The sequence below is a fragment of the Hemiscyllium ocellatum genome, unplaced genomic scaffold (genome assembly GCF_020745735.1).
Source record: "Hemiscyllium ocellatum isolate sHemOce1 unplaced genomic scaffold, sHemOce1.pat.X.cur. scaffold_323_pat_ctg1, whole genome shotgun sequence".
NCBI lineage: Eukaryota > Metazoa > Chordata > Chondrichthyes > Orectolobiformes > Hemiscylliidae > Hemiscyllium > Hemiscyllium ocellatum.
In genome coordinates, this window is record NW_026868355.1 from 33,081 (window position 1) to 105,169 (window position 72,089).

A 72,089-nucleotide genomic window follows, 5' to 3' on the forward strand; every position below is an offset into this window, starting at 1 on the left:
AACACAGCCACATGTCATATTCTCACTCCCTCTGAGATGATTGGAATTGCCAATGTCATTCTCTGAGATGGAGCAACGTAGCATTGAGATGGTAGTGTAGTGAACAAAGAAGAATAAAGAACACAGAACATTTATGGCCCAGGAACAGGCCTTTTGGACCTCCCAGCTTGGGATGAACAAAATCAACTGTCTAAACCAATCACCCAATTCCTAAGCACCTGTTTCCATCTGCTCCCCACTTACTCACGCATCTATTAAGGCGCACCTTGAATGAAACGACCGTGCCTGCCTGTACTACCTCTGCTAGAAACGTGTTCCAGCACCTACCACCCTCTGTGCTAAATACTTTCTACATCTATCTTCCTTAAACGTTTCACCTCTCAATTTGAATGTGAGACCTCTCATTATTGAATCCCTTACCTGGGGAAAAAGCATCTCTATACACCCGGTCTTTACCCTGCAAGATGTTGTAGACCTCAATCAGGACCCCTCAATCTCTTTTTATTCACTGAAAACAATCATAAACTTCTTAACCTCTCTTCACAGCAAACATCTTCCATACCAGCAACATCCTCGTAAACCTTCTCTACACCCTTTCGTAAACGTCCACATCAACTGCGTAACTTGACGACCAGAACTGTGCAGTGTTCCTAAACGCGGCCGACCCAAAATCTTCTACAATTTTTGCATGACCTGCCAGCTCTTACATTCAAAGCCCGGTCCTCTGACGACAAGCATGCCATTTGCTTTCTTGATCGCTCTGTCGACCTGTGCCACCATCGTCATGGTACAAAGGACCTGAACTCCCAGATCTCTCCGCTCATCAAATTTCTCCAAGGCTGTTCCGTTTACTGTGTCGTTGGTTCAAGAATTAGGCTTCCCAAAATGCATCACTTCACATTTGCCTCGATTGAACTCCGTCTGCCACTTCTCCGCTCTACTCTCCCGTCTATCTATATTATTCTCTATTCTTTGACGACCCCTATGCTTTCTGCTACTCACCAATCTTCGTGTCAAATGCAAATGTAGTGGCGATATATTGGGCTAACAACACTTGGAGACTGGAACATGGCAGCTGCTGGTATTTAAATCGATGAATAAAATTTGGAATAATAACCCCGATCATAGGAACAGAGGCAAAAGGTTTGAATTAGCTGAAAGCCCATTCATTCGTGTCCCTTGGAAAGGGGAATTTGCCATTCTTAATGAGACCTGCCAACATACGACTCCAGACTCACAACAGTGCTTTTCAACGATAGAATCCCTCTGACTCAATTCAAGGTGAATGAAGAATGCACAACAAATAATGTTCAGACCATGATGGCCACACTCCGTGGGAGAATAAAGAAGAAGAAAAAAATACACGGATGACGGGGAAAATTGGGAGTCATCTCTGCGTGGACTCAAATTCAACTGATTATCCAATCTAAATAGACACATGGATACACACACCGCCAAGATGTCAGGTCCATAGGGGGACTTCGGGAAAGGATTCAATTACCCGCTGAAGTGTAAACCTACGTGCCCAGGCACAATGTGGACAGGTCATTCACCACTCCCATGTGTGAGAAGGGATCACTCAGGAGGCCAACTGGCAGAGTCACCAGCATGTTGACAAATGACATCAGGGGTCCGATTGTGCTGTAATTGCAGGTGTTCATCACATCCAGCAATGAACCATGTTTGGACGCTTGTTTCCAGTGGAGTTCCACTGTTTCGTGACAGAGATCAACGATTCAGACTTAGTTGTAGGAGTCATGATTTAGAAATTTGCAGTGGATGCAACAATTGGTCGTGCATTTGACTATGATGAATAATGTCAGGGCCTGCAGAGATGTATCAATCAGGTGGAAAATAAAACCGGCGAATGGAATTGAATCCAGACCAATAAGTGGTAACGAATTTGGGGAGTTGAAACAATAACAGTGAGGATTCTGAGTGGAGAACAGAACAAACAGGAACAAAGGGATCTTGGAGTGGATATTCACAGATCACTGAAGATTTTTGGACAGGGAGTTCAGATGGTCGAGAGTATTTTTGGATATTTTCTGTTGTTGACCCTCGGTTGTGGGTGATATTCGATCTTTAGCAACCGCCAGTTTAGGAAACAACTAATAGAATGAGCACAAGTCTGATCAATGCAATAATTGACATTTTAAAATTTGTAAGACAAAGGATGGAGGGCTGAAGTATACCACTTTGACGATCAAGACAGCTTCATCACTCAATGGATTTACCACTGATACATCTTCAAGTCATGCCGGTATGTGCCTTGGCGGGTAACTTGCAAATGGTCGCGCTTCAGTGCATCTTCAACCTTGTCCTTATAGTCAGCACAGTTTTTGAGCTTTGAATGTTCTGTCAACACAGCCTGGATGACTTACTCCATACATCTTGGAGGTGGTGCACTCTACTGCAATCGTGCCTGAGCAGTGACGGTAATAAACATTCAGGTGTTGAACGTGGTACAGTTAAGTGACTGCATTGTCGTGGACGAGGTCCAGTTCCTTCAGTGGTATTGAAGCTTCACACATCCAGGCAAATGAAGCGAGTTCTGTTACACATCTAATTTGTGCCTAACAAATGATGCAGACTTCACGGAGACATGAGTTGTGTTAATTATCAACCAGAGTCGACTGACGGACATTTTTTTGTAGTCAACTTCTTTATTTGGGTGGTCAGGTAACATTTCTCCTAAATATTAGCTCCGAGGGCGATTACACGGAGGACTTCAGTTACAACGAAGTCATTGAATGTCAATAGAATATGATTAGATTCTCATTTGTCAAAGTTATCATTACTGTATTTGGTCCATGTGTGGACTAATCCGATTCCAATCGCTATCTGATTTCAAGTTCCAGTTCCCGTGCTGTAAGGGACAACAGAGATTTACGAGGATGTTGTCAACTTTGGATAAAATGGAGCTTCTTGGAATGATTGGTCAGGCTTGGATTATTCTCCTTGAAACAAAGCCGTGGGATCTTGACAGGGTAGATATAGGCAGGTGGTTTGGCCTATGCTCTGATGAGAGCACCACAGGACATAATCTCAGAATGAGATATCGCCCATTTAATTCAGAAATGAAGAGTAATTTCCATGCTCAAAGAATCTGTGGGGTTTTTTTGGCAACCGAAGTAGAGGCGAAGTTGTTGGGTATTTTCAAACTGTGTCAGGTATTTAATCAGAAAGATGATGAAGTTTGTCGAGGTAAGTGAGCAGAATGGAGTTGAAGATTATCAGATCAACCATGAGTTCGTTGTATGGTGGGGCAGACTCGGTGGGCTGAATGGCATGCATTCATTTTGTTTAACATTTGATCTAACGCTAAATTTTATTCATAAATTGAGAATTGTGAGTGGATGGGATGAAGTGATAGAAAAGGTTTATCAAACAGATCAGGAACGAAGCTCATAAGCTCATGAAGAAGAAATGTGCTGTGACCTGGGGGTATCAAATGACACTCTGCACAGCACAGGTAGCTGTTTACAGAAGCTGTGATTGCTGAAGAAAATTGGCTGACCTTGTACAGTTAGCAAGTCACTCATCACGCTGCATGTGGAAGAAAGAAAGGTTAGTTTCATTGGAGCAGTTTGCTGCGGTTCCAATTCCGAGTGACTGTTTGAAATACTGATCAAATCATTGTGTGGACTGTTAGGTTAAAATAATCATGAGCAATCCCATTGCATACACTTGTGCTCCAGATCACTTGTTAGTTATTTCTCTTTCTGTCGATGTAAATTCATAGAAAGACAAGATGGAAAGAGGTGCATAAAGAAAAAAATGTGTTCCCTCTAATTACACCAACTTAATTTACAACCGAATAGAACATCTGCTCTCATTTTTTATTTCAACTTTTATGTGGTGTTGATTATTCGTGAGTCTCCCGTACAGTGAAGCACAAGAACAAAATTCTCGATCCAGTGTATGGTGTGAGATGCAATGTAAAAATGCAGCAGTGGTTTGTGGAATTAGCAACCAAAATGTGACTCGAACCCATGAATGCGGAGCACGGTGGTATAATAATCCATCACCGTAATCTCTCGGTCTCCTCAGCACGTTTTGGAAATGGGTAACATGTGACCTCATCAAGGTAACATGTGGTGAAAGTCGTGGTTGAGAAATGTCTTGAGCTAAATTGAATCCAAACCATTGTGTTTCTGCTTTCACCAGAATTACAATAACAGCAAAATCCAAGAAGTAGCCATGCTCAGAATGAAGCAGTGAACAATAATTCCCCGTCATATTCACACCCACATTTTGCCTTCACTCATAATTTCTTCAGTTACGTTCTCTCTCACATGAAGAAGTAGCTATGGCGAGTGATATAAATGTGATGTTGTGGTTCAATAGCCGTTATCATATGGCTTAACTGAATTACGTTAAACCACAAGGAAAGCTTTTTTGTTCGTTTCATTTTATTAAGTGAACTGAAAGTCACACAGTTCATTGTAATAATCGGAAGTGCATTAGATTTATCTCATTGGAACGATTAATGATATATGCAAATTTGTTCCGAATTTATTTCAGCTGAAAGAAAATACTGCCATTTATGCTGATCAACTCCAACAGTTTGTTAAAAGGCAGTTTCGATCCCCGCTATATTGATGTTCAAAACACAACTGCGGTGTGGGAATGTGCTGAATATTTAAAGTGTCTGTCCTGTCATGGTCATGTTCTCCTCACGCGCAGAAAATCGCAAGCAGCTTGAATGTTGCTTTGTTTTCCAGGCAAGTTGAGTTTTTACTGGAACGGAATGGAGACTTTTATTTCATCGCTGTTGTGAAACAAAGTCCTGCGGTGACTCGATTCCTCGTTGTTTGGTTTTATGGCCAATGGGAAAATCTTTCCAATGCATATGTTATTGAATTTCTCCCATTTCCTCATTTCCTCATCCGATTACCATTGCAATTTTCTGAGCGCAATAGCCTCCTCCGCTCCCTCTGGTAGCTCATTCCATGCACCCATAACCTTGTGTGTGGGAAATGTGCCTCGGGGTCCTTTGTCAATTTCAGACCACTCACCTTAAACCTATGCTCTCGAGTTTCCAACTCACCCTAGCTTGTGTAAAACACGTTAATGCTCAGTTCACAACACTTCCATAAAATCATGTCGTATCCGTTATGCTGCCGGGAAGGTTGTCCCAGCCTATTCCACTTCACTCTACAGTCCAAACATTGACGACATCCTTGTCTATATTTTGACACCAATTTCACGTCCCTCTTTTTTTTTTTAACTTTTTTCAAGATGTCAATTACCCTGGATAACAACGAGCTATTGGAAAAAGAAAGGTGAAACGTAGAATGGCTTCAACTTTCAGTGCTGGATGCCACAGAACAGCAGTACACCCAGCTGAGGCTTGTTTCTGTAGTGTAGTGATCATCACGTCCCCAGTTCGAAACTGGCCAGAAACTGCTTCGTTCTTCATTTGTAGCCTTTTACACGGACGTAAACGGAGCTTTCTTGCCTGCTCTCCCATCTGCAAACCTGCCTTCGAAAATGCTCGAACAAATCTGCTCTCTTTGTGAAATGTGATGCAATCCCACGCGGCCACCGGGAATGACCACCACTCCTCCGTCGCCGCAACCATTTCCGCCCCTCCGGTTGCCGTCGACGCAGCCACTTCCGCCCCCACTGACATCACTAACCTGCAGGAGCACAAATCCTCAGGTTTCCCCGCCCCCACGCCGTCTTTCGTCACTACGCATAACCCCGCCCATAACCCCGCCCCCACGCCATCTCCCGTCGCTTCACGTAACCCCGCCCCCACGCTTATTTCCGTCACGACGCATGACCCCGCCCCCACGTCGAGCAACGTCACCACGTCTAACTCCGCCCCTACTTCGATCTCTGTCCCCGCCCCTAACCCCGCCCCCAGCTCCAGCTCCAGCTCCAGTCCCACACCAGGTCCTAGCTCCCAGCCCTGCCGGATTTTCACCATCCCTCCAGATCTCCCCCTCTCTGAGGATGAGAGATCAGTCCTCAGCAGGGGCCTCACCTTCGTTCCCCTACGCCCTCGGATTAATGAGTTCAACACGCGGCGAGATATTGAACAATTCTTCCGCCGCCTTCGCCTCCGTGCCTACTTTCACAACCAAGACTCCCGCCCACCCTCTGACGACCCCTTCTCCCGCCTCCAACATACCCCATCCACCTGGACACCCCGTGCAGGCCTCCTACCCGCCCTCGACCTCTTTATAGCCAACTGCCGCCGTGACATCAACCGACTCAACCTGTCCACCCCTCTCACCCACTCCAACCTCTCACCCTCAGAACGTGCAGCCCTCCACTCCCTCCGCTCCAATCCCAACCTCACCATCAAACCCGCAGACAAGGGAGGCGCGGTGGTAGTTTGGCGCGCTGACCTGTACACCGCTGAAGCCAAACGCCAGCTCGCGGACGCCTCCTCTTATCGCCCCCTTGACCACGACCCCACCTCCCACCACCAAACCATCATCTCCCAGACCATCCAGGACCTCATCACCTCAGGGGATCTCCCATCCACCGCCTCCAACCTCATAGTCCCACAACCCCGCACCGCCCGTTTCTACCTCCTGCCCAAAATCCACAAACCTGCCTGCCCCGGCCGACCCATTGTCTCAGCCTGCTCCTGCCCCACCGAACTCATCTCCCAATACCTCGACACGGTCCTGTCCCCTTTAGTCCAAGAACTCCCCACCTACGTTCGGGACACCACCCACGCCCTCCACCTCCTCCAGGATTTTCGCTTCCCCGGTCCCCAACGCCTTATTTTCACTATGGACATCCAGTCCCTGTACACCTCCATCCCCCATCACGAAGGACTCAAAGCCCTCCGCTTCTTCCTTTCCCGCCGCACTAACCAGTACCCTTCCACTGACACCCTCCTTCGACTGACTGAACTGGTCCTCACCCTGAATAACTTCTCTTTTCAATCCTCCCACTTCCTCCAAACTAAAGGAGTTGCCATGGGCACCCGCATGGGCCCCAGCTATGCCTGCCTCTTCGTAGGATATGTGGAACAGTCCATCTTCCGCAACTACACTGGCACCACCCCCCACCTTTTCCTCCGCTACATCGATGACTGTATCGGCGCTGCCTCGTGCTCCCACGAGGAGGTTGAACAGTTCATCAACTTTACTAACACCTTCCATCCCGACCTGAAATTCACCTGGACTGTCTCAGACTCCTCCCTCCCCTTCCTAGACCTTTCCATTTCTATCTCGGGCGACCGACTCAACACAGACATCTATTATAAACCGACTGACTCCCACAGCTACCTGGACTACACCTCCTCCCACCCTGCCCCCTGTAAAAACGCCATCCCATATTCCCAATTCCTTCGTCTCCGCCGCATCTGCTCCCAGGAGGACCAATTCCAACACCGCACAACCCAGATGGCCTCCTTCTTCAAGGACCGCAGATTCCCCCCAGACGTGATCGACGATGCCCTCCACCGCATCTCCTCCACTTCCCGCTCCTCCGCCCTTGAGCCCCGCTCCTCCAACCGCCACCAAGACAGAACCCCACTGGTTCTCACCTACCACCCCACCAACCTGCGCATACAACGTATTATCCGCCGCCATTTCCGCCACCTCCAAACGGACCCCACCACCAAGGATATATTTCCCTCCCCTCCCCTATCAGCGTTCCGCAAGGACCACTCCCTTCGTGACTCCCTTGTCAGATCCACACCCCCCACCAACCCAACCTCCACCCCCGGCACCTTCCCCTGCAACCGCAGGAAATGTAAAACTTGCGCCCACACCTCCACACTCACTTCCCTCCAAGGCCCCAAGGGATCCTTCCATATCCGCCACAAGTTCACCTGTACCTCCACACACATCATCTATTGCATCCGCTGCACCCGATGTGGCCTCCTCTATATTGGTGAGACAGGCCGCTTACTTGCGGAACGCTTCAGAGAACACCTCTGGGCCGCCCGAACCAACCAACCCAATCACCCCGTGGCTCAACACTTTAACTCCCCCTCCCACTCCACCGAGGACATGCAGCTCCTTGGACTCCTCCACCGGCAGAACACAACTACACGACGGCTGGAGGAGGAGCGCCTCATCTTCCGCCTGGGAACCCTCCAACCACAAGGTATGAATTCAGATTTCTCCAGCTTCCTCATTTCCCCTCCCCCCACCTTGTCTCAGTCGGTTCCCTCAACTCAGCACCGCCCTCCTAACCTGCAATCCTCTTCCTGACCTCTCCGCCCCCACCCCACTCCGGCCTATCACCCTCACCTTGACCTCCTTCCACCTATCCCACCTCCATCGCCCCTCCCCCTAGTCCCTCCTCCCTACCTTTTATCTCAGCCGGCTTGGCTCTCTCTCTCTTATTCCTGATGAAGGGCTTATGCTCGAAACGTCGAATTCTCTATTCCTGAGATGCTGCCTAACCTGCTGTGCTTTGACCAGCAACACATTTGCAGCTGTGATCTCCAGCATCTGCAGACCTCATTTTTTACTCGAAGATTTTAACCTACTGCGAATCCTCTTACAAGGATGCCTTCCTTGAAGAAGCTCTCTTCCTCCCTCTACAAGGATTTCAGTGAGTCCCTCTCTCACTGCACCCCCCAGGTCATCTCCTCTGCACAGAAGCTCTTCAGCCACGTTCTCAAACAGACCCGTTACCACAGCCACATCTCCTTCCTCAGCACCTGCCTAAGGAACCGACTGATCCCACACGGACTCCGAACTACATTCCAACCAACAAAATTTGGACCCAACCAGGACAACCTGTACCTACAACAAATCCGAAGCCTCCAGCAACAGACCTCCCTCCGGATCCTCCGCTCCACCCTTGCAGCCATGCGTCGCTACCTACACTCCCTGCAATCAGCCCTACCCCAGCTCAGGACAACACTCTCACAGACCTGCAAAGGACCCCTGCTGTTCTTCATCTACAGAAGAATCCACAAACTCAACAAACAGTTCTTCCTAGCCCTATCAGAGATTAAAGACAGTAAGTACCAAAAACTTTCATGTACTTACCCCCACACTCGTGGCCCCTCAACTATTCCAGAATCTTCCACAGGCCTGTCGGACGCCATTACACATGTGGCCTCCACAGCGCCCGCGGCACCAAAGGCCGCCGCCGACCGTGACGTCACTTCCGCCCCCACCGACCTCGGAGCCCCCGCGATCGCCGCCCCTACAACTGCCCCGGTGACCACCACACACACAACCGCTTCCACAATCGCCGACGGACCCGCGACCCACGCGGCCACCGGGAATGACCACCACTCCTCCGTCGCCGCAACCATTTCCGCCCCTCCGGTTGCCGTCGACGCAGCCACTTCCGCCCCCACTGACATCACTAACCTGCAGGAGCACAAATCCTCAGGTTTCCCCCCCCCCACGCCGTCTTTCGTCACTACGCATAACCCCGCCCATAACCCCGCCCCCACGCCATCTCCCGTCGCTTCACGTAACCCCGCCCCCACGCTTATTTCCGTCACGACGCATGACCCCGCCCCCACGTCGAGCAACGTCACCACGTCTAACTCCGCCCCTACTTCGATCTCTGTCCCCGCCCCTAACCCCGCCCCCAGCTCCAGCTCCAGCTCCAGTCCCACACCAGGTCCTAGCTCCCAGCCCTGCCGGATTTTCACCATCCCTCCAGATCTCCCCCTCTCTGAGGATGAGAGATCAGTCCTCAGCAGGGGCCTCACCTTCGTTCCCCTACGCCCTCGGATTAATGAGTTCAACACGCGGCGAGATATTGAACAATTCTTCCGCCGCCTTCGCCTCCGTGCCTACTTTCACAACCAAGACTCCCGCCCACCCTCTGACGACCCCTTCTCCCGCCTCCAACACACCCCATCCACCTGGACACCCCGTGCAGGCCTCCTACCCGCCCTCGACCTCTTTATAGCCAACTGCCGCCGTGACATCAACCGACTCAACCTGTCCACCCCTCTCACCCACTCCAACCTCTCACCCTCAGAACGTGCAGCCCTCCACTCCCTCCGCTCCAATCCCAACCTCACCATCAAACCCGCAGACAAGGGAGGCGCGGTGGTAGTTTGGCGCGCTGACCTGTACACCGCTGAAGCCAAACGCCAGCTCGCGGACGCCTCCTCTTATCGCCCCCTTGACCACGACCCCACCTCCCACCACCAAACCATCATCTCCCAGACCATCCAGGACCTCATCACCTCAGGGGATCTCCCATCCACCGCCTCCAACCTCATAGTCCCACAACCCCGCACCGCCCGTTTCTACCTCCTGCCCAAAATCCACAAACCTGCCTGCCCCGGCCGACCCATTGTCTCAGCCTGCTCCTGCCCCACCGAACTCATCTCCCAATACCTCGACACGGTCCTGTCCCCTTTAGTCCAAGAACTCCCCACCTACGTTCGGGACACCACCCACGCCCTCCACCTCCTCCAGGATTTTCGCTTCCCCGGTCCCCAACGCCTTATTTTCACTATGGACATCCAGTCCCTGTACACCTCCATCCCCCATCACGAAGGACTCAAAGCCCTCCGCTTCTTCCTTTCCCGCCGCACTAACCAGTACCCTTCCACTGACACCCTCCTTCGACTGACTGAACTGGTCCTCACCCTGAATAACTTCTCTTTTCAATCCTCCCACTTCCTCCAAACTAAAGGAGTTGCCATGGGCACCCGCATGGGCCCCAGCTATGCCTGCCTCTTCGTAGGATATGTGGAACAGTCCATCTTCCGCAACTACACTGGCACCACACCCCACCTTTTCCTCCGCTACATCGATGACTGTATCGGCGCTGCCTCGTGCTCCCACGAGGAGGTTGAACAGTTCATCAACTTTACTAACACCTTCCATCCCGACCTGAAATTCACCTGGACTGTCTCAGACTCCTCCCTCCCCTTCCTAGACCTTTCCATTTCTATCTCGGGCGACCGACTCAACACAGACATCTATTATAAACCGACTGACTCCCACAGCTACCTGGACTACACCTCCTCCCACCCTGCCCCCTGTAAAAACGCCATCCCATATTCCCAATTCCTTCGTCTCCGCCGCATCTGCTCCCAGGAGGACCAATTCCAACACCGCACAACCCAGATGGCCTCCTTCTTCAAGGACCGCAGATTCCCCCCAGACGTGATCGACGATGCCCTCCACCGCATCTCCTCCACTTCCCGCTCCTCCGCCCTTGAGCCCCGCTCCTCCAACCGCCACCAAGACAGAACCCCACTGGTTCTCACCTACCACCCCACCAACCTGCGCATACAACGTATTATCCGCCGCCATTTCCGCCACCTCCAAACGGACCCCACCACCAAGGATATATTTCCCTCCCTCCCCTATCAGCGTTCCGCAAGGACCACTCCCTTCGTGACTCCCTTGTCAGATCCACACCCCCCACCAACCCAACCTCCACCCCCGCACCTTCCCCTGCAACCGCAGGAAATGTAAAACTTGCGCCCACACCTCCACACTCACTTCCCTCCAAGGCCCCAAGGGATCCTTCCATATCCGCCACAAGTTCACCTGTACCTCCACACACATCATCTATTGCATCCGCTGCACCCGATGTGGCCTCCTCTATATTGGTGAGACAGGCCGCTTACTTGCGGAACGCTTCAGAGAACACCTCTGGGCCGCCCGAACCAACCAACCCAATCACCCCGTGGCTCAACACTATAACTCCCCCTCCCACTCCACCGAGGACATGCAGCTCCTTGGACTCCTCCACCGGCAGAACACAACTACACGACGGCTGGAGGAGGAGCGCCTCATCTTCCGCCTGGGAACCCTCCAACCACAAGGTATGAATTCAGATTTCTCCAGCTTCCTCATTTCCCCTCCCCCCACCTTGTCTCAGTCGGTTCCCTCAACTCAGCACCGCCCTCCTAACCTGCAATCCTCTTCCTGACCTCTCCGCCCCCACCCCACTCCGGCCTATCACCCTCACCTTGACCTCCTTCCACCTATCCCACCTCCATCGCCCCTCCCCCTAGTCCCTCCTCCCTACCTTTTATCTCAGCCGGCTTGGCTCTCTCTCTCTTATTCCTGATGAAGGGCTTATGCTCGAAACGTCGAATTCTCTATTCCTGAGATGCTGCCTAACCTGCTGTGCTTTGACCAGCAACACATTTGCAGCTGTGATCTCCAGCATCTGCAGACCTCATTTTTTACTCTTACAATTAGTGAGTAAAGCATTGTAAAGGTTTTCTCCAACCTGGTTCTGATCATAAGTCATTCTGTTTGAGAGTGTAGTTACCGCGTTCTGATCCCTTCCACGAAAAACTGTCCCGCATTTGCATTCCTTGCGCAGGCGGACCGGTTCAAAGACAGGGAAGAAGCTGATGCGCTGGTGCTACTGATCAGCGCACCACTGATTCCTGAACTAGTCTGTCTGTCAAATGTAAACCAAAGTCGTCTCTGCAAGGCCTCATTTGGAAACTCTATGTCGTTATTCAACGTGCGAGAATTGGCAGCAGAGGTGCTGAATCATGGTTTGGATCAGTTCGCACGTTAGTGACTCATTCAATCAGCAACAGCAATGAAAGAAATTGCACTCCCAGAGGAACCTCTGGACTTGTGATTTCATAGCGTCGCTAGTATTAAGGTGAGCCCCGAGGTCTAAGCCATGTTGGAAATGAAACGGAGGAATTGACAGAGAGGCTGCAGAATAACATCGCAACCTTTTGGTTTTCTTTAAATCACTGACGAGCAGGAAACTGTAAACGGGCAGGGCGAGTGGGAAAGTGAGGCAGTTGCAGCTCTGGTGAAACTCCTTCTTTGTAAGTCACTCAGCACCAAGAGACGTGAAGGTGACTCATGCCTGAGAACTCTTCACATCGAGAACAAAAAGCAATCAAGTGCAGTTAGCACCTCTCCCGGAATTGGGGTGGGGTGAGATAATTACCTTTTGACTTCAGTTACTATGTTCAGAAACTGCCTTTTAAATTGAGGTGAACAGAAACTGCATTTCTAATGAGCACCATGGAATTTAGCAAGATTTATTGAGTCGCTTCTCGTCGCTTTCCACACAGGTTTCCAAGTCAGTCGGTATCGATGTGGCTCATGTCCAGGTGTGAATATCCCTGCAGCCAATTGCACGGTTAAGGTAAAAGGCAAGGAAAGTGGCATCTCGAACCAGCCCCGAGGTCAGAGCATCCTCACAAGGTGATCTGTCGTTCTCGGATTGTAATGCTACCTCCGGTTTTAGGGTGGAGAACATTCTTTGCAAAACAGACACAGTGACTGAAAATATAGTGCACGGTATGATGTGGAACACGGCCTGCTCAGCTTTGTGCATTTTCCCTGTAGTCCGGTGTGTTTCGTGTTCCGTGTAAACGTGAACGTTGTCCTGTTTCGAGCAATCGGTGAAATCATTCAGCAAAGCAAGAATCGAAATTGAAGTAATGTCAAGCAGCTCATGGTGATTTGACCAAATCATTACCGAACATATATTCTCACGCAGTCAAAGATACATTTCTGGCTGAAAAGAGTCTGAGAAGATAGACACAGCTTACCATTGATTTTTGTCTGGATTGATGGGCTTTCATTATCTGCTGCGAAATAGACATTGTAGCCGGGCACATACCAGCTGCTGTGCGAGTCGGACAGGGACCATGGAACCCTTTTCATGTGACTTTGCATGTGTGGTTATGCAGGAGCACAATTCGAAATGCAAGAAAATGGACGCTCAGGCTGTCTGGTAGTGTGGCCGAGCGGTCTAAGGCGCTGGATCCAGGTTCCAGTCCTGAAAGGGGCGTGGGTTCGAATCCCACCACTGCCATTTCAGCTGATCAACTCCACTACTCGAATGCTGCTTCGATCCCCGCTGCGTTGATCTTCTCGGAGAATTAACTGTGGACAGGTGCCGAGTATTGTCAGGTCTCTCAGCTGCCATGATGTTATTCGCCTCGCCTGCAGAAAATCGCAAGCAGCTCAGCGATTGGTTAATGTTCCAGGCAAGTTGAGGTTTTACTGGAACCGAATGGAGACTGTTATTTCATCGCTGTTGTGAAACAAAGTCCGGCGGTGAGTCGATTCATCGTTATTTGGCTTTCTGGCGAATGGGAAAATCTTTCCAATGCATATGTTATTGAATTTCTCCCATTTCCTGCATTTCCGTCCTGGAGACACCGGAAGGGAAAGGTAATCTAATCGAGACTGTGATTGGTGAAATTCACTTTTTTATGGCCCATACTTATTATATTCTTTCTTTCTCTCTTTTCAGCATTGTCTGGGAAGTGGTGGTGCACTAAGGCTGCAGTATGTTTGAAAGAGTAGTTTGGAATTGCCCTGTTGTTAGTTGTGAGATTACTTTATGCCTCATGCCCTCGGACTGTCTCACATTTAGCATTCATGCTTCGCTGTGTCTGAACATGCATTAGGTATGCCAGTTTTGTTTGTGTTCCGTGTTAAATGCTTTCTGTTTGCGATTCGGTCAATACATTACGAGTTAACAGGGGTTCTGAGGTAACTTGCAGCAGCAAAAATCCTCAACTGAGGATCTGGGAAAGTTTCACGAAGCATGGTCAGTCGGAGCAAAAGTAAGGAAGTCGTTCGTTTCTGCAGTGTTTCACAATACTACCTTTCCCGTGAGCAGTCGAACAGACTAAATGATTGTGCTACAGACTGCGACGACAAGCTCCGCTGAAAAGTAATCCTTTAAAACCGGTGTAAGCAACGCAAGGTTATTGGGGTACACCGCGTGGAAACAGAGACTTCGGTGTATCTCATCCATGCTCACCACATCACCAAAATTAAACAAGTCCCGTTCCACAGCATTTCTCCTCAATCCCTCTAAACCCATCCTATCCAGAAACTCATCCGATTACCATTGCAATTTTCTGAGTGCAATAGCCTCCTCCACTCCCTCTGGTAGCTCATTCCATACACCCACAACCTTGTGAGTGGAAAATGTGCGTCGGGGTCCTTTGTCAATTTCAGACCACTCACCTTAAACCTATGCTCTCGAGTTTCCAACTCACCCTAGCTTGTGTAAAACACGTAAATACTCAGTTTACAACCCTTCCATAAAACCATGTCGCAGCCGTTATGCTGCCGGGAAAGTTGTCCCAGCTTATTCCACTTCACACTCCAGTCCAAACATTGACGACATCCTTGTCTATATTTTGTCACTAATTTCAGTCTATATTTTTTGACTTTTTCAAGATGTCAATTTCCCTGGATAACAACGAGCTATTGGAAAAAGAAAGGTGAAACGTAGAATGGCTTCAACTTTCAGTGCTGGATGCCACAGAGCCGCAACGCGCTCGGCTGAAGCTCGTTTCTGTAGTGTAGTGGTCATCACGTTCGCCTCACACGCGAAAAGTCCCCAGTTCGAAACTGGGCAGAAACTGCTTTGTTCTTCAATTGCAGCCTTTTACACGGACAAGAACGGAGCTTTCTTGCTTGCTCTCGCATCTGCGAAAATGCTCGAACAAATCTGCTCTCTTTGTGAAATGTGATGCACTTCCATTTAATTAGTGAGCAAAGCATTGTAAAGGCTTGTTCTGATCAGAACCATTGTAAAACCTGGTTCTGATCATAAGTCATTCTGTTTGAGAGTGTAGTTACCGCGTTCTGATCCCTTCCACGAAAAACTGTCCCGCATTTGCATTCCTTGCGCAGGCGGACCGGTTCAAAGACAGGGAAGAAGCTGATGCGCTGGTGCTACTGATCAGCGCACCACTGATTCCTGAACTAGTCTGTCTGTCAAATGTAAACCAAAGTCGTCTCTGCAAGGCCTCATTTGGAAACTCTCTGTCGTTATTCAACGTGCGAGAATTGGCAGCAGAGGTGCTGAATCATGGTTTGGATCAGTTCGCACGTTAGTGACTCATTCAATCAGCAACAGCAATGAAAGAAATTGCACTCCCAGAGGAACCTCTGGACTTGTGGTTTCATAGCGTCGCTAGTATTAAGGTGAGCCCCGAGATCTAAGCCATGTTGGAACTGAAACGGAGGAATTGACAGAGAGGCTGCAGAATAACATCGCAACCTTTTGGTTTTCTTTAAATCACTGACGAGCAGGAAACTGTAAACGGGCAGGGCGAGTGGGAAAGTGAGGCAGTTGCAGCTCTGGTGAAACTCCTTCTTTGTAAGTCACTCAGCACCAAGAGACGTGAAGGTGACTCATGCCTGAGAACTCTTCACATCGAGAACAAAAAGCAATCAAGTGCAGTTAGCACCTCTCCCGGAATTGGGGTGGGGTGAGATAATTACCTTTTGACTTCAGTTACTATGTTCAGAAACTGCCTTTTAAATTGAGGTGAACAGAAACTGCATTTCTAATGAGCACCATGGAATTTAGCAAGATTTATTGAGTCGCTTCTCGTCGCTTTCCACACAGGTTTCCAAGTCAGTCGGTATCGATGTGGCTCATGTCCAGGTGTGAATATCCCTGCAGCCAATTGCACGGTTAAGGTAAAAGGCAAGGAAAGTGGCATCTCGAACCAGCCCCGAGGTCATAGCATCCTCACAAGGTGATCTGTCGTTCTCGGATTGTAATGCTACCTCCGGTTTTAGGGTGGAGAACATTCTTTGCAAAACAGACACAGTGACTGAAAATATAGTGCACGGTATGATGTGGAACACGGCCTGCTCAGCTTTGTGCATTTTCCCTGTAGTCCGGTGTGTTTCGTGTTCCGTGTAAACGTGAACGTTGTCCTGTTTCGAGCAATCGGTGAAATCATTCAGCAAAGCAAGAATCGAAATTGAAGTAATGTCAAGCAGCTCATGGTGATTTGACCAAATCATTACCGAACATATATTCTCACGCAGTCAAAGATACATTTCTGGCTGAAAAGAGTCTGAGAAGATAGACACAGCTTACCATTGATTTTTGTCTGGATTGATGGGCTTTCATTATCTGCTGCGAAATAGACATTGTAGCCGGGCACATACCAGCTGCTGTGCGAGTCGGACAGGGACCATGGAACCCTTTTCATGTGACTTTGCATGTGTGGTTATGCAGGAGCACAATTCGAAATGCAAGAAAATGGACGCTCAGGCTGTCTGGTAGTGTGGCCGAGCGGTCTAAGGCGCTGGATCCAGGTTCCAGTCCTGAAAGGGGCGTGGGTTCGAATCCCACCACTGCCATTTCAGCTGATCAACTCCACTACTCGAATGCTGCTTCGATCCCCGCTGCATTGATCTTCTCGGAGAATTAACTGTGGACAGGTGCCGAGTATTGTCAGGTCTCTCAGCTGCCATGATGTTATTCGCCTCGCCTGCAGAAAATCGCAAGCAGCTCAGCGATTGGTTAATGTTCCAGGCAAGTTGAGGTTTTACTGGAACCGAATGGAGACTGTTATTTCATCGCTGTTGTGAAACAAAGTCCGGCGGTGAGTCGATTCATCGTTATTTGGCTTTCTGGCGAATGGGAAAATCTTTCCAATGCATATGTTATTGAATTTCTCCCATTTCCTGCATTTCCGTCCTGGAGACACCGGAAGGGAAAGGTAATCTAATCGAGACTGTGATTGGTGAAATTCACTTTTTTATGGCCCATACTTATTATATTCTTTCTTTCTCTCTTTTCAGCATTGTCTGGGAAGTGGTGGTGCACTAAGGCTGCAGTATGTTTGAAAGAGTAGTTTGGAATTGCCCTGTTGTTAGTTGTGAGATTACTTTATGCCTCATGCCCTCGGACTGTCTCACATTTAGCATTCATGCTTCGCTGTGTCTGAACATGCATTAGGTATGCCAGTTTTGTTTGTGTTCCGTGTTAAATGCTTTCTGTTTGCGATTCGGTCAATACATTACGAGTTAACAGGGGTTCTGAGGTAACTTGCAGCAGCAAAAATCCTCAACTGAGGATCTGGGAAAGTTTCACGAAGCATGGTCAGTCGGAGCAAAAGTAAGGAAGTCGTTCGTTTCTGCAGTGTTTCACAATACTACCTTTCCCGTGAGCAGTCGAACAGACTAAATGATTGTGCTACAGACTGCGACGACAAGCTCCGCTGAAAAGTAATCCTTTAAAACCGGTGTAAGCAACGCAAGGTTATTGGGGTACACCGCGTGGAAACAGAGACTTCGGTGTATCTCATCCATGCTCACCACATCACCAAAATTAAACAAGTCCCGTTCCACAGCATTTCTCCTCAATCCCTCTAAACCCATCCTATCCAGAAACTCATCCGATTACCATTGCAATTTTCTGAGTGCAATAGCCTCCTCCACTCCCTCTGGTAGCTCATTCCATACACCCACAACCTTGTGAGTGGAAAATGTGCGTCGGGGTCCTTTGTCAATTTCAGACCACTCACCTTAAACCTATGCTCTCGAGTTTCCAACTCACCCTAGCTTGTGTAAAACACGTAAATACTCAGTTTACAACCCTTCCATAAAACCATGTCGCAGCCGTTATGCTGCCGGGAAAGTTGTCCCAGCTTATTCCACTTCACACTCCAGTCCAAACATTGACGACATCCTTGTCTATATTTTGTCACTAATTTCAGTCTATATTTTTTGACTTTTTCAAGATGTCAATTTCCCTGGATAACAACGAGCTATTGGAAAAAGAAAGGTGAAACGTAGAATGGCTTCAACTTTCAGTGCTGGATGCCACAGAGCCGCAACGCGCTCGGCTGAAGCTCGTTTCTGTAGTGTAGTGGTCATCACGTTCGCCTCACACGCGAAAGGTCCCCAGTTCGAAGCTGGGCAGAAACTGCTTTGTTCTTCAATTGCAGCCTTTTACACGGACAAGAACGGAGCTTTCTTGCTTGCTCTCGCATCTGCGAAAATGCTCGAACAAATCTGCTCTCTTTGTGAAATGTGATGCACTTCCATTTAATTAGTGAGCAAAGCATTGTAAAGGCTTGTTCTGATCAGAACCATTGTAAAACCTGGTTCTGATCATAAGTCATTCTGTTTGAGAGTGTAGTTACCGCGTTCTGATCCCTTCCACGAAAAACTGTCCCGCATTTGCATTCCTTGCGCAGGCGGACCGGTTCAAAGACAGGGAAGAAGCTGATGCGCTGGTGCTACTGATCAGCGCACCACTGATTCCTGAACTAGTCTGTCTGTCAAATGTAAACCAAAGTCGTCTCTGCAAGGCCTCATTTGGAAACTCTCTGTCGTTATTCAACGTGCGAGAATTGGCAGCAGAGGTGCTGAATCATGGTTTGGATCAGTTCGCACGTTAGTGACTCATTCAATCAGCAACAGCAATGAAAGAAATTGCACTCCCAGAGGAACCTCTGGACTTGTGGTTTCATAGCGTCGCTAGTATTAAGGTGAGCCCCGAGATCTAAGCCATGTTGGAACTGAAACGGAGGAATTGACAGAGAGGCTGCAGAATAACATCGCAACCTTTTGGTTTTCTTTAAATCACTGACGAGCAGGAAACTGTAAACGGGCAGGGCGAGTGGGAAAGTGAGGCAGTTGCAGCTCTGGTGAAACTCCTTCTTTGTAAGTCACTCAGCACCAAGAGACGTGAAGGTGACTCATGCCTGAGAACTCTTCACATCGAGAACAAAAAGCAATCAAGTGCAGTTAGCACCTCTCCCGGAATTGGGGTGGGGTGAGATAATTACCTTTTGACTTCAGTTACTATGTTCAGAAACTGCCTTTTAAATTGAGGTGAACAGAAACTGCATTTCTAATGAGCACCATGGAATTTAGCAAGATTTATTGAGTCGCTTCTCGTCGCTTCCCACACAGGTTTCCAAGTCAGTCGGTATCGATGTGGCTCATGTCCAGGTGTGAATATCCCTGCAGCCAATTGCACGGTTAAGGTAAAAGGCAAGGAAAGTGGCATCTCGAACCAGCCCCGAGGTCATAGCATCCTCACAAGGTGATCTGTCGTTCTCGGATTGTAATGCTACCTCCGGTTTTAGGGTGGAGAACATTCTTTGCAAAACAGACACAGTGACTGAAAATATAGTGCACGGTATGATGTGGAACACGGCCTGCTCAGCTTTGTGCATTTTCCCTGTAGTCCGGTGTGTTTCGTGTTCCGTGTAAACGTGAACGTTGTCCTGTTTCGAGCAATCGGTGAAATCATTCAGCAAAGCAAGAATCGAAATTGAAGTAATGTCAAGCAGCTCATGGTGATTTGACCAAATCATTACCGAACATATATTCTCACGCAGTCAAAGATACATTTCTGGCTGAAAAGAGTCTGAGAAGATAGACACAGCTTACCATTGATTTTTGTCTGGATTGATGGGCTTTCATTATCTGCTGCGAAATAGACATTGTAGCCGGGCACATACCAGCTGCTGTGCGAGTCGGACAGGGACCATGGAACCCTTTTCATGTGACTTTGCATGTGTGGTTATGCAGGAGCACAATTCGAAATGCAAGAAAATGGACGCTCAGGCTGTCTGGTAGTGTGGCCGAGCGGTCTAAGGCGCTGGATCCAGGTTCCAGTCCTGAAAGGGGCGTGGGTTCGAATCCCACCACTGCCATTTCAGCTGATCAACTCCACTGCTCGAATGCGGCTTCGATCTTCTCGGAGAATTAACTGTGGACAGGTGCCGAGTATTGTCAGGTCTCTCAGCTGCCATGATGTTATTCGCCTCCCCTGCAGAAAATCGCAAGCAGCTCAGCGATTGGTTAATGTTCCAGGCAAGTTGAGGTTTTACTGGAACCGAATGGAGACTGTTATTTCATCGCTGTTGTGAAACAAAGTCCGGCGGTGAGTCGATTCATCGTTATTTGGCTTTCTGGCGAATGGGAAAATCTTTCCAATGCATATGTTATTGAATTTCTCCCATTTCCTGCATTTCCGTCCTGGAGACACCGGAAGGGAAAGGTAATCTAATCGAGACTGTGATTGGTGAAATTCACTTTTTTATGGCCCATACTTATTATATTCTTTCTTTCTCTCTTTTCAGCATTGTCTGGGAAGTGGTGGTGCACTAAGTCTGCAGTATGTTTGAAAGAGTAGTTTGGAATTGCCCTGTTGTTAGTTGTGAGATTACTTTATGCCTCATGCCCTCGGACTGTCTCACATTTAGCATTCATGCTTCGCTGTGTCTGAACATGCATTAGGTATGCCAGTTTTGTTTGTGTTCCGTGTTAAATGCTTTCTGTTTGCGATTCGGTCAATACATTACGAGTTAACAGGGGTTCTGAGGTAACTTGCAGCAGCAAAAATCCTCAACTGAGGATCTGGGAAAGTTTCACGAAGCATGGTCAGTCGGAGCAAAAGTAAGGAAGTCGTTCGTTTCTGCAGTGTTTCACAATACTACCTTTCCCGTGAGCAGTCGAACAGACTAAATGATTGTGCTACAGACTGCGACGACAAGCTCCGCTGAAAAGTAATCCTTTAAAACCGGTGTAAGCAACGCAAGGTTATTGGGGTACACCGCGTGGAAACAGAGACTTCGGTGTATCTCATCCATGCTCACCACATCACCAAAATTAAACAAGTCCCGTTCCACAGCATTTCTCCTCAATCCCTCTAAACCCATCCTATCCAGAAACTCATCCGATTACCATTGCAATTTTCTGAGTGCAATAGCCTCCTCCACTCCCTCTGGTAGCTCATTCCATACACCCACAACCTTGTGAGTGGAAAATGTGCGTCGGGGTCCTTTGTCAATTTCAGACCACTCACCTTAAACCTATGCTCTCGAGTTTCCAACTCACCCTAGCTTGTGTAAAACACGTAAATACTCAGTTTACAACCCTTCCATAAAACCATGTCGCAGCCGTTATGCTGCCGGGAAAGTTGTCCCAGCTTATTCCACTTCACACTCCAGTCCAAACATTGACGACATCCTTGTCTATATTTTGTCACTAATTTCAGTCTATATTTTTTGACTTTTTCAAGATGTCAATTTCCCTGGATAACAACGAGCTATTGGAAAAAGAAAGGTGAAACGTAGAATGGCTTCAACTTTCAGTGCTGGATGCCACAGAGCCGCAACGCGCTCGGCTGAAGCTCGTTTCTGTAGTGTAGTGGTCATCACGTTCGCCTCACACGCGAAAGGTCCCCAGTTCGAAGCTGGGCAGAAACTGCTTTGTTCTTCAATTGCAGCCTTTTACACGGACAAGAACGGAGCTTTCTTGCTTGCTCTCCCATCTGCGAAAATGCTCGAACAAATCTGCTCTCTTTGTGAAATGTGATGCACTTCCATTTAATTAGTGAGCAAAGCATTGTAAAGGCTTGTTCTGATCAGAACCATTGTAAAACCTGGTTCTGATCATAAGTCATTCTGTTTGAGAGTGTAGTTACCGCGTTCTGATCCCTTCCACGAAAAACTGTCCCGCATTTGCATTCCTTGCGCAGGCGGACCGGTTCAAAGACAGGGAAGAAGCTGATGCGCTGGTGCTACTGATCAGCGCACCACTGATTCCTGAACTAGTCTGTCTGTCAAATGTAAACCAAAGTCGTCTCTGCAAGGCCTCATTTGGAAACTCTCTGTCGTTATTCAACGTGCGAGAATTGGCAGCAGAGGTGCTGAATCATGGTTTGGATCAGTTCGCACGTTAGTGACTCATTCAATCAGCAACAGCAATGAAAGAAATTGCACTCCCAGAGGAACCTCTGGACTTGTGGTTTCATAGCGTCGCTAGTATTAAGGTGAGCCCCGAGATCTAAGCCATGTTGGAACTGAAACGGAGGAATTGACAGAGAGGCTGCAGAATAACATCGCAACCTTTTGGTTTTCTTTAAATCACTGACGAGCAGGAAACTGTAAACGGGCAGGGCGAGTGGGAAAGTGAGGCAGTTGCAGCTCTGGTGAAACTCCTTCTTTGTAAGTCACTCAGCACCAAGAGACGTGAAGGTGACTCATGCCTGAGAACTCTTCACATCGAGAACAAAAAGCAATCAAGTGCAGTTAGCACCTCTCCCGGAATTGGGGTGGGGTGAGATAATTACCTTTTGACTTCAGTTACTATGTTCAGAAACTGCCTTTTAAATTGAGGTGAACAGAAACTGCATTTCTAATGAGCACCATGGAATTTAGCAAGATTTATTGAGTCGCTTCTCGTCGCTTCCCACACAGGTTTCCAAGTCAGTCGGTATCGATGTGGCTCATGTCCAGGTGTGAATATCCCTGCAGCCAATTGCACGGTTAAGGTAAAAGGCAAGGAAAGTGGCATCTCGAACCAGCCCCGAGGTCATAGCATCCTCACAAGGTGATCTGTCGTTCTCGGATTGTAATGCTACCTCCGGTTTTAGGGTGGAGAACATTCTTTGCAAAACAGACACAGTGACTGAAAATATAGTGCACGGTATGATGTGGAACACGGCCTGCTCAGCTTTGTGCATTTTCCCTGTAGTCCGGTGTGTTTCGTGTTCCGTGTAAACGTGAACGTTGTCCTGTTTCGAGCAATCGGTGAAATCATTCAGCAAAGCAAGAATCGAAATTGAAGTAATGTCAAGCAGCTCATGGTGATTTGACCAAATCATTACCGAACATATATTCTCACGCAGTCAAAGATACATTTCTGGCTGAAAAGAGTCTGAGAAGATAGACACAGCTTACCATTGATTTTTGTCTGGATTGATGGGCTTTCATTATCTGCTGCGAAATAGACATTGTAGCCGGGCACATACCAGCTGCTGTGCGAGTCGGACAGGGACCATGGAACCCTTTTCATGTGACTTTGCATGTGTGGTTATGCAGGAGCACAATTCGAAATGCAAGAAAATGGACGCTCAGGCTGTCTGGTAGTGTGGCCGAGCGGTCTAAGGCGCTGGATCCAGGTTCCAGTCCTGAAAGGGGCGTGGGTTCGAATCCCACCACTGCCATTTCAGCTGATCAACTCCACTACTCGAATGCTGCTTCGATCCCCGCTGCATTGATCTTCTCGGAGAATTAACTGTGGACAGGTGCCGAGTATTGTCAGGTCTCTCAGCTGCCATGATGTTATTCGCCTCGCCTGCAGAAAATCGCAAGCAGCTCAGCGATTGGTTAATGTTCCAGGCAAGTTGAGGTTTTACTGGAACCGAATGGAGACTGTTATTTCATCGCTGTTGTGAAACAAAGTCCGGCGGTGAGTCGATTCATCGTTATTTGGCTTTCTGGCGAATGGGAAAATCTTTCCAATGCATATGTTATTGAATTTCTCCCATTTCCTGCATTTCCGTCCTGGAGACACCGGAAGGGAAAGGTAATCTAATCGAGACTGTGATTGGTGAAATTCACTTTTTTATGGCCCATACTTATTATATTCTTTCTTTCTCTCTTTTCAGCATTGTCTGGGAAGTGGTGGTGCACTAAGGCTGCAGTATGTTTGAAAGAGTAGTTTGGAATTGCCCTGTTGTTAGTTGTGAGATTACTTTATGCCTCATGCCCTCGGACTGTCTCACATTTAGCATTCATGCTTCGCTGTGTCTGAACATGCATTAGGTATGCCAGTTTTGTTTGTGTTCCGTGTTAAATGCTTTCTGTTTGCGATTCGGTCAATACATTACGAGTTAACAGGGGTTCTGAGGTAACTTGCAGCAGCAAAAATCCTCAACTGAGGATCTGGGAAAGTTTCACGAAGCATGGTCAGTCGGAGCAAAAGTAAGGAAGTCGTTCGTTTCTGCAGTGTTTCACAATACTACCTTTCCCGTGAGCAGTCGAACAGACTAAATGATTGTGCTACAGACTGCGACGACAAGCTCCGCTGAAAAGTAATCCTTTAAAACCGGTGTAAGCAACGCAAGGTTATTGGGGTACACCGCGTGGAAACAGAGACTTCGGTGTATCTCATCCATGCTCACCACATCACCAAAATTAAACAAGTCCCGTTCCACAGCATTTCTCCTCAATCCCTCTAAACCCATCCTATCCAGAAACTCATCCGATTACCATTGCAATTTTCTGAGTGCAATAGCCTCCTCCACTCCCTCTGGTAGCTCATTCCATACACCCACAACCTTGTGAGTGGAAAATGTGCGTCGGGGTCCTTTGTCAATTTCAGACCACTCACCTTAAACCTATGCTCTCGAGTTTCCAACTCACCCTAGCTTGTGTAAAACACGTAAATACTCAGTTTACAACCCTTCCATAAAACCATGTCGCAGCCGTTATGCTGCCGGGAAAGTTGTCCCAGCTTATTCCACTTCACACTCCAGTCCAAACATTGACGACATCCTTGTCTATATTTTGTCACTAATTTCAGTCTATATTTTTTGACTTTTTCAAGATGTCAATTTCCCTGGATAACAACGAGCTATTGGAAAAAGAAAGGTGAAACGTAGAATGGCTTCAACTTTCAGTGCTGGATGCCACAGAGCCGCAACGCGCTCGGCTGAAGCTCGTTTCTGTAGTGTAGTGGTCATCACGTTCGCCTCACACGCGAAAGGTCCCCAGTTCGAAACTGGGCAGAAACTGCTTTGTTCTTCAATTGCAGCCTTTTACACGGACAAGAACGGAGCTTTCTTGCTTGCTCTCGCATCTGCGAAAATGCTCGAACAAATCTGCTCTCTTTGTGAAATGTGATGCACTTCCATTTAATTAGTGAGCAAAGCATTGTAAAGGCTTGTTCTGATCAGAACCATTGTAAAACCTGGTTCTGATCATAAGTCATTCTGTTTGAGAGTGTAGTTACCGCGTTCTGATCCCTTCCACGAAAAACTGTCCCGCATTTGCATTCCTTGCGCAGGCGGACCGGTTCAAAGACAGGGAAGAAGCTGATGCGCTGGTGCTACTGATCAGCGCACCACTGATTCCTGAACTAGTCTGTCTGTCAAATGTAAACCAAAGTCGTCTCTGCAAGGCCTCATTTGGAAACTCTCTGTCGTTATTCAACGTGCGAGAATTGGCAGCAGAGGTGCTGAATCATGGTTTGGATCAGTTCGCACGTTAGTGACTCATTCAATCAGCAACAGCAATGAAAGAAATTGCACTCCCAGAGGAACCTCTGGACTTGTGGTCTCATAGCGTCGCTAGTATTAAGGTGAGCCCCGAGATCTAAGCCATGTTGGAACTGAAACGGAGGAATTGACAGAGAGGCTGCAGAATAACATCGCAACCTTTTGGTTTTCTTTAAATCACTGACGAGCAGGAAACTGTAAACGGGCAGGGCGAGTGGGAAAGTGAGGCAGTTGCAGCTCTGGTGAAACTCCTTCTTTGTAAGTCACTCAGCACCAAGAGACGTGAAGGTGACTCATGCCTGAGAACTCTTCACATCGAGAACAAAAAGCAATCAAGTGCAGTTAGCACCTCTCCCGGAATTGGGGTGGGGTGAGATAATTACCTTTTGACTTCAGTTACTATGTTCAGAAACTGCCTTTTAAATTGAGGTGAACAGAAACTGCATTTCTAATGAGCACCATGGAATTTAGCAAGATTTATTGAGTCGCTTCTCGTCGCTTCCCACACAGGTTTCCAAGTCAGTCGGTATCGATGTGGCTCATGTCCAGGTGTGAATATCCCTGCAGCCAATTGCACGGTTAAGGTAAAAGGCAAGGAAAGTGGCATCTCGAACCAGCCCCGAGGTCAGAGCATCCTCACAAGGTGATCTGTCGTTCTCGGATTGTAATGCTACCTCCGGTTTTAGGGTGGAGAACATTCTTTGCAAAACAGACACAGTGACTGAAACTATGCTGCACGGTATAATGTGGAACACGGCCTGCTCAGCTTTGTGCATTTTCCCTGTAGTCCGGTGTGTTTCATGTTCCGTGTAAACGTGAAAGTTGTCCTGTTTCGAGCAATCATTGAGCAAAGCAAGAATCGAAATTGAAGTAATGTCAAGCAGCTCATGGTGATTTGACCAAATCGTAAGCGAACGTATACTCTCACGCACTCACAGAAACATTTGTAGCTGAAAAGAGTCTGAGTAGGTAGACTCAGCTTACCATTGATTTTTGTCTGGATTGAGGGGCTCCTTCTTTGTGTTTCACTCAGCAACCAGAGACATGAAGGTGACTCTGGCAGAGAGCTCTTCACATCGAGAACAAAGAGCACTCAAGGGCAGTTAGCACCTCTTTGACATCTTCTGGGGTGGGGTGGGGCAATCACCTTTTGACTTCTGGTAATATCCTCAAAAACTGAAAGTTGTCCTGTTTCGAGCAGAAGACGAAATCATTTACCAAAGCAACAATCCAAATACCAGCAATATCATGCAGCTCATGGTTACTTTGCCCAATCATATCCGAATATACAGTCTCTCATACAGACATTACATTTGTGGCTTTAGCAAATCTCAGAAGCTTGATTCCAGCTATCAAATGATTTTTGGCTGGATTGAATGTTTGTTGCGAGATTGATATTGTAGTTGGTCATATCCCTGCAGCTGTGCCAGCAGGAGAGGGATCACAGAACTGTTTCCCTGTGACTTTGCTTCTAATGTTTCACAGGAGCACCATGGAAGGTGTAAGACAATACACTGCAGCTGTGGCTGGTTTCGTGGCCAAGTGACCGAAGGAACTGCTTTCTCACTACAAACTCTCAGGTGGCTCGAGTTCAGATCCAACCGCTGCCCTTTGTGGGTGTGCTGTTTGTTTTACTGCAGCCTGTTAAATGCTGCTGTGTTTAAATTCCAACACAACCATGTGGTTTTGCTTTTGGAAATGTACCTCTGATTTGGGAGAGTGCACACTCTCTATCCTGTCAGTGTTTATGCTGTTATGATCACGTTTGCGTCCCACATGAAATGTCCCCGTCCTCAAGCGGTTCTACTGCTGCATCATGTTCCGGCCAAGTTGTGTTATTCACTGTTTTCACTGAAACAGAACGGAGATTGGTATTGCATCGCTGTCGTGAAACAAAATCCTGCAGTGACTTTACTTCCCATTATTTGGTGTTCCGGCGAATGGGAAAATAATTCCACTACATTGTGATGTCATATGGTCTTAAATTTCTTTTATTTCCTTCCCTTCTGCCCTGGAGATGGAGGAAGCAGGCACTGCCGCATTGTTGATCGGATGGGCAAATTAATCTAAACGAGACTGTGTTTGGGAATCTCTTAACTTTTCATGGTCCGTTCATGTTCAGTTCTTTCTTTTCCCTCATTTCGGAGCTTTCCGGGAGGTGGCGGTGCACCAAGTTTCCAATACATTTTGGGAGTGCAGTTTGGAATTCCGCTGAAGGATCTGGGAGCTGTTTATGGCTGATTGCCCTCGCACTGTCCCCAGAACAGCATTCATGCTTCAATGTCTCTTAAAATGCATTTTAAACAAACTCCCATTTCCCAGCATCTGGCCCCTATCCCACTAAACCTTTCCTATCCAGAAGCTCAGCCGGTTGCCTTTGAAATCTTCTGAGTGTACGAGCCTCCTCCACTTCCTCTGGTAGCTGATTCCATACCCGCACAACCTTCTGTGTGGGAAAGGTGCCTCATTCCGTTTTATATTTTACCCGTCTCACCTTAAACCTATGCTCTCCAGTTTTTAACTCGCCCCATATTGCAGAGATCAATAACTCAAATTTTTCTGTTGACAAACCTTCCTTAAGGCCATGCCCGACGATGAAGGGTAAGACGTCCCAGCATGTTCAGGCTCGCCCGACATTCCAAACTGTGCACCCCTGACACCATCTTTGTTTATATTTTGTGAGCAATTTCACGTGATTTTCTTATTTTTTTTTAATGATGCCAGTTACGCTGGAGAATAACCAGCTCCTGGAAACAGAAAGATGAAGCGTTGAACGGCTGTAAAGTTTAGTGCTGGCCCACTCTGAACACCAGCTGCTCGCGGGGATGTTGCCTGTAGTGTAGTGGCTGTTAGAGTCACCTCATACACGAAAACTCCTCACTTCAAAATCGGGCAAGAATAGCCTTATTCCCGATGGCAGCCTTTCAGACTGACATGAGCAGAGTTTTATAATTTGCTGTTCACGTCAGCAAACCTGGCTTTGAATTTGCTCGCTCATACATGTTTGCGTGATGAAACGGAATACAATCCCATTTCATTTCTGTGTGAAACATTGTCACAGTGGTCGCCAAACTGGTTTTGAATATGGACAGATGTGTACAGCACTGATGGCCATTCTGTGTCACAGTGGAGTTCCTGGACTCTGATCCTTCCACTAAAAACAGAACCACATTTGCTTTCCTTGGGCAGGTGGCCTGGTTCAAAGCCAAGGAGCAAAGGTTCCCAGCAAAATTCCTCAACTGAGAACCTGGGCATGTTTCATGGGGAATGGTCAGTGGGAGTAACATTGTGGAACGACCCGGTACTGCAGTAAACTTCTAGACACTAAATTCAAGAGCGATTGGATTTTAGTATTCTGAGGCACAATTTAAATTAATTGGTAAAATTGGAATTCTTTCTTAATTAGCAAACAAAACTGACTTGTTTCACAGCCAACCGTTACATCTTTCCAATTTTCTAGTCCACGCTGAGACTGCGAGCTGGTCATCACAGGTATTAGTTAGCGCTCAGTTCCCAACAGCATTCACTCTCATTTAAAGGTGGAGGGCACGTCTTCAACTTCATAACACTGTTCTCATCACAAAATCCTGCAGTTTGTAATCTAGGAGACGGGGTTAGCTTGCAACCGTTACCGTATTAAATGTGAAGATTTTCACACGGGAAGCACCATTCTTGAGGGGGCGGGGTGGGGGGGGTTAGTTTCTGTAAGCTGTGTCCCAGGGCTATGCAGGGAGCTGCAGTGGCCACTTTCAGTTGACAGCAGGGGTCTGGAAAGAACAATGTTTGTCCCTATTTTACTCCATGTGGAGCCAGGGAACACAGAATCATCAATGGTTTGGGCTGCAATTCCATCTTGCCATGGATTTTCCGGTTTAAATGGAGCTAGGGTAGTATTCCCATAGTCTGATCTGGAACAACCAAAGCTCCATACCTGGATGTTGTCAAACTTCCAAACTTTATCTTTCAGCCCGCTGCTGACCATTGGAGTCATACAGCCTGTCACCAACCAGGCGTGCCGATTTCCCTAAAGCAGGAAGGTTAGCGGGGATCTGAAGGGCGGTGGAATAACTGGAGCTTTCACTGTTTTCAGAGTCTGTCACCAATTTTCCTGCTTTCATTACCAAAAGTGTCAGAGAGCTTAAGGGGTCTGCAAACACCCAGAGGGAAAGGAACTGGAAATTAGAAGATACCCAGACCGTTCAAAATGACTGCCTGAGCTACATCACTATGACTCTGGTACTGGGATAATTCAAGCACACGGCTTGACAGAATCTGAAAATTAAATACAGAACTTCAGGCTGTTCAGTCCAAATGCAATCCATTAAGATACAGTGGATATTGAATCCCTTCTATGTAACCGCTTCATCAAATCCTCCCTGTCAATCTATCCACAATCTTAATTTTTGTATCTCGTTGTCCATTTCCCCCAGCTAATGTGAACATCTTGTTTTCATCTTCCTTACCTATAACAATAATAAGCCAATAAGCTTTGTCACATCTTGCTTCAACTCCAGTTGCTCCATTGCATCATAAGTCACTCCTGAAACTTTCTTGTAAATGAATGAGCCTATCCCCTCTCTGGAACCTCCCATCCTTCGCAATGTATGATGATCTCTGTTGTGAGTATACTGATCACCCTCGACTTCGAGGAGCGATAATGTGAGTTTCCGAAATTATAGAGAGGGTGCAGGAGGAACCCAATAGGACTGGCACCTTTTGGGAGAGAGAAATAATGTTCATGTTTAGAGACAATTTCTTACTTTATTTTGATTATTCTTTTCTCTCTGCCCTAATAGTGATGGATCTTGTAAGCTTCTTTCTCTGAGGACTTCAAGGAAGGATATATACACAAAAGTATCAAACTAAGGGAATTATTTGTCTGTCTGATTTCTCACATGGACCAGCATTGCCTTTATTAAACTTCTTTGAATATGTGAAGAAGATTCACAGACAGGAAACGCCAAAGAAACATTTAATCAAAATCTGACAATATCAATTGATTCATCACAAACTGGAAATAATTGACGTTTGAGTGTTGCATCCTCAGTCATTACCAATCACTGCATATAATTTCTCCATCATATCCTCCCTGACGATCTGTACCAAAGTCTTAGGTGATTGTTGGTGTATCCCATACCTGGGGGAGGTGTGTTCCAGTTAGAGGAAGTTGGGAGCTGACAGGATGAACTGGGTTGGGGAGGAGATGGGATTTGGGTGATAGACTTTGGAAGTATTTGAACCTAGCTCAGTCAGCCATTACCCTCACGCCATGCGGGCTGACCGGGGAAGTATTGATCTGTGACTGTCTCTGTCTGTCTGTGACAGCATGTGGACTGGGGGTCACTTGTTCCCTTGTTGCCTTTTCTCTCTCTCTCTCTCTTTCTCTCTCTCTCTCTCTTTCTCTTCTCTCTCCTCTCTCGTTTTCTCTCTCACACTCTCATTCTTCTGCTCTCTCTTCTCCACCCTTTCTTCACCTCTCTTCTCATCCTCCCCGCTTCTCCCTCTCTTCTCTTTCCCCTCTCTCTTCCCTCACTCTTCTCTCCCCTCTCTCCTCTTTCTCCCTCCACTCTCACTTCATCTCTCTCTCTCTCTCCCCCCCCCCCCCCCTCTCTCTCTCTCTCTCTCTCGCTCTCTCTCTCTCTCTCTCCCCTCTCTCTCTCATTAGGGTCGCATGGTGGCTCAGTAGTTACCATTGCTGCCTCACAGTGCCAGGGACCCTGTTCAAATCCTGCCCAAGGCGACTGTCTGTGTGTAGTGTGCACATTTTCCCCAGTGTCTGCATGGGTTTCCTCACCCGGTCCAATGATGTGCAGATCAGGGTGGACTGGTCATGGGAGCCCAATGAGTTAGGTGAACTGTCCAGACTGAGAACGGTCTGGGTAGGTTACTCTCCTACCCATCTTCCCACCCCTCTCTTTCCCCCAGTCTCCTATCCCCTCTCTTCTGCCACCCTGTCCTCACCTATCTTCCCAATTCTCTCCTCACTTTCCTCCCACACTTTCACCGTCCTACCCATCTGCCCTTCTGTCTTTCATCCAATTTCCTCCTCCCCACGTCCAACCACTCTGTCCTCCTGAACTCTCCTCGCCACCTCCTTCTGCTCCTCCTGCTGTCTACTCACTCTCTCCGCACCGCCACCTCCTCCCCCTCACCTCTTCTCTCCCAGCTAACACCCCCCCACTCTCTTCCTCCTCACCCCACATCTCACCCACTCTCCTCCTCCCCCTCTCTGACACCCTCTTTTGCTCCTGCTGTTCTCTGCCTCATCCTCCCATCTCTCCCTGCCCCTCCCTTCTCCACCTCTCTCCTCTCCCTCTCTCTCTTCTACCCCTCTTTTCCACGCCCTCTCTACTCTCCCTCTCTCTCCTCCCCCTCTCCATCCTCCCACTCTCCTCCCACCCCCTCCCCTCCCCCACTCACCCCCCTCTTCCCTCCCCCTCTCCTCCCCCACACTCTCCCCTCCCCTCTCGCTTCTCCCCTCCCCTCTCTCTTATCAACCTCCCCTCTCTCCTAAGACCCCTCCCTTCCTCCTCCTTCTCTCCTCTCCCCTCTTCCCTCTCTCCACCCCCTCTCCTCACTCCTCACTACTCTCTCCTCTCACTCCTCACCACTGTATCCTCTCCCCTCTCTCCCTCCCCTCTCTCCTCATCCCCTTTCCCCTCTCCTCCTCCCTCTCTCCTTTCTCATCTCCCTTCTTCCCTCTTCCCCCTCCTCACTACTCACTCCTCTCACTCCTTACCACTGTCGCCTCTCTCCTCCCCTCTCTCCTCTCTCCTCTCCCCTCTCTCCTCTCTTCTCACCCCTTCCCCTCACCTCTCCCTTCTCCTCTTTCTCCCCTCTCCCTCTCACCTCTCCACTCTACCCTTTCTCCTCATCCCCTCTCTCCACATCCCCTCTCCTCACCCTTTCTCCTCTTTCTCCCTCTCCTTTCTTCACCTCCCCTCCTCTCCTCATCCCGTTCCCAGCCCTCTCCTCCCCCTCTTCTCCACGCTCACCTCTCTCTCCTCCCCCTCTCCATCCCCCTATTTATCACCCCTTCTCCTGAAATCCTTCCCTACCCCTTCGTATCCTCTCCTCCCACCTGTCCTCCCCTCTAATCTCCCATCTCTCCTACCCTCTCCTCCCTGGCTCTCCTCCCTGTCCCTGCTCCCTTTCCCTGCTCAACTTCCCCCTCCTTCCCGCACTTCCGCCTCTCCTCCCGACTCTCTCCTCCCCCTCATCTCCCACTGTCCTCCCCTCCTCCGCATTTTCACCTCTCTCTTCCCCAATCCTCCACACATCCTCCACCCCTCCTGTCCCTCTCCTCCATCTCCCACCCACTTCTCCGCGCCCTCTCTCCTACTCCACCCCAAACTCTCCCTCGCGTCACACCCCAAACTCCCCCTACATCCTCGCTTCCTCCCCTCTCTCCTTCCCCTCGCTCCTAACCCCTCTCTTCCCCTCTCTTCCCCATTACTCGTCCCTTACTTCATTCGCTGTCTCGTTCCCGTCCTCCACCTTCCACTTGCTCCCCACCTCTACTCCTCTCTTTCATTGTTCTCCTTCTCTGCTACAAACCGTTTCCCCTACACCCTCTACCCCTCCACTCCCTCTAACGCCATTCACCCCTCGCTCCTCACTCCCGTCCTCCTGTTCCCTCTCCTACCCAACTCCTCTTACCCTTTCCTCCCATCTCTCTTCCTACTCTCGCCCACCGTTCCCAGCTCTCTCCTTCCCCCTCTCTCCTACAGCCCACTCTCCACCCCTTCTTTCCTCTGCCCTGCCTCTTTTCCCAATCCACTTATCCCCGCACCTCCCCTTCCTCCACCCTCTCTTCTCCCCCTCCCTCCTCACCTCTCCCTCCCGTTCCCTCCTCACTCTCCCTTCCCATCTCTAACATTGAAAGATGAGGCACACAAAGTGGTCAAAAACAGCAGGAAACTGGAAGATTGGGAAAGCGTAAAAGATCAGAAGAAAGCCACAAAAAGAGTGATAAAGAACCGTAGGAAAGAACAGGAGAGAAAATATGTACCACAGAATTTAAAGACAGATTTCAGACGTTTCTATGAAAACTTTAAATGAAAAATAGTGGCTAAGGTAAATGTTGGTCCTTCAGGTGATGAGAAGGGACATTTAGTTATGGGGTATGATGAAATGGCTGAGGCACTGAACAGGTATTTTGTATCGGTCTTCACAGGGGAGGGCGCTAATAACATGCCAGAGCTTGACAAACAGATGGAGTCGGTGAGGACCTGGAAGCAAAGATTATGACGGAACGCTAATGCTGGGCAAGCCCATGGAGCTAAGGATAGACTAGTCTCCTGTCCTGGTGTAATGCATCCCAGCATGCTAAAAGAGACAGTGCGGTATAGAACAGGTGCACTGTCAGTAACTTTCCCAATTTGCTGGACTCTGGGCAGTTCCACCAGATTGGAATACAGTGGCGCTGCTGTTTAAAAAGGAAGGTAAACAAAAGATGGGGAAGGATAGATCAGTTAGCGTAACATCTGTAGTGGGGAAAATGCTTGAGTCTCTTATCAAGGAAGAAAGAGCAAGGCACTGCTGGATCCCCAAATGCATACCTTCCCACACATGGAACAGCTGAACGACTGTTCCCCCATGTGAATAGGGTGATGTTAAATAAAGACCATTGATTTTAAGATCTTTACAGATTTAAAGTTTTTTCCCCACAGTTAGGGAAAAGCTGTCAGTGTAAAGCCACTGGTGTGACATGAATTTGGATGACAAAATAAATCTGTTCACACAGAAAGTCTGTGTCAATGTATCTCCAGGAGGTCTGTTTATTTTCGATCCTTCTGACAATCCAGATATTTCCATGGTGCTGATCTCCTCGCATATCTCCAAGTTGGATGATCTGGTGAATCCTTTCCCAGAAACACAACATATTTATGGCTTCTCTGTCTGTGAATGTTTTTAGATTGTTAACTGGTTAATGTTAAATAATTTCTGCAGTCAGTTCACTGGAACACTCACATTCTTAGATGTGTGTGTGTGTGTGTGTGTATGTGTGTCTGTGTGTGTGTCTGTGTGTGTGTGTGTGTGTGTGTGTGTGTGTGTGTGTGTGTGTGTGTGTGTGTGTGTGTGTCTGTGTGTGTATGTGTGTGTGTGTGTGTGTGTGTGTGTCTGTGTTGGGGCTTGACCACACACAATGTTGTTTGAAACCTTTGCTCACTGACATACAAGATAATCATGTTCCCTTTATGGCCAAATGAATATCGTGACTCTGTTGGATCTTTATATCATGTTTGATTTGTCTCACTTCTTGCGAGAGGTGCAAGTGGAGTTCAATGCAGCTAAATGAGAGATGAGGCACTTTGGGAACAATAACAGGAAGGCAGAATATTGGGTTTTAGTGGTCGAGTGGATGTCCAGAGGGATTTTGGAGTCCATGTACGTAATCCCTGAAAGTTGCCACCCAGATGGATAGTCCTGTTAAGGCGGCATCCAGTGTGTTAGGTTTCATTGGTAGAGAGATGGAGTTCTGGAACCGCAATATCATGCTGCAACTATGCAAAATGCTGGTGTGGTCACAGTTGGAATGTTGTATACAGTTCTCGTCGCCCCATTACAGAAAGAATGTGGAAGCATTGGAAAAGGTGCCGAGGAGATTTATCAGGATGGTGCCTGGTCTGGAGGGAAGGCCTTATGAGGAAAGGCTGAGACACTTGGATCTGTTATCATTGGAAAGAAGGCGGCTAAGGGGGGGAATTTGATAGAGACATATAAGATAAGCAGAGGATTAGATAGGGTTGACAGTGAAAGTCTTTTTCCTAGGGTGATGACGTCAGCATGTACGAGAGGGCACAACTACAAATTGAGGGGTGATAGATTTAAGACAGATGTCAGAGGCAAATGCTTTATACAGAGAGAGTGGTAAGTGTGTGGAATGCCCTCCCTGCTAAGGTAGTCAACTCAGCCACATTAGGGACATTTAAATAATCCTTAGATAAGCTCATGGATGATTTCGGGATAGTGTAGGGGGACGAGTTGAGAAAATTCCACAGGTCAGTGCAACATTGAGGGCCTAAGGGCCTGTTCTGCAATTTATTGTTCTATGTTCTATAATCTGAACCGTTTTCCAAGGTAGAAATGACAAATTCTAGAGGCCACAGATTTCAGGGGAAAGGGGTAATTTAAAGAAAATAGAAACCGAAAGAACAGAAGATGTGGTAAATCAGAAACAAAAACAGGAGTTTCTGGAAATACTCAACAAGTCTGGAAGCATTTGTGAAGAGAATTTAGAGTTCACATTTCTGATGAAGGTCCCGAAACATGAAAGGATTTTTATTTTTTCTGATACTGCAAGACCTGCTGAGCATTTCCAACAACACGTGAAAGTTTAAAGGGAGTTATGTCAGGCAATTTTCTAATGCAAAAGGTGGTAGATGACTAGAATGTACTCTGTTGGGAAGTGGTAAAAGCAGAAACAATCACGATACTTAAGACGCATTTGGGCACACTCATAAGCCGACAGGGGTTAGCAGGGATATGGATCATGTCCAGGCAGATGGAATTAGTTTGGAATGGCATCATGGTCTGCACAGACATGATGGGCCAATTATTCCGTGCTGTACTGTTCTGTTTTCCAGGGGGTACAATGTGTGGAGCGAGAGTTACTACTTTTTGGAACACACAGTAGTTGATACATTTTGAGACAGGAAATATATATTTGGATGGCACAGACACAAAGAGTAGAGACTGAAGTATGGTGGGGGGAGGGGGGTGGGACAATGTGTACAATTCTTTAAAGGAGATAGGACATAATCAAAGTGTTGTGATCAAAACATATGGGATCCTGGGTTTCATTAAACAATTTCATTGACGGGTTCGGTCACAGTCAATCATTGTATCCAATTCAGGTCAACAGATTCCTGCTCAGGAAGGATCTGAGTGATTTTCAGGGTGTGGAGTGCAGACTTACTGGTGTGGTGCACTGATCAAGAAAGTGCAGTCACTGGATTGATTTGGAAAAAATGCTATTTTCTTTGAAGAAATCAAGTTGAATATATCTTGATAGAATAAAATGAATAAGATTATAACACATCCAGATAGAGCAGACAATAAAATAAATCGCACTTAATAGGTGATGGCTCAAAATTTAAGATTAGATATAACGTTTTCAGAAAGTGGGAGATGAGCAAGTGTTCCCGTTGACTGTATTGGCTGGAAATATGCAGAAAATGCTCCTATTATGGTGGTGCAAGTAGAGATGGTCAATGATTAACAAATACGATTATATCAGATCTGAGAGAAATAAACTTTCTGGGTTTTGGGGCCAGTTGGAGAATGAGAATAAGGGATTCAGCTACAGAGAGCCAGCTTGGATTTGATGAGCCCCTTTCTATGACATAACACAGTTTTTTTGTACTTGCTTAACTTGTTCTGGTTATTTGTCTTCAGGGGTTAAATTATAATTAAGGTGAATCTACTCTGTGTTCATGCTCAGACCAACACAGGTTGTCCTTCCACAGCAGGAGATAATGTTCATTGCTTTATACATGGTTGTGGGGGAGTCCCCAGGTAGGATACACAGAACTGAAAATCTGCTCTAGGGTGTTTTCACCAGGATTGTGAATATCTTGGAACATCTAGTGCCACACCAATACCTGAAATGTTTTCCGACTGACTGACTAAATGAAAATTGTTCCTTCCACAGCATGCTGCTGGCTGGAGTTCTGTGGTCAGTGTTGTTTCACAACGATCCGAAATGCAATATCTATTGTCTGTAACATATATCAATGATTAGCATGGAAATGTAAACGATTTAATTAGCAAGTTTCTAGATGGTACAAATTGATGAAGTTGTGAATGTTGTCAAAGGATACAGCAAGAAAGAGATCAGTTGGAAAACCCATACAAAAATAGATTTTAATCTAGACAAGTGTGCGGTGATGTATTTTGGGAGACTCATTGCAAGAGGAATGTATTCACTAAACCGAAGGGCTCTCAGCAGCATTGATATACAGAGGGATCTTCAGGGACAAGTTCACAGCTCCCTGAAAGTGGTGAAGGAGGTGGATAGCAGGCTTGCCTTCTTCTGTCAGAGGAGTGAATATAAAACTGTCATTAGGCCACCTTTGGAGTATTGTGTGTTGTTTTGATCACCACGTAAAAAGTATGATGTGCAGGCCTTGGACCGCGTGAGAAAAGGTTTACCAGGATGTTGCCTGGATTGGGAGAGGTTGGAAAGACTTGGATTTTTGTATTGGGGAAGTCAGTGGCTGTGGGTGATCCGAAAGGCTCCGACAGAGTAAAAAATCTGAATCTTTTTCCAAGTTGAAATGGCAAATTCTACAGGCCATAGATTTAAGGGGAGTGGGGGCAAGTTTAAAGGAAATGAAAACTGAAACAACTGCAGATGCTGTAAAACAGAAGCAGAAACATTTTCGGGAAAAGTTCAGCAGGTCTAGCAGCTTCTATGAAGATAAATTAAAGTTAACGTTTCTGAGGAAGGGTGACCAGACCCAAAACATGAACTGATTTTTCTTCACAGATGCTGCATGATCTGCTGAGCATTTCCAACAACATGTGCAAGTTTAAAGGCAGTTGTGTCAGACAAGTTTCTTATGCAGAAGGCGGTAAGTGACAAGAATGTACTTTCCTGAGAGATAGGAAAAGCAGAAAAAAAATCACAACTTTTAAGAGGCATTTGGGCGGGCACATAATCAGGCATGGGTTGGCAGGGATATGGACCATATACAGGCAGGTGGAATTAGTTTGGAATGGCATCATGATCCTCACACTCATGTTGGGCCAATTATTCCGGGGCTGTACTGTTCTGTTTTCCAGGAAGTAGAATGTGTGGAGCGAGAGATAATATTTTGAGTGGAATATGTCTCTTCTTTAGAATACACAGTAAGTTGATGCATTTTGAGAGAAGCAATGTCAAAAGGGAATAGATATTTGAATGGCACAGATACAGAAAGCAGGACAGCAGCAATGGGGGACAATGTGTACCAATCATTAAAGGAGAGAAAACATAAACTGGTTTGAGTAAAATAAATGGATGCTTGGCTTCATTAATGGGGAATGATAATAAACTCACAGAAAAGATGCTGACCCTTGACAAGACTCTAGCTAGGTCGCAGTCAACCATTACATTCAATTCTGGTCAACAGATTCCTGGTCAGAATGAGGAAGTTAAACTACCACAGAGGGGCCAGTTCCATACCTTTTTCTTCTCTTTCAGGACACTGTGGGGTCTCAAGGGTTAAACATTCCTTGCCAAAGGCCTTATTTCATCAACTGAAGGCCTGTACTCTTAGAATACAGACAGAACACCTCAGAAAGGGGGAGGCTGACTGTATCTCAAAATAGAACCTCTTGCAGCCACACATGTGGATTGCCCCGAAACCCTAGACAGAGGAATTTGCCCTTTCCAGACAAGACTGAGAGCCCTGGGCACAACCCTATTAAACTGCCTCCCGCTCCCATTGTCTTACCTCTCCTCCATATTAGCATAGGTAAGTGAATCCCCCATTTACTGAAGGAAGAACCCTTCTGCCGTAATCTCTTCCCATCAACACATAATCATGAACAATACGATAAACAGTTTCTGTAATCCATCACACGTTATCACAGGACATTGTCATTCATCAAGCTTTGTAAGGTCATAATTACCTACTTTAAGGTGTAATGACAATCGCCCATGTGACTGATATGCCTTTGTCTAATTCCTATTAAATATACTGTCTCTGTGGGTAAGGCAGAGATTCGTGAAGAAGAGTCTCTACAAGTAGACACTCGGCTACTTTAGAGACACTTTGAAACTCTCGCCGGCTGTACAATAATAAAGCTACTGCTGTTGTGCAGAAAACTTGCATCGTCTGGATTTGTGGAACAATATAGTCATCAACAATGAAGAATATGAGTGATCTTCAGAGTGTGGAGTACAGACTTACTGGCGTGGTTCACTGATGAAGACAATGCAGTCACTGGATTGATTTGAATAAATTGCGATTTTCTTTGAAGTGAAGAAGTTGGATATAGTTTTGATGGAGCTGTATAAGATTATAACAGACCTAGATATAGCAGACAAAAATATCTGTATTCGATAGATGATGGCACAAGAATTAAGGTCAGATGTAAGGTTCTGAGACAGCGGGACATGAGCAAGTGTTTCTACTGACTGTATTGGCTGGAAATATGCAGAACATGTTGCTTATTATGGTGGTGCAAGTAGAGAAGATCAATGATTAATAAAAACAAATATATCAGATCTGAGAGAAATAAACTTGCAGAGTTTGGGGTACATATGGGGAATGAGAATATTGGATTCTGCTACAGAGAGCCAGCTTGGATTTGTTGGGCCTCTTTCTGTGCTATTATGCATTTTATTTGGACTTGCTTAAATTGCTCTGCTCAGCGATTAAGTTGTCATTTAGGGAAATCTGCTCAGTATTCCTACTCAGACCAATACAGGCTGCACCTCCACAGCAGGAGATAATGTTTACTGCCTTATACTGGGTCCCTGATGGGTGGGGGTGCTAACGGTGTATGTAACAGTCTGCTAGCATTTATCTGAAATGGCAGAACACCAGTGCAGCCACACTAGGGACCGACTCTGGAAATGTGGGGAATGCCAGAAGGGAATTCATTACCGATCCCACCTGGAAAATGGCCAAACCAGTCAGACTGGGGATCTGTTCACCTGCTCTGTGCGTGTGTCGGGGGGAAGGGATTCACTCAGGCATCCATCCTGCTGAGACACTAGTCAATTTACTGGTAGCCACAGTTGAAGGATTTTTTCTCCCCTCTTTCTCACGCCAAGTGATGTACAATGGTTTTGGCAGCTCATAAAGTTTTGCACACAGAGAACTTAGGTTTGGAAATGTTTATGACATGTTCAAAGATGTTCAGATTCACACTGGGTAGAGACTTTTATTTTCCTTTATTCATTCACAGGAGGAGGGTATCGCTGGACCGGCAGCATTTCTTGTCCATCCCTAATTGCCCAGAGGGCAGGTAAGAGTGTCTGAAGTCACAATGTGGGCGAGACCAAGTAAGGATGGCAGCTTCCTTCCTGAAAGGGTTGATGTGTTTTTTCTGACAATCTATTAATGGTCATCATTAGACTCTAAATTCACAAGTTTTTTTATTGAATTGAAATTCCCCCATCTGCAGGCTTTGAACCCGGGTCTCCAGAACACTATCTGGGATTTTAGATTAACTGTCTCACGACAATACCACTCGACCAATCCTTCCCCACATCGCTATCCATCTGCACAGAGTGAACAGTGTTTTTCTGGTTCATCAGAACTGGTTCATTACATGTAAGTTTGCTCAATGATTGCAGGAGTTGGATGTTGATTGGCAATTGACATCCATCTCCGAACCATGTATTCTGGGTTTTGTTTCTGGTGATGATTGGAAGCACCATCAGTCTTGTTATCTTTTGGCGATAAAAAGAGTTTCAATTAGCTTTCTGTTAAATGCATGACAATCAATTCTATTTCACAAAGCTCAGGCAGATTAATTTCTTTGGAAGGGCTCTCCATCTCCCCAACCTCGTCCATCCTTACCCCCAAGAGTGCAATAATCTCATAGAGTCTCTTTATGACAATGAATGAGGCAGTCTGATCAGCTGCTTCTTTCCCTACTCCTATGTCGGGTTGGATCTTAAACTCCCCTTGCTGCAGTTGTGATCCTGCATCATTGTACAGTGTTGCTCGTATTTCATGTCTTGGCCTATCAGTGTTCATGATACTGCATGTAATATATGGGACCAACAGTGTAAGAGTTTAGCTCTTTCCTTCCAACAACAGCAGTAGAATTGTACTCCAACAAAACTTACAGAATCATGGCCCAGCATATCCCCCAATTTACCTCTTACCATCGAATCAGAGGATCAATCCTCGTTCAACTGAGAGAATTCGGGAGGGCATGCCAGTAACAGCAGCATGAATACCTAAAAATGAGGTGTTAACCTGATGAGGTTACCAAAGAGGACTGCTTGTGTTCCAAACAGCATAAGTGGCAAGTGATAGATAGAGCGAAGCAATCCGGGAAACGACAGAACAGATCTAAGATCTGCAGTCCAACCACACCCAGCTGTGAATGAAATCAGAGCACAGCTGGAGTTCTAAGGACAGTTCTCTTCAAGATATTAACCAACAAGAACATCAGACTGGATTAATTGTCATAAAACTCAAGTCCGTTTAATATTCTAATATTTACAATCAATGTTCAATTCACCAATGTAGCTGAAGGTAAAGACAATCTTCAAGTGATTGTAACAGTGGAGACATCTGAATACTTGATCAGCAAATTTAAGCCTGTTGTGTTTAGATAGTAATAATTTTAAAGACATTTTAAAAAAGTAAGGTGACTTGAGTATAATGGAAGTCGTTGATTGGTGGGTAGCTGATAATCTTGTCTTAATCTGAAATTAATTTAGGATTATTCAACAAATAAACACTTTGTGGGAACCCCATTCCCATGGAGTGCACATCCAGTTCCATGTGGGAAAACCAGGGCACTTCTTGTCTGAGCGACAACCATAAGAACACGGAGGTGACACTGGAAATGTCAGGAACACTCGTTAAAGTACTGAACACACTTCTGATCCCCACATTCCAGGGTTGATGTGATCACACCAGAGAGGGGACAGAGGAGATTGAGCAGAATGTTTCTACAATTGGAAAATTTCTGCTCTGAGTAAAAGTTGGATAGGCTGGGGATGATTTCCGAGGAGGATGAGCTGTGATTTAATTGAAGTGATAAAATGCTGAGGAATCCAGATCGAGTGGATAGGAAGGAGCTATTCATTAACAGAGAGGTCAGAAACTGGAGGATTTATATTGAAACTAATTCTCAGAAAGAAGGGGAGGGGAGAATTCATTTCACTCGGAGATGGTGGGGAACAGGAACTCACTGATGGGGTGGCAGGGGCAGTAACCAGCATCACATTAGAATAAAAGGACATGGATGTCACTGAGATGCTGGAGCACACAGGGCTGCGGACTAAAGTTTGCAGAATGGGATCATTGTGATTTATTTAACATTTCTCCAGAATATTAAACTCAAGTCCAATTTGAGAATTTATGAACATCATCTGACCTGAATTCCAAATGTCAGAATAAATTTAGCAGAAAGTTACAGCACAGATCGAGGCCACTTGGCCTATCCTGCATGTCATGGCTGTAATAGAATGACCCAGGCTTTACAGCGTTCTGTACTCACCAATGAGAGCAACAATTTCAGACTGCGTACTCTGCCCTCTATGTTGTTATAATCTGTTTTTTCAATGTATTTCCTTGACAGCTGCTCACTTTACTTCCTGGTTTCTTTCCCAGCCCTAACTCCATTCCCCATGGCCTTGAGGGACTACCATTTCTGCAATATAATCTCTCCTGCCTGCCCCCGTGAGACACTGTCTTTTTGTCCTTGTCTCACCCCCACCTTGCTCACAACTTGTTAAATTTCTGATGGTTCCCAGACCTCTGTGACTTCACTGCGCCCCCTGGGTCAGTGGCAGGAGTTTTGAATTCTCTTCCTCATGAGATAATCGGAAATCTTTCTGGCTGCAGTTTCCCCCAGATTTTATTTGGAAAACAAAGAGGGTTTGTGTCAGAGTCTGTTATTTGTGAGCCTTCCTCCACAATCCTGAGCACTTAGACATCATCTATGACCCTCCCACAGATGTGCAGGTTTGCTGGATTGGCCGTGCTAACATGGTCTGTAGTGTGTAGGTTAGGTGGGTTGGTTTAGCCATGGTAAATGTGGGGTTATGGAGTTAGGGTGGGACAGCAGGTCATTGCAGATTCAATGGACCGAATAGTCTCTTTGTGCGCCTAAGGGATTCTGTAATTCTAACCATTTGTGATTGTTGTCACATTTTCCTAAGGCAGGGTTCATTCAGCTCAGGTACACATGCTGCCTTGGTGTTTCTGTAGGTGCTCACTCAATCCTTTACTTCTGTTTTACATCAATTTCACACTGTATGTGAGGGTGGGAATGAACGTGTAAATATAAATACTCCAACCGAAACCCCTCACAAGTTAGGAACTGTTTCTGCTACTAGCATCACTCACAAGGAACAGAAAAATAAACTTTCAGTCACAAATCTGACAGAAACAGAGGTTATAATCTCCAGGAAAGGCTGAACAGCTTAAAACTCTTTTCTTAAGAAAAGAGGCTCAGAGACAACCTGGTACAAGTAGGAAGCGTTGTATCTGTATTTTCAGAGATTTGAGTTTGAAATCATTGGGTTGGAAGCATGCTTCATTGCCCCAGGTCAACAAAGGTGCTATCTCAATGTGCATCTTTCTATCTGCCGATCTGTCTGAGTCAACAATCAGATGGATATGCCATTGTCTGAGTATTTTCCCGAATTCCTGATTGTAGGGGGAGGCAGAATCAATCTCAGGTGCCAGTTGCCTCTAGTCCACAAGGACATGTCGAAGAACATGACAGGAGAATGGATTGAAACCAAAAGTTCAATAGCCAGAATGAAATAGGAAGAAGGAAATAAAGGGGATTTTTGGATCCCAGGGGATACAGATTCCAGGATTAATCCTTGTAGGCATTCCCGCAGTTAAATGAGACAGCATTCCATGATGAGAGTTAAATCCGGATGGCAGTAGAGGGAGCCACAGAACATTAGCAGGTTTAGTTCAAACACAGGAGGTTTGTTCAGTCAGTTAACAGTGTGTTCAACATGGAGGTGAAGTGAGGAGCGAGGGGAAATGTTACCACAAGCTGCAGATGGATAACTTTCATTGGAACAGGAGGAGGCCATTCAGCCCTTCAACCCTGCACTGCCATTCAATAGATCATGGCTGATTTGTGGCCTAAGTTGCAATGTTCAAAACTCTCCAAACTCATCAGTAAACTCCTTTGAAACAGACAAGATTAATATTCAAAAACAAAACATCTGCAAATGCTGGGAAATCAGGAACTAAAACAGAAATTGCTGGAAAAAGTCAACAGATGGGTCAGGTGACCAGCTGCAGCTGACCATTCTGCCTTTTCTGTAACACTCTCTGGAACAGGTTCTGGTGCGGGGGGATGAGACTGTCAATAATAACTGAGAAAACAGGAGGATGTGCTCAATCAGAATAAAACCCATTTTGGTCTTGCACTTTTAATCAAAGGCAAACATTGTTCATTATCATTTCAGAAATAAGCTGGTAGGCCAGAAATCAACTCTTCATGTCATTGGGCCTGGGAGACTGTGTTAATTCTGACCTGGTTCAGCCGCCATGTGAATCCTGAATAATGGGGTTGACTCTGAACCATCTCCTGGGCAGTCAGAATGGATGACAAATGCTGCCCCAACAAGTGATGCCATGATCCCATGAACAAACGAAACAAATCTGATCACTATGGTTACTTGTGAACATGCCGGTGTTATTGGAAGAGGATGAATGGGAAGTTTTATGGGATAAAGGGAGAAGAATGGCATTCGGTGAGGTGATCCTTTTGAGAGCTGATCAGCCAATTAGCCCCCTTTTGTACAGTATCAATTCTGTGAATAATTAATTCTGAGCCCTCTATGGAAATATCAGAGCAGGGTTTGTAAAGAGATCAGATTGATTGAGCATCTCGGTGAACACAAGTGAGAGACAGGTACAGAGAGGTTTTGGGATGGATTAAATAAAATTTTATACATTTGCACAGTCATCAACATTACAGCAGTGAAAAATGGGAGTGATGGAGAGAGTGGAATTAGAGCAGCATATAAATCTTCAACATTGATGCAGCTAAAGGGGATGCTGGGTAAAGATACCATAGTTAGTGCTTATTTTATTCTAGACACACCAGCCAGGGAGCACATCCTTCCTGAATCTGTCCTATCGAGCTCTTGAAGATTTTTGTTATTTTGAAGTGTTTCATGTTTAGATACTCCAGAGAAGACAGCTTCAAGCTCCTCAATCTCTCCTGCCAGGGCAATGCTGCTGTTAGAATTCAATTCACTGGCATGTTACTGGCTGCTTCATGGACTGGAACTGGCAACTGAGACCGAAAGGCTCCTGTATAAAATACCTTCAATGGTATTGCCAGACATGAGTGGTTTTAGGAAAATGACCTTGACTTACGGGCATTGAGTGTCAGAGCACTTCCTGTTGTGGGGCATCCTGTTTAGACACAATCTATTGATAACTATTAGAACTGACTTGCACTGGCTCTGTCAAAGTGGTCAGAGCATTATGGCTGTCATCGAAGCTGGTAACAAACTTCCCATGGATTAAAAATTGTAAATGACAGAGTAGGTAGAAGTCTGATGGCACTGTTGGAGTATTGATGTTGTTGTTAATCACATTAACTCGGCAGGAGTTGGTTGAATTCATATTGTCTCTTTCTGAATCTCAGGATGTCTCTCTGGGCAAGGAGTCTCCACAAACAGCAATGAACAGGGGTCATCTGTTTTGATTTAAAGCACTGCTGCTTCACAGCACTAGGTACAAGGTTGGAATCCAGCCTTGGTCAACAGCCTGTGTGGAGTTTGCACATTCTCCCCAGAATAGTGTGCACTCCAGGTGCTCTGGTTTCCTCCAAAGATTTGCGGCTTAGGTGGATCAGTCGTGCTAAATTGTCCACAGTGTCCAGGATTGTGCAGACTCGGTGGATCAGCCATGGGAAATGCAGTGTTACAGGGGTGGAGTGCTCCAGATGGGATGCTCTTTGGATAGTTAGTGGGGTTTGATGGGCCAATGCTCGCCTTCCACACTGTCGGGATTCTAGTCTATGATTGACGATAAAGGCTCCAGAGCCGGGTGCCCTTGGAGAAGGAGCATGTAGTGTACATCAATGCTCTCGATGCCTTCAGATAGAGGTGGGCACCGCAGTGGATACAGTGCTTTATCTCCATTGCTCCCTCCTCTCCCCCAACTCTACTCTGATTTGGTCCCTTCCCACTTTGTCATTTGTAATAGTTTGCTTTGCCTGTAAGGAGCATTGTTTATAAATATTCAATTGGTTACACGGGTGGTTTACTGCTGGTGATTAGATGTTAACCAAAACCCACATAGCTTAATGATGATGTTGATGGTGGGAAGGTTGCTGGGATCACATTTCTGGCTTGGTGAAGTGGAGAAAAAAAGAACGCTTCACTGCTCACAAAATGAGAACTAAACATCAGTTAAATCACACCAAAGGTTCAGACAGAGAGGGAATATTTCCCTGGAGATTGAGTAACTGGAAAGTGATGATGTCCGGGAGTAGACAGGATTTGTTTTACAGGGCGTTTGAAATTTTTAAAAACTGTTATATTCAGATAGTTTCATTTCATTTCTTTTAGTTTTATTTATTGTGGAATAAACAGCTACAACATTTTAACACTAAACTCACAAACATTGTGTTAAAGATAAATGTTGAATAAAATCCATCATACCATCTCTCACTGAAAACTGATGTGGAAGTGCAATCTCCTGGAGAATCCCTGCCCACTCCTTCCTACCCGGGCTCCGTGGCTATTTACATACCTGGGATATAGCAGCAGGAGGAGGCCATTCGGCCTTTCAATCCTGCTCCACCATTCAATGGGAAACAGCTGACCATCCAGCTCAGTCTCCTGTTCCTGCTGTGTTCCAATCCCCTTTCATGACTTTACCTCGAAGAACTATATCTAAGCCCTCCTTTGGGTTCACTGCCTTTTGTTCCAGTGGCGTTGCTGTGTTACTGTGTGGGTGTAGGCAGGGGTAATGTGATGGTGATACCTTCTGGAGGATGCACTCAGCGTCCCTCATCATCCTGCAGTAACATCAACTGGGTTTCAGCAACTAGAGATAGAAACCATTTCCAGAATATGGGCATCACTGGCTCGGCCAGCATTTATTCCCCATCTCTAGTTACCCTTGAGAAGATGGTAGTGAGCTGCTGTCTTGAATCATTCGCAGTCCATTTGGTGCAGATAGACCGACAATGCTGTGAGCGAGAGTGTTGCAGAATTTTGGCCAAGTCATTCTCTATCTTTGGTTCTTCAAATGCTGGTTAACATAATCAGGATCTGCATATGACTTTGAGATTTCAGTCTGCAAATCTTCACCGTCTAGCACACTGCATAAAGGAATATGTACAGGTTAGAAATTCAGAGCAGACAATTCTAGTTTTTCCCCTTTCTTCCCCCAAAGCTGTAACCCTCCAGCCCACTTACTCTCTCCCACAATTCTGCCTCTGCTGTCCCTAATGTACCCGCCCCCATTCTCATGGAGTTACCCGTAAACAGATCCATACCACCACTTCCTGTCCTCGTTAGACTCTGCACCCTTTCTGGGTTTACTCCATTTCTCTTCAGTTACTGCAAGTCAATAATGTTACAGCAGAATAAATCAAAAGGAGACAGAAATAGTGGTAGCAGATCCTGGACAGAAGAGGGTCCTTCAGTCTGGGAGAATGGGTCAGATCCTTCTTTGTTTCCCATTGGTCGATTCCCAGCATTATGACAAGTTGGGGATGGAACTTGGGCCCATGTGGGTGTGGTGACACTTTGACCCCCCAAACCGCCAATATTACAAGCTGATGCGTTCCTCCTCTAGCCAATCACAATGTCAAATGCTTTTCGCTCATTACCCCAAAGCACATGCTCCAAAATCTGCCCATATTCTGTACATGTGCAGTTCTGGGCTTCCCCTCACACGCGTAGTCCCTGCCTCAGGGATTGTGGGAGTTGTAGCCCCATGAAGCTACTGGAGACATGCTTCTGGATAGTGAATGAAAAGTGTGGACTGGAGGGTGTTGTGTATAGGATCCCCATTCAGACACACAGGACATGTGGGCTGTCACTGGATTTTACTGAGACATCTGCTTCCACATCCTGATTTCTGATGTAAGGAACATAGATTGCGGGGAGGGGAGGTCAATAAGGGGTAGCAGATTTTAAGCAGATGTAGCTGAGTGGTTAGCACTGCTGCCACACAGCATCAGGGACCTGGGTTTGATTTCAGCCAGATGTGACTGTGTGGAGTTTACACGTTCTCACCATGTCTGCGTAGGTTTCCTAGGGTGCGCGAGCTTCCTCCCACAGTCCAAAGGTTAGTGGAATTGCCTAAGCTAAATTGCCCACAGTGTCCATGTATGTGCGGTCCAGAATACTCTGTTGTGAATATGTATCCTATACTTTAATACAAAGCCAAGGTCTTTGACAATGAAACGCAAAGCACCCAGGAAACTTCGCCTCACCTCGTAATCTGATAAAATACTTCTGATAAATCTGGTTGAACTTAGAACACAGCTGGAAAGCTGGAAGATTAAATCCAATCCCAAGATTCAGTGCTTAAACAAAGGAGACTACAATAGGATGAGGCAGGAGTTGGCTAATGTAAACTGGAAGCAAAGACTTTACCGTGGGAAAGTTGACAGACAGTGGGGGAATTTTTCGAAGTGCTCAGCAAAAGTATATATCAGGGAAAAGGAAGGACTGTACGAAAAGGAGTAATCTGCCATGGGTGGCTCAGGAAATAAGGGAGTCTATCAAATTGAAATAGAAGGCATACAAATTGGCAATAACCAAGGAGAAACTAGGAGATTAGAAAAAACTTTAAAGATCAACAGAAAGCTAGACGGGACTGGGGGAGAAAAGTGATGAGTAGTTGTCCCCAGGGCCAGAATAGCAGTTTACACTGATGGAGGGGAACCTATTGTGTGGGGAACATATGGCCTCTGTAATTGTTCAAGCACTTAACTGTTACCATAGAGATAATCCTGATCACGTTAAAAATCACAACACACTCCAAAAGCTTGTACTTCCAAATAAACCTGTTGGACTATAACCTAGTCTTGTGTGATTTATAAGTTTGTCCACCCCACCCCAACACCGGCTCCTCCATATCAGAATCCTGATAGACAGCCCCACTGAAACTGAAGTGCCTGTCAGATACTTGAGAGAGCCACAGGGGTGTATGTTTTAAGCACAAAGTGCGAAAATGAACTAGACTTCCTAACTGACCGTTGCCATGGAGATAATACTGAGAGAGAGAGAGTCTCTATTCAAAGTCCCAAACCACAAAAGGTATAAGAATGGGAGCTTTACATTGGACAGGCGGGGAGTTACCTGATCCTGCCTGGAGGTGTTTTGCATGTACACTATCCAGGTAACTGCCATGTCTCATCAATAAAGACTCAAAGAAGACCTCTCAGAATTCTGTACCTAGTTATTGCTATCCAGTAGAGTTTAGGAATGTGAGTACACAGCAGTCAGTCTTCACAGTGGAGGATACGAAGAACATGCCAGTAATTGATAAGGAGACTGAGGAAGGTGAGGACCTGGATATAACCATTATCATGAAAGAGTTAGAGCTGGGCAAGCTAATGGAGCTAAATGTACACAAGTCTCATTGCCCTGATGGAATACATCCCAGGATACCAGCAGAGTTAGTGGGAGAAATAGCAGATTCACTTAGAGTCATAGCATCCTGCAGCAGAGACAGGCCCTTTGGCCCAAATTGGCCTATCGCGATCCGGAATGTCCATCCACACTAACCCCATTTCCCTGCACTTAGCTCATCTGCTTCTGACCCTTTCCTATCCATGTATTTGTCCAAATGTCTTTTACCTGTTGTGAGAGTGTACCCACCTCAACCACTTCCACTGGCAGCTCATTCCATATACATACCACCCTCTGTGTAAAACAGTTGCCCCTCAACTTCCCTTTTATTCTTTCCCCTCTAACCTTCAACTGATGCCCTCCAGTCCTTGATTCCCTGGGAAAAAGACTGAATGCATTCACCTTATACATGCCCCTCATGGTCTTGTACACTTCTAGAACAGTGCCCACTCAGTTTCCTCTGCTCTAAACAAAAAACTCCTCGCTCGTCCAACCTTTCCCTATAACTCAGACCCCTGAGCCCTGACAACATCCTTTTTTAAATTGTTCTGCACTTTTTACAGTTTAATAACTGAAACCTACACTGCATTCATCATATTTCCAGTGTTTCCCCACGGCACTGGAACCGACGGGACAACAATCCATGATCGAGAATGAACTCCTTTACAACAATCCCGTTTTCATAGTATTTCCCATGGTGCAGGTATCCTTGTGTCTTTCTGGTTGTATGGTTAATTAAAGACTTGTCCTTCTACAAAGCAAATCTGTGGCTTAATTGTTCCTGGAAGATGTGCCATGATTTTTCAGACTTTCAAAAACAAATGAACTCTCTCTCCACAGTCACCACACTAACATGGACTTGGCTGTACCTCAGTATTTTTTTCCAGTCACACTGAGATTTGAATAATTCGCCCACGGACAGAATACACACCTTTCCTTACACATGAAAAGGCCAATGAATATTCAGACCAGCACGGATCAAGTAACTATCAGATCTGAACAGGAAGTTCAATTTGAATTTCTCATCCACAAATCCGCCCTTTCAGCACCCTACAACTGAGAAAACAACTCACCACATTAATTCAGGATGGATCTTTAGAAAACAATTATAGTATTAAATTGTAGTTTCATGTTTCTCAATTTTTTAACTCTCAGTCTAACAATTTCTTTCTTCTGTGAACTGAAATCCAAACCAATCTCTTCGCTCCTTCCCTCCACACCCAGTTCTCACACTCTCTCTCTTCTCTTTGATTTCAGTTTCCTAGCTCTTGTCTGCGGACTAAGAACCAAATCAATGAGTCTGACTCTGAGTCCACCAGGGTGGGGGGGGGGGGGCAGGTGGGTGGTGAGGGGGGGATGCTGTTGCTGAATCCTCTGAAGACAACCATCCTGCATACCCTGCATACACTGCTTCCTGCACACTCTGGCCAAAACCCGTCTTACTAAAATGAACCAAATTAGAACTCAAATTGCAGGTCCATCCTTGTCACTTTCCACATAAACTCTGAATCTTCACAAAAAAAAGAGTTCTGATAACTTTCTGCAAAATGCTGCACCACTAATAGTCTGATCACATGTCAGGGTACCAGGAAACAGGCCATTCCCCTGGGTCCTGCTCCCAGAGGGAGGAAGATGCCAATGGCAGATTAATCCCTCACAACCGCAGCCTCCTTCCCAGGCACTGTGCATACTCCCACAATTGGCAAGCACTGCGCCCATACACTGGTCTCCCCTCCTACAGCACGTGCTCCCGATCATACAGGAGCCCGGGTGATTGACAGCAGCTGCTGCCCAATATGTCAGAATCCCGACAGTATGGAAACTGGCCCTTCTGCCAAACAAGTCCATACCGACCCTCCAAACATTAACTTACACAGACCCATTTCCCTACCCTATATTTACCCCTGACTAATGTAACTAATATTATGGGCAATTTAAAATGACCAATTCACCTGTCCTGCCCATCTTTGGATTGTGGGAGGAAACTGGAGCAGCCAGAGGAAACCCGCTCAGACACAGGAAGAATGCACAAACTCCGAGTTTGGCTGGAATCGAACCAGAGTACCTGGTGCTGTGAGGCAGCAGTGCTAACCACTGAGCCATCTCTATGGACGGGAAGGGGCGGGGCTGGAGAACTGGGGTAATGAGATTGTAAACAATGAATGAATGTGGACGACACTGGGGTGAGGGACAGGAGCAGCAGCAGGACGGGACCCTGGACAAACTGAGCAATGGGAGAGTCTGACAGGAGAGAAACTACAGGAAGGTTCTGTTTGGAGACTCAGGCAGGGACAGCTGGGAGACAGCATGGCCTGGTGGCTTGGGCAGGTTTTCTAATCATCCTCTTCAAAGATGCTGTTCCTCAACTCTGAGCCCGATCCTCCTGGTCCAGAGGTAAGGACACTGCCACTATTTCCTGGTGGGCAAGGGATACGGGGACTGCCTTTCAAAAGGAACTCAACTGTGTTGGTGACATTAACAAGACTCAATACACAGTCACTGACAAAATGCTGGCGTACATGAACTTCATCCAGAATATTAACACCTATAACTGGGTAACGCAGACCCCGGTATACAGAGTTAAATCCTGGATATTAATAGCAGTTTTGTGCATGGGAAATCATGTCTCATGAATCTGACTCAGTTTTTTTTTAAGAAGTAACAAAGAGGATTGCTGAGGTCAGAGCATGGACATGATCTACATGGACTTCAGTAACGTGTTTGACAAGGTTCCTCATGGGAGACTGGTCAGCAAGGTTAGATCGTATGGAGTACAGAACTGGCCCAAAGGTAGAAGGCAGAGGGTGCTTTTCAGGCTCGAGGCCTGTGATCAGTGAAGTGTCACAAGGATCGTGCTGGATCCACTACTTTTCACCATTTACATTCATGATTTGGATGTGAACATAAGAGGTATTGTAAATAAGTTTGCGGATGACACCAAAATGGTAGGTGTGGTAGACAGGGAAAAAGATTACCTCAGAGTACAAGGGGATCTGGATCCGATGTGTGATGGGCTGAGGAGTTCAGTTTAGAAGAATGCGAGCTGCTGCATTTTGGAAAAGCAAACTTTAGCAGGACTTAGTTTATAATAACTTCCAGGGGAGTGCTGCTAAACAAAGAGTCCTTGGAGTGCAGGTTCATAGTTCCTTGAAGGTAGAGAAGAAAGTAGATAGGATAGTGAAGAAGGCAGTTGGTCTACTTGTCTTTATTGGTCAGAGCATTGAGTAGAGGGGTTGGGAGGTCATATTGCGGCTGTACAGGACATTGATTCGGCAACTTTGTAATATTCCATGCAATTCTGGTCTCCTTCCTATCAGATGGATGTTCTCAAACTTGAAAGGGGTCAGAAAAGTCATCCAGGATGTTGCCAGGGTTGGATAGGCTGTTTTCCCTGGACCGTCAGAGGCTGAACAGTGACCTGAAAGAGATTTTTAAAATCAGGCCGGGCATGGATAGGGTAAATAGACAAGATATTTTCCTTGCGGAGGGGGGAATACAGAACTAGGGGACTGGGAGGGGAGGGTAGACAGAGAGGGGGTGGGCGGAGGGTCAGAGGGTGGGTTGATCGAGAGGTTTGGGACGGAAATGGGTGGGGGCAGAGAGGGGAATAGAGAGGGGAGGCACAGAAATGGATGGGGACAGAAAGCAAGATTAGAGAGGAGGGGAACAGACGGGAGGGGTACAGAGGGGGCGACCGACGGAGGGGTAAAGAGACAGGTGTGCGACCGACAGGGGTGCGACTGACAGAGGGGGGACAGACCAACAGATTGATGGACAGACCAACGGGGGAGTGCCACCGATGAGGTGTGGGGGCGACAAAGGACTGACCGACAGAGAGCGGGGGGAGGGAACCAGACAGAGTGGGGGGAGATGGGGGAACAGAGAGGGGAAGATGGAGAGTTATTTTATAGATCTACAACTCAACCCTGTTCGTGTTTTCTTCTCCTCACCTTAATTCCTTCTGAATGGTCCAGAACAACTGCATAGTTCCTGGAAAGTAGGAGTTCAGATGCTGAATGTGGCATTTGGGACACTGACCTTTAATAGAATGCACTGGTCAATAAATGGACTCTGGTTTGATTCCACAGTCTGTGTGGTGTTTGCACATTCTCCCTTTGTGTCTGCGTGGAGTCCCTCTGGGTGCTCTCAATTTCCTCCCACAAATCCAAAGACATGCAGGTTAGCTGGATTAGCTTTGGGTAATGGTAGTATACTGAATTAGGGTGGAATGCTGTTCCGATGGTTGGTATGGTCTCATGGGCCGAAAGGCCTGCTTCCACACTGTGGGGATTCTGTCACTGAGTATAGGGATTAGGAGGTCACGGTGTGGCTGAGTAGGGCATTGGTGAGGCCACTTTTAGAATACTGCATTCAATTGTGGTCTCCCTGATTTCAGAAAGATGTTACCAGAATAGGACTCAACCTCTTAATGACAAGTTCCTGGGAAGTATTGACAAACAAATAGACCGTGCAGTGTGGGTTGATAGTTCCTTGAAAGTGGGGTTGAAGGTAGACAGGGCAGTGAAGGTGGTGTTTGGTATGCTAGCTGTTATTGGGCAGTGCATTGAGGATAGGAGTTGAGAGATCAGGTTTCGGTTGTACAGTTTTTTGGCTCGGCCACTTTTGGAATCCCCCGACTGCTTTCAATTCCAGTCTCCCTGCTATAGGAAAGATGTTGGGAAACTTGCATGAGTTCAGAAAAGTTTTACTAGGGTATTGCCAGTATTGGAACATTTGAACCATAGGGAGAGGCTGAATAGGCTGAGGCTATTTCCCTGCAGCACTGGACACATTAGGTGGCTTTATTGAACTTTACAAAATTATGAGGGAGCAATGATAGGGTGACTAGTCATGGTTTCTTTTTCCCTAGGGTAGGGGAGATCAAATAAATGTGAATCCTTTTTCCAAGATGGAAATGACAGATTCTAGAGGAGAGATGGCAAGTTTAAAGGATATGAAAACCGAACCAACTGAAGATGCTGTAAACCAGGAAGAGAAACAGAAGTTTCTGGAAAAGCTCAGCAGGTCTAGCAGCAGGTGTGAAAAGAAATTAGAGTTAACGTATCTGAGGAAGGGTGACCAGACCCGAAACTTTAACTGAGTTTTCTTCACAGATGCTGCATGACCTGCTGAGCATTTCAACATCAGTGCAAGTTTAAAGGGAGTTGTTTGGAGTATATACCTGAGAGGAACTTGATGAAGTTTATAAATTGAAGTGAGACCACATCTGGGATTAATGACAGAAGTTTTGGTCCCTTTATTTAAGGAAATACATTTCATCAGAGGCATTTCACAGAAACCTGACTGGGATGATTCATCGTTTGCAGGGATTATCTTTTAAGAAAAGGCTGAAGTAGTTGGGACTCCACTCACTGGATTTGGGAACAATGAGAGGGGATCTCATTGTAACATGAAGGATTCTTAAGGAGTTTGACAGGGTAAATACTGAGAGAATGTTTCCCATCATGAGGGAGTCTGGAACCAGATTCTGGGTCAGTCACGGAATCACGGGTTCTGTTTTAGATTCGTCAAGTTTAAGGCAACACCGACACAGGTAAGGGGTTTCAGTAGCAATGGAGCTGGGGTGAGGTGGAGACAAGCAACATTTTAGAGATTGGAATTCCTGGTGTTTGTGATTGTGTAGATGTCTGATCAGAAGGTCAACTTGGGGTTACAGATATGACAGCAATATTGTGAAGAGTATGGTTCTATCTCAGATAGTTCCCAGGGAGAGGAAGGGGGTTAGCAGTAAGGGAAAGGAATTTGTAATAGCAACTGAAGGCAATGAGTTTAACCACTACAATGTTTCATTGGGGGAAACTGCAGCCAATCGCGTAGTGGGAGCGTGATGAGCAGTTTGATAACTGAGTAATGGAGAGGGATGATGGGGAGGGAGAGCTGGGCATTGTCAGTGTACATGTGAAACCTAACACGGTGCTTTTGGACGATGTCACCTCCTGGCAGTATGTAGGTGAGAAACAGGAGGGACCAAGGAGAGATCCTGGAGGGACACCAAATACAAGGAATTCAGAAAGAAAAGGGAGAGTGGAGATGGAGGAGGTGTTTGCAACAACGGTGAGGTCAAATATTAGTTTGTAGCAGAATGGGAGAGAAGGACATAACCAGAAAAGAGAGACAGATAGAACAAGGAACAATATCTGTGACTTAGTGAGGGGGAGTGATGAGGAGGAGGCACAGCCTAACACCAAAAACACTATTTCTACATTAGTGACGTCACCCAACTCCACCCTAGTCTCAGCTCATTTACTGAAACACTCGTCCATCCCTGTGTTATCTCCAGACTTCGTTATCAAACACACTCTTTGCCAACCTCCCACATTCAACTTACATGCAATCTCAAGAGTATCTAAAACCCTACTGTCCAAGTGCTCACTTGTACCAAAATTTGTTGATCCATCAACAAGCAACAATTTAAAATTCTCACCCTTGATGAAATTCCTGGCTGTGAACATCCCTGTCTCCCTGCACCACACAACCTGTGAGACCCCGACAACTCATTTTCTGTCAGATTCCCAACGATGTGTTTATTCATTGCTTCACCTGTCTGGCTGTTTCTCCTGTTGCCAAGGCAACACTGCCTGGAATTCCCACCCTAACCCTCTCAGACCTGCTTTCCTCCTTTAAGGTATTCCTGAAAACCTGTTTGTTTGGCAGTTCTTTTGATCACCTGACCTAATATCCCCATCTGTGGCCTTATGTCAGAAGCTCTTAATAGTATTTCTGTGGAATTATAAACTTAAAAAAAAAACAAACTGTTTTTGATTTGCACACACATTGTCAACTCTTCACTGTCGCTGAGTGAATAATCTATAACAGCTCTTACCCAACCACATTGTGGGAGCACCTTCACCACATGAACTGCAGCTGTATAGGAAGTCAAACATCACCTTCTCCACAGGCAATGGGGCTTTGGCACTGATCACTGGTATCTGTGGAGGGAGAAACAGTTGATATTTCAGGGAGTGTAAAATGCATTATAGGGAGGGAAAATGGTGCAGCATTTGGGATTTTCAAATTTGTGTTTTACAATGTGCACTACGTTCTGTAAAACCTCTCATTCCATACTGTGAAAATTTCCTTCTCTTTCTGGTCAATAGGTCTTTCCTTTCCCCTGCCCTGCACCTTCACACATTTCCAATGCCTTGGTCACAACAACACTGTGCTGTCCGTGAAGTTTACCACGTGGTGGAGTATTGTTCCGCCCCTCATTCACTCCGATTGGTTGAAGGACCAACTAGCACCTCTAGCCCCCGTTCCCCCACTGACATCAATAATCCGAGGCCCATTGTGGGCTGGAGCAGGCTCAGTGTTTCCTGTTTTTGCTGCTGTTCATCAGGTATAAGAGAGAGAGGGCTCATCCCTGTTTCTCCTGATGTCAGACAATAACAACAACTACCTGCATTGTATGGAGCCTTTCACATTGACAAATCTCCTAAAATTCTTCACGGATGATGGAAACGTTGATTAAAGAGAACGATTTTTAGATACATCTTTAAGGTGGACAGAGGGGGTTAGGGAGAATATTCCAAAGGTTTGTGTACTCGGCAGCTCCAATTGTGGAGTGATATAGGTGGGCAACAGCTTACAATGGAGACAGTTAGGGGCTAACCATAGGTTAAGAACCCCATGTCGAAGCCCCCTACCCCACACACCAGACCTTGTTCTCACAGCCTGTCATTACACACTACCTATGGTTAGCCACTAACTGTCTCCATTAACAGCTAGTCACCCTCCCCCAGCCACATTGTTATCCACTCCTTTATCCAACCGTTCTTCTCACTCTATCCCCACCTATCCTTTACTCCTTATATCCTCTCCCCACACTATCTTCTGCAAATAAACTGACTTTTTTTCCTCAGTAACATCTGTTCTGTGGAAAGGACACCGGATCTTAAACTTTAACTCTGATTTCTCTTCACAGATGCTGCCAGACCTGCTGAGATTTTCCAGATCCTCCGGGTTGTTAGTTCTGTTTTACATCTTCCGCAGTTCTTTTGGTTTTAATTTACTGGGAGTTTGTAATTCAGGTCCAACAGCCTCTGTCCCAGTCTCTGCTGTCTCTCCCACCCCCACCCAGTGACACTGCACCTGCACAGCTCATGGACAGGTGTCGGCTTGCTGACCACACCCCTGATTCACTCCCATTGGCTGCAGGGGAACACAGACTCTCCTCCTATTGGTCTGGAGCTGCCGTCAATCAGCCGGGCACCATTGTCATGAGAGTGGTTGGCTCCTCCCTCTCTCTGCCCTGGGATGAGCTTCATCATTCACAGTGAATAGGGCAGTATCACAGAGCACAGGGGCTGGGGGCTATTCAGCCCATTGGGGCTGTACTCTCTCTCTCTGGAGATGCTGCAAATCTGTCCCAAGTCCCTTCCCATGAGCCCATAGCCTCCCAAATCTTTCCTTAAAAAGTAAAATTCCAAGTCTGTTTCAGAATTCCTGCTGAATCTGTGTCGTTCAGACTGTTCCAGATGCTCAGAACTTACTGAGTAAAATAGCGTTCACATTTTCACCTTGTATTATTTGCCAATTACTTGAAAATAGTTACTAAAAATTGTGACAGTGTTAACAATTCCTCTCTCTCTCTGTAAATTCAAGACCTTGCAACCAAATCTGCACAAGATCGAAATCACTGCTTCACCTTCTCAGCTCCAAGGATAATTATCTGTGCTTCAGCTAGCTCTGCACAAAAGAGAGGAATGCATCTTAAATTATCAACATCAAAGAAACAGACCTTCGGTCCAATTCGTCCTTGCCAACGAGGAATCCTAAACTAATGGATTCCGATTTACCATCTATTGGCCTGTATCCATCAAATCCCTTCCTATTCATGTATCCAATTGGAAGCCTTTTAAATGTTGGGATTTTATCAGCCTCCACTACTTCATCTGGTAGCTCCTCCCATACACACACCACACTCAGCTTGAAAACGTTGCCACTTAGATCCCTTTTAAATCTTTGCCCTCTAAACTTAAACCCATGTGCTCTAGTTTTGGACCCACCTAACCTGAGGAAATAGGACGCCAGCTGCTCACCTTATCCACGCCCCTCGTGATTTTATAAGTCTCCATGGAGACACCTCTCAGTCTTTGACTCACCTAAGAAAATAGCCCCAGCCTATTCAGCCTCTCCCTGTAGCCCAAATCCTCCAATCCTGGCAACGTTTTTGTAAATCTTGTCCAAACCTTTTCAAGTTTCACAACATCCTTCCCAGAACAGGGAAATTCAAACTGAAAACAGAATTCCAGAAGTGGCTTAATCAACGTCCTGTCCAGCCACAATGTGACGTCCCAGTTTCTGTATTCAATGCATTGACCAATAACGGAGAGCGTTAATGGAGTCCCATTTGCCAGCGGTTCACCCTTATCCCTCTAAATCCTCCCTCTTCATGTACCAAATCAGATGCCTGATTCCAAGAACAGGGAGATTGGAACTGAAAACAGAATTCCAGAAGAGCTGTAATCAGTGCCCTGTCCAGCCACAATATGACGTCACAACAGCTGCATTCAATGCATTGACCAATAACGGGGAGCGTACCAAATGCTGCATTCACTCCCTCGCCTCCCTGGGACTCTACTTTCAAGGAACTATGAACCTGCACTCCAAGGTCCCTTTGTTCAGCAACGCCCCTCAGGACTTTACCATTAAGTGTATAAGTCCTGCTCTGATTTGCCTTTTCAAAATACAACAGCTCACATTTATCTAAATTGAACTCCGTCTGCCATTCCTTGCTCCAATGGCCCATCTGATCAAGATCCTGTTGTATTCTGAGCTAACCTTCTTCACTGTCCATGACACCTCCAATTTTGGTGTCTTCTGTGAACCTACTGACCATACCTCATATATTCACATCCAAGTCATTTATTTAAGGGCCCAATATCCATCCTTGCAGCACATTGCTGCTCACAGACCTCCAGTCCGCAAAGCAACCCTCCATCATCCTCTGTCTCCTACTTTCAAGATAGTTTTGTAATGGCTTGCTCTCTCTGCATTCCATGTTATCTAACCCTGCTAACCACTCTGCTTTGTGGAACCTTGTTGAATGTCCATATCAACAGCATTCACCGCCTTCCTTATTCAATTTTTTCGTCACTTCAAAATACTCACTCAAGTTAGTGAGACCCAATTGTGCATGTACAAAGCCACATTGACTCTACCTGATCATTTCTGTCCCGCTGCGCCTTCCTTGTTCAGTCCACACCCTCCCACCAACCCACGCTCCACACACTTGACCCTCCCTTACCACCACGGGAGATGTAAAACATGCGGCCACACCTCCCTCTGACCTCTGTCCAAGACCCCAAAATGATCTTTTCACATCAGGCAGAGATTTGCCTGCACATCCCAAAACCTCATATACTGCATCTGGACACTATGGGAAATTTAACATGGTTCATCCAACTAACCTACACATCTTTGGACTGTGGGAGCAAACTGGAACACCCGAAGGAAATCCTCACAGACACTGGGGAGAATGTGTCAACTCCAACACAGACAGTTGCCCGAGGCTGGAATCAAACCCAGGTCCCCGGTGCTGAGCAAGCAGCACAAACCACTGAGCCACAATACTGTGGGATCTTTGATGCTGATGAGCTGCCCCACTAATACCTCAGTCACTCACCCTGCCTTATTTCCTAAGAGGCAGTGATGATGGAGTGAAATCAGACAGTTAATTCAGAGACCCAGATAACGTTCTGGGGACAAGGGTTTGAATCCCATCACGGCAGATTTTGGAACGTGAATTCAATAAATATCTGGAAAAAATAATCTAGTGATGACAGGAATCCATTGTCAATTGTTGGAAAAACCAATGTGGCTCACTCATGACTTTTAGGGAAGGAAAATGCCATCCTTACCTGGTCTGGTCTGCATGGGACTCCAGACCTATAGCAACGCAGTTGACTCTTAACTGCCCTCTGGGTAAACGCAGCAATAAATGCTGGCCGAGCCAGTGACAGCCTCATCCTGTGAATGAATAAAGAAAACAGGTCAGGTTTTGTTCCTTCTCTCGTAGGTACATCCTACAAACTCAATCAGAAACGTTCTCGTACACACTGAACAAATACCTTTCCATCCAAGCCCTTAACACTACAGCACTCTGAGGCTATGTTGGTAAAGTTAAAACCACTTATCATTGCATCCATATTATTCTTACAGATATCTGAGGTCTCCTGGTAAAATTGTGTCTCAATTCCCTGCTGACTATTGGGAGAGGGTCTATAACACAGTTCCAGTAAGATGGTCATCCCTTTCTTATTTCTCAGTACCAACCAAATAACTTGCCTGGATGTACTCCCAGGAATATCCTTCCGAAGCCCAGCCATAATGTTATCCTTAATCAAAAACACCTCTCCCACTGCACTGTTGGTCCCTTTCTATCCTTACTATAGCAGCTATACCCTGGAACATTAATCTGCTAGTCCTATCCATCCCTGAGTGATGCCTCTGTAATTGCTGTAATATCCCAGTCACATGTTCAAAACCATACCCTGAGCTCATCTGCCTTCCCCGTCAGGTCTCTTGCATTGAAATAAATGCAGTGCAACTGCTCCGTCGCACCTCATTGTGTGACTTGCTCTTGCCTGCCTTGACAGTCTGACCGGTGAACAGTACCAGCCTCAGACTCACCTCTTTTCTCACTATCTCTTTAGGTTTACCCCGACTCCCTCACTGGTTTAATGCCTCCCGAGTGGCACTAGCAAATCTCCCTGCTCATCAGGACCCCATGCTTTCCCCTTCCTATGCCATTGGTACCAATGTACAATGTCCTCCCACTGGTTATTCTCCCTTTTGAGAATATTCTGCTCCCTCTGTGAGACACTGGCACCAGGGCAGCACCACCCCATTCTGATGTCTCACTGTCAGCTGCAGAAATGGCAGACTGTGCCCCTGACTAGAGAGTCCCCCATCACTATCGATCGTGTGGAAATGGATATACCTCACATTATGTTAGAAGCCAGTCTCAGTACCAGTAACTTGGCTGTCAGTGCTGCATTCCCCTGAAAGTCTATTACCACCTACATTTTTCAAAACCGTGTAATTGTCTGAGATGGGGATAGCCAGTGGAGACTCCTGCAGTACCTACCTACCCCTCCTAGCTTTCCTGGAGGTAACCCATCTACCTGACTGTATCTGCAGTATCTTGCAATCCTGAGACGGCCACATATCACACCCCACGGCTCCTGTTAACTCCTCACTGCCTTTAATCACTCCTCCACCAATCCATGCGTTCCAATAGGATTTGCAATCACACTTCCTGCAGACATAATCATCAGGATCATTGAGACTCTCCCTAATCTCCCACATCCGACAGGAACAGCACACCACTCTACAACAGGCCATCTCTCCACCTTCACAACCTACAGACCATGACAAAGACACAGTCTTACTTCTCAAAAAATACTGCCCGAGATTAGCAATGCTTACATTTCATATCTTAAACATTTAATCAAGAGACTGTAAGACATTAAAAAGAAATCCTCACCTTACTCACTATTGTAGATTTAATAAAATAAAACCGACTAAGATTGATATTTGAAGAGACTGAAACTCACTGAGCTGAATCCCGGCTCTGAGTACTTCCAAGGGTGAGGTCTCTCTGAGGGCAGCTGTGAAATGTCACTGTTTCTCTTCTCTGCCCGCTCCATTTCCAGAGAGGTTTTTAACTTCACAGCAAGTCAGCTCAGAGAGGTCACTGTTTGGTTTTATTCACTGGGGGTTGCCTTTGCTGCCCAGACCAGCATTTATTGGCCACCTTCACTTGTCTTGGAGAAAGTGGTGGTTAACCGCCTCCCTGAAATGCTGCAGTCCATGTACACCACAGTGATGTTTGGACAACAGTCCCCCTCTGGCCCCACAACCCTCCCTGTCTCTGTAATCCCCCTCCGCCTTCAGAAATTACATGTCCGTGGCATCAGATTTTTATTTAGATTCATTTTTGTTTAACAAACACCCCTCCCCCCAAAAAAGTGAAATATTTCACTCCCAAACAAATTTCTGTTGATTAACCTTTTGGAGAGGCCGACACATGGACGTTGCACATTGTTCACGTAGAATGATGGAACTCTCTTTTAAACATTGCTAAAAAGGGGAGGCAATGGCTTAATGGTATTCCTGCCAGATGAGTGACATGTGCAATGTTCCGAGGATTAGGGTTAGAATCCCAACATGGCTGTGCGGACATCAGAATCCAATACAATCTAGAGTGAAAAGGCAAATGATGACCATGAAACTATTGTCGATTGTCAGAAAACCCATCTGGTTCACTCATGTCCTGTAGGGAAGGAAACGGTCATCCTCACCTGGTCTGGCCTACATGTGACTCCAGACCCACAGCAATGTGGCTAGCTCTCAACTGCCCTCAGGAAAAATACATTAAACACTGTTAACAAATACTCCGCAGGAATCATTGAAAAACTGTCTGTTCCCTGAACTAAAACTGAGTTTCAGCTTCACCTTCTCCCTGTCTCCCCTCTCCCTGTTTACACCCAACTCCAAAACACACTCATTGAGCCAAGCAGCCCTCACAGTGCAGCCCTGTCATTTTCATTGCCTGCTCACCCCTACACTGCCCTCAGCCTCCTGTACTGTTCCAATGCATCTCAATGGGAGCTCAGGGACAGCATCTCATCTTTCAATGCAGCCCTTTGTAACCCCAGAGTCAACATGGACCTCAGCAGTTTCTGAATGAACAGACCGTTGTCAGAATCTGGAACGTTCCACCTGAAATGGTGCTGGAATTGGAGTCCAAAAGGACTTTTGATGGGAAGTTTGCAGTTAATTGAAAATATGAAGTTTACAGGTTAACATCATGAAGTGAGTGATTGTAAGATCTCTCAGATTTAGACACAAAGAGACCAGGTGTAATTTGGATAAATCTGTGCTCCCTCTCAGGCCAATAGCTCCTTCCTCAGCTGCAGGGCCCACAACATAGCGCACACCCAAACGGTGATCCAACCACGAATTTGTACATCTTCCTGCTTAACAAAAATATTGGAGATATTTTCCACAAACCTTTCTCCTTCCACATTTAAACGTCAATGATATTCAGATCCTGATGACTCCATTGACTGTAAAAACTTACTTTTGAGATCCCAGCCTCAATTATTCTGATTTAATATCCTATGAAATGAATTCTCAAAACAAAACTCAGAGCCAGTGCAGGGAGAATACAAGACATATTTTTCTCTTGGTATGTGACTGATGTGTAAATGCCTCTCTTCAAATCGTACACCACCTCCTCCCCCCACCCCCCCGATCCTAGGAAGAGGACATGTCCATGCCCCTCACTGTACCTTGCCCCCAATAAAGATGGCGGCCATATCCCAGGACCTGTCACCGCCTGAGGGCCGCAGCCATTTTCCAATCTGCTGCAAACACGGGAAAGAGTTTCTAATTCAGATTAATGACCCGCACAGAGTGTAATTAATACTTCCCAGTCTAAAGTGACTCATTGTCTCCGTCTCCGAGGCCACTCTCCCCTTCCCTGTTTGTGTCTCCCACATTCACCAACGTCCGAGTCACGTGACATTGCACAGGGAGAGTTACTGGTGACGTGTCATCCCACTGGCCACGCCCCTCATTCACTCCCATTGTTTGGATGACCAGCTGGTTCCACTTTGTCCAACAGTCCCACCACCTTTTCCTATTGGTCCGAAGCTGCCATCAATCAGCTGCACCCCATTGTGAGGTCAGTGGTGGGATCCTCCCCCTACCTGAATCAAACCCGGAAGGTGGATGGATGGTGTCAATCAGGAACAAGCAGGAGGTGCTGGGAAAGCTCAGCAGGTCTGGCAGCATCTGGGAACAGGAATCTGTCCAGTGGCCCTTCCTCAGAACCGATGAGAGCTGGGAAAATTAGAATCCTGACAGTGTGGAAACAGGCCATTCGGCCCTAAAAGTCCACAGCGTATCTCCGAAGAGTATCCCATCCAGACCCATTCCCCTACCCTATTACTGTATATTTCTCCTGAATAATGCACCTCACCTACACATCCCTGAGCATTATGGGAAATTTAGCTTGGCCAATTCAACTAACCTGCAGATCTTTGTACTGCAGGAGATAGGGGTTAAAGAGCAAATAATGGGCAGGTACAGAACCCAGAGAGAGACAGGAACATTTGGAAAGACAAAGGAGTGGATTATGATCTGATTGGGAGAGTGCATAGCTGTTAATGGAGGGGACGGGAACCGGTGTCTGGCAGCATCTCAGTGGAGGTGGCGGAAATGGCGACTGATGATCTACGTTTTGCTGCAAAAACAGACCCGAGCTTCCAGCTGCCTGTCAGTATAACACACGAGCCTGTTCCCTGGCCAACATCTGTCTCATGCTTACTGCAGTGTTCCAGTGAGGCCAGAACATACCAAATGGCCGGTATTTCAAGGACTGCAATTTCCCCTCCCATGTGGTCAATACCATCCACTATATCTCCTCCACTTCCTGCACCTCTGCCTTTGAAACCCACACCTCCAACTGCAACAAGGATAGACCACCCCCCCCACCAAGTCCTTAACTTCCACCCAGATACAACACATCATCCTCTGCCGTTTCCACAACCTACAATCAGACCGCACCACCAGATTCTTAAGGGGTTTGACAGAATAAATACTGATGTGTCTGAGGGTAAATACAGAGGGGGGAGTTTGAAACCAGATTCTGAGTCAGTCACAGAATCAAGGGTTCTGTTTCGGATTCATCAAGTTTACGGGAACACGGGTAAGGGGTTTCAGTAGCAATGGATCTGGAGTGAGGAGGAGACAAGCAACATTTAAGAATTCCTGGTGTTTGGGATTGTGTAGATGTCTGATCAGAAGGTCAGCTTCACATCAGATATAACTGTAATAATATTGTGAAGAGTGTAGTTCTGCTGCATCGTTCCCAGGGAGAGGTAGAGGCTCAGCAGTAAGGGAAAGGAACTTGTCAGAGAATGGGTTTAACCATTACAATGTTTCATTGGAGGAAACTGCACCTAATCGAGTAGTGGGAATGTGGTAAGCAGTTTGATAACTGAGTAACAGTGGAGTAATGGAGAGGGATGATGGGGAGGGAGAGCTGGGCATCGTCAGTGTACATGTGAAACCCAACATGGTGCTTTTGCACAATGGCACCTCCTGGCAGTATGTACATGAGATACAGGATGGGCCAAGGACACCAAATGCAAGGAATTCAGAAAGGAAAGGGAGAGAGTGGAGATGGAGCAGGATTTTGGGAGAGAAGGATAAAACCAGAAAAGACAGAACAAGGAACAATATTGGTGAATCAGTGAGGGGGACTGATGAGAAGGAGGAGGAAAGAGAGTTGGAAAGTCTGTAGTTTAGTGAAATTAGGGTAAAGGGTCAAGATGAGTTCTGATAAGGCTTGACAAGAGACTGGAAGAAGATGTAAGTTTTGGACAAAAACCAGGAACACCATGTGAGGCAGTTTGGCTCTGTGGGCTAGTGAGAGGGAGGGAAGCTGCAGATTGGATTATCTCAGTCTTAGTGACAGAGAAACGCCATGTGCTCCAAACTCTTCTTGTTGGAGGGAAGGATGGAGGAGACAGGAGGATGGACAGTGTTTCACAAAGAAACAAAACCTGGGTGAGTGATATTTAAAGTGATTAAACAAACCTAATATATTTAACTTTTATCCAAAATATTAAAACAAATGACTGAAGTCCTGGTTCGAATCCCAACTTGGCAAATGGTGGAATCTGAATTCAAGAAAAAATAATTGGAATTAGGAATCTCCTAATCTCCATGGAACCATTGTCAATGGCAAAAAAATCCTGCCAACCCGACAGTGGCCCAGCCAGCTACTCACTGTATTAATCACTGCAAAGTCTCAATAAAGGAATGAAACTGGATGGACCACTCGGTATCTAACAAGGCACCAGAAAATACAGCCACAGAATCAGCCCTCTGGATGGTGCAACGTCCTCCAGACTAACATCTGGAGTTTGGTGCCAAAATGTGCAGAGCTGTCTCACAGACCAATCAAGGAACAGCCTGACATTCTCATACTCATGAAATCAACCCTTACAGACAATGACCAGACACCACCATCACCATACCAAGATATTGAGATTGTGGTGATGGAAAAGCACAACAGGTCAGACAGCATCCGAGGAGCAGGAGAATCGACGTTTCGAGCCTAAGCCCTTCATCAGCCTGACCTGCTGCGCTTTTCCAGCACCACAGTCTCGACTCTGATCTCCAGCATCTGCAGTCTTCACTTTCTCCTGAAATCTCTGAATATGTCCTGTCCCACCAGCAGGACAGATCAGGAAGAGGTGGTGGCACAGACAGGGAGGATTTGCTCTCGGAGTACTCAGCATTGACTCCGGACACCAGGAAGTCTCATGGCTCCTGTTGATTACTAGGTACCGTCCTCCCTTGGCTGATGAATCACTTCTCTTTCATGTTGAACACCATTTGGAGGAAGCACTGGGGAAGTAAAATGGTGTCAAACGTACTCTGGGTACAGGATTTCAATGTCCACAATCGAGACTAGCTCTGCAACAGAATTACTGACTGAGCTGGTCAGGTCCGAAAGGACACAGCTGTTCAACTGAGTCTGCAATGGGTGGTGAGGGAACCAAGAGGGAAAAAACATACTTGATCTCATTGTTATGAATTGACCAGCTGCAGATACATCTGTCCATGACGGTATCGGACAGGACACATTCCTCTTGGAGACAAAGTCTTGGCTGAAAGTTGAGAAAAACCTCCATTGTGTTGAGTGACACTATCACCGTTCTAAATGGGACAGACTTTGAAGAGATGTAGAATCTCAAACTGGATCTCTGAGGCACTCTGGGACATCAACAGCAGCAGAACTGTACTCCAGCACAATCTGTAATCTCATGGGTTTGTAAATCCTGCTCTCACCCATCACAATGGACAGGAAAGGAGGGCATGCCAAGAGCAGCACCAGGTGTACCTAAAAATGAAGTGCCAACCTGGTGAAGCTACCAAACAGGACCATCTGCATTTCAAACAGCATCAGCACCAAGCCACAGAGCTAAGTGATCCTACATCCAATGGAACAGATCGGAACTCTGCAGTTCTGCTACACCCAGTTGTGAACGGTGATGGACAATTAAATAACTCACTGGAGGAAGCATCACAGATATCCCCACCTTTACTGATGGAGGGGCCTCACACATCCATGCACCAGATACGACAACAGCATTTGCAGCTATCTGTATCCAGAAGTGCAAAGTGGGATGATCCATCTCATCCTTCTGCAGTGGTTTCCAACATCACAGATGCGAGTTTTAAGCCAGTTTGATTCAGTTTGGATAACATCAAGAAATGGCTAAGTAGTGCAAAGGCTACGGGCTCTGGCAATAATACTGACAGAGGAGGTTCCAGACTGAGTCTGTCTGTCATAGAGAGTATGGCTGCCTCATGGAGTTTGAAGCACTGCAATGGGTCCATGCAAGTCATGTTCGTCAAGGATATTATAACGGTGGCTGAGAGTACTTTTGATGAGGACTCTATTACTGAGGTAGTGTGGGCTGAGGTTAGAAACAGGGGAGGAGAGGTCACACTGCTGAGAGTTTTTTTATAGGCCTCCACAGAGTTCCAGGGAAGTTGAAGAGAGGATTTGCAAAATTATTCTGGGTAAGAGCAAAAGTACCAGGGTGGGCATTATGGGGGACTTTTGCTTCTCTGCAGAGAGGTAGCGAGTCTGTTTGAGAACGTGGCTGAAGAGCTTATGGGGGCTTTAGCTTCCCCAACATTGACTGGGAATGCTATAACTCTCATACGTTGGGTGATCATTTTTTGTCCAGTGTGTACAGGAGGGTTTCCTGATACAGTATGTCGAAGGCCAACAAGAGGGGAGGCCACATTGGATCTGGTGATTGGTAATGAACCAGGCCAGGTGTTTGATTTAGTTTTAGGTGAGCACTTTGGAGAGAATGACCATAATTCAGATATGTTTAGTTTAGCAATGGAAAGGGACAGGTACATGCCACAGGGCAAGAGTTATCAATGGGGCAAGGACAATTATAATGCAATTATGCAGGAATTGGGATGCATAGAATAGCGTAGCAAAATGCAGGGGATGCAGAGAATGAAAATGTGGAGCTGGTTTAAGGAAGAGATATTGCATGTCCTTGATAGGTATGTCCCTGTCAGGCAGGGAGGAAGTGATAAGGTAAGGGATCCGTGGTTTATTACAGAAATTGCATCGCTTGTTAAGAAGAAGAAGGAGGCTTATGTGTTGATGAGACAAGATGGTTCAGATGAGGAGATGGAGAGTTACAGATCAGATAGGGAGGATTTAAAGAGAGTTAAGAAGAGCAAAGAGAGGACACGAGCAGTCTTTAGCAAATAGAATAAAGGAGAATCCTAAAGTTTTCTATAGGTATGTGAGGAATAAAATGATGATTACGGTAGGAACAGGTCCAATCAAAGACAGAATGGGAAGTTGAGTGTGTACCATGTGGAGATCGGAGAGGTGCTAACGAACATTTCGCATTGGTTTTCACTCAGGGAAAGGAGAATATTGTAGAGGAGAAGAATGTGGTATGAGATATTAGACTAGAAAGGATCGTGATTAGTTAGAAACAGGTGTTATCAATTCTAGAAAGAGTGAAAGTAGACATGTCCCCTGGGTTGGATGGGATTTATCCAAGGATCCTCTGGGAAGCTAGGGAGGAGATAGCAGAGCATTTGGCTTTCATATTTGAGTCATCATTGTCTACACGTTTGGTACCATACGACTGGAGGATTGCAAATGTTGTGCCTTTGTTCAAGGGCAGTAGAGATGACCCAGGTAATTATACACCAGTGAGCCTGACTTCTGTTGTAGGAAATGTTTTGGAAAGGATTATAAGAGATGAGATTTATAATCATCTTGCAAACAACAATTTGATTTCAGATAATCAACATGGTTTCGTTAAGGCAGGTCATGTCTCGCAAACCTCATTGAGGTTTTTGAGAAGGTGACCAAGCATGTAGATGAGGGTAGGGAAGTTGACGTGGTATACATGGACTTCAGTAAAGCCTTTGATAAGGTTCCACATAGTAGGCTGTTGGAGAAAATGCAGAGGCATGGAAATGAGGGTGATTTAGCAGTTTGGATTAGAAACTGGCTTTCTAAAGGAAGGCAGCGAGTGGTGGTTGATAGAAAATATTCAACTGGAGTCCAGTTACTAGTGGTGTGCTACAAAAATCTGTTTTGGGACCACCACTGTTTCTCATTTTTAGAAATGACTTAGACGCAAGCATAGGTAGATGGATTAGTAAATTTGCTGATGACACTAAAGTCGGTGGAGTAGTGGACAGTGTGGAAGTGTGTTACAGATTGCAGGGGGACTTGGATAAACTGCAGACTTGGGCTGAGAGGTGGCAAATGTAGTTCAATGCAGCTAAATGTGAGGTGATGCACTTTGAGAAGAATAACAGGAAGGCAGAGTACTAGTTCAATGGAAAGATTCTTGGTAGTGTGGATGTGCAGAGGGATGTCGGAGTCCATGTACATAGATCCCTGAAAGTTGCCACCCAGGTGGATAGTACTGTTAAGGTGACATATGGTGTGTTAGGTTTCATTCATAGAGTAATTGAGTTCCAGAGCAGCAATATCATGCTGCAAAGATAAAAAAGCTGGTGCAGCCATACTTGGAATACTGTGTGCAGTTCTGGTGCCCATATTTCGGGAAGGACAGGAGGAATTGGAAATGGTGCAGAGGAGATTAACCAGGACATTGCCTACTCTGGAGGGAGGGTCTTACGAGGAAAGGCTGAGAGACTTGAACCTGTTCTCCTTGGCAAGAAGGCTAAGAGGGGATTTGATAGAGACATACAAGATGATCAGAGGCTTAGATAGGGTAGACAGTGGAAGTCTTTTTCTAGGATGATGATGTCAGTATGCACGAGGGGGCATAACTACAATTGAGGAGTGATAGATTTAAGACAGATGTCAGAGGCAGGTTCTTTACTCAGAGAGGGGTAAGGTTGTGGAATGTACTACCTGCTAATGTAGACAACTCAGCCACATCAGGAAGATTTAAACAATCCTTAGATAAGGACATGGGTGATTTTGGGATAGTGTAGGGGTGAGAATCAGTTCACAGGTCAGCGTGACATCAAGGACTGAAGGGCCTGTTCTGCGCTGTATTGTTCTATGACTATTGTGCTACAAGAGATTTCTGCTGTCTTAAACAGAGTGACAGATCTTGTATGTTGGCTTACAAAATGTCACTGATCGCTACCAAAAATGTACGAGGTCAAGTTAGGGCAATAATAAGTTGCTGCAACAGGAGGGGAGCAGGTAACTCCATACAAAATCCTGCTTCTTCTCACCTATTTTTACCTCCAAAATAGAGGGAAAGCACCTCTGGATCCCACCACAACAATTTGCCCCACAATCCTGGTATCTGGCTGCGCACTAGGTGGAGTGGAATAGTCTGTACTGGGACCCATTGGGGCCCTGAAACACTTGGGAAAGACTAAAATCATCTGAGCATTGAGAACCCCACCACATTGTATGCATTTTCTATTGTTTTTACTCGGTTCCCTTGTTTTTCCGAATGAACCTGTTTAAAGTTGTTATTAGACGCATCTGCACTCGCTGTGAATTGAACCCAGGCCTCCCGGTCAAGATTCGGGATATTTTCACCGCAGCACAAGACATCGACTCTAAATTCCCTTGTCCCTTAATGTTTCTGGTGCTTAGCTGCTGAGTCACGCCCGAATCAACTCTGCAAATGGGAGGAAGGGGCGGAACTGGAGGACCAAGCAGCGGCCGGTCCTCCAACCAGAGTGAGTGAGGGGCGGGGCCAAAGCATTCTCGGGAGTGAACGCGTCAGGATTGGTCAGAATGCAAACTGTTTTGCAGGATTGATCGTTTTCACTACATAGTGGAGTGTTAAACCTCAGTCATAAATCAATGTGAGATTTTAAGAAATAGTTGTGATGTAAATGTGATAACGTACATATTTTCAATCGATTTGCACAAATTGAGTAAGAAACTTGTTTTCAAACTCAGAACGACAGGTAATTTACATACTTGGCCAGTATGGTTGAGTTGGACCGAACAATCTACTCTCATACTAGCCAGCTCTATATCTGTAAGTCGACAGAACTGTTGTTAATGACAAATATA

The 72,089-nt window shown here is 46.3% G+C and overlaps 8 non-coding genes across 8 annotated transcripts; all 8 read left to right on the forward strand.

The window, feature by feature from the left end:
• Window positions 1–13,640: 13,640 nt before the first annotated feature.
• On the forward strand, window positions 13,641–13,722 carry trnal-cag (transfer RNA leucine (anticodon CAG)). Its single transcript has one exon. It is a non-coding gene; the product is annotated as a tRNA-Leu (tRNA).
• A 1,499-nt stretch (window positions 13,723–15,221) lies between these two features.
• Window positions 15,222–15,294, forward strand: trnav-cac (transfer RNA valine (anticodon CAC)). Its single transcript has one exon. It is a non-coding gene; the product is annotated as a tRNA-Val (tRNA).
• Window positions 15,295–16,954: 1,660 nt separating this feature from the next.
• Window positions 16,955–17,036, forward strand: trnal-cag (transfer RNA leucine (anticodon CAG)). Its single transcript has one exon. It is a non-coding gene; the product is annotated as a tRNA-Leu (tRNA).
• A 1,499-nt stretch (window positions 17,037–18,535) lies between these two features.
• On the forward strand, window positions 18,536–18,608 carry trnav-cac (transfer RNA valine (anticodon CAC)). The gene has a single exon. It is a non-coding gene; the product is annotated as a tRNA-Val (tRNA).
• A 1,660-nt stretch (window positions 18,609–20,268) lies between these two features.
• On the forward strand, window positions 20,269–20,350 carry trnal-cag (transfer RNA leucine (anticodon CAG)). The gene has a single exon. It is a non-coding gene; the product is annotated as a tRNA-Leu (tRNA).
• A 1,484-nt stretch (window positions 20,351–21,834) lies between these two features.
• trnav-cac (transfer RNA valine (anticodon CAC)) lies at window positions 21,835–21,907 on the forward strand. The gene has a single exon. It is a non-coding gene; the product is annotated as a tRNA-Val (tRNA).
• Window positions 21,908–23,567: 1,660 nt separating this feature from the next.
• On the forward strand, window positions 23,568–23,649 carry trnal-cag (transfer RNA leucine (anticodon CAG)). Its single transcript has one exon. It is a non-coding gene; the product is annotated as a tRNA-Leu (tRNA).
• Window positions 23,650–25,148: 1,499 nt separating this feature from the next.
• trnav-cac (transfer RNA valine (anticodon CAC)) lies at window positions 25,149–25,221 on the forward strand. Its single transcript has one exon. It is a non-coding gene; the product is annotated as a tRNA-Val (tRNA).
• Window positions 25,222–72,089: the final 46,868 nt, after the last annotated feature.